The sequence below is a fragment of the Convolutriloba macropyga genome, unplaced genomic scaffold (assembly GCF_964194025.1).
Source record: "Convolutriloba macropyga unplaced genomic scaffold, txConMacr16.3 SCAFFOLD_913, whole genome shotgun sequence".
In the NCBI taxonomy this organism is placed as follows: domain Eukaryota; kingdom Metazoa; phylum Xenacoelomorpha; order Acoela; family Convolutidae; genus Convolutriloba; species Convolutriloba macropyga.
The window spans coordinates 1,280-73,368 of record NW_027450239.1 but is presented as its reverse complement, the minus strand read 5'-3'; the positions used below and the strand labels follow the sequence as shown (position 1 = coordinate 73,368).

Here is a 72,089-nt window from a genome sequence, read left to right as displayed (position 1 = left end):
AGGCACTGCGGGCTAATCTTCCTGGTTCCATTCTCTGGATGTGACCGTACCATTTTATCCGTTTGAGCATGATCATCGTGGATAGTTGGGGCATTCGCGATCTTGACATAATTTCATCGTTCGTTGCTTTCTCCAGATATGACACACGTAGAATTCTCCGAAGACAACCACAGTGGAAACTCTCAAGTTTTCTCTCCATTAATTTCGAAAGAGTCCAAGTCTCTGAGCTGTACAGCACGGCTGATAAAACGAGTGCTTTGTACAAATTGCACTTGAGGTGCACGCTGAGCTGCTTGCTCTTCCAGAGATTTTGGAAGTTAGCAAACCGTTGTCTACCTTCTGCAAGTTTGCAATTGACTTCCTGGAGGTCTCCATGCTTGAGGCTGACATATGATCCGAGATACTTGAACGCTTCTATGTTTTCAAACTCGTTTCCGATAACATCTTGTACTTTGCCGGAAAACACGCGTGTGGCAGCTGCTTTAGGTTTGCCACAGTATCTCGATTGGTGAACTTTTCGGCCATTGACTGTTTTGAACTTCCTTTCACACTTGTCACAGGTGAGGCTCGCCTCTAGTTGCTCGAACTTTGACTTGTCGACGACATTCTTTGACAAACCGGCTTTGCAGAATCTTGTTTGGTGCACTTTGCGTCCGGTAACTGTACTGAATTGCCGCTGACAGTTCTGACATCTTAAAGACTCTTGATCAGCCACCGCTGACCCACTCTCATTTTCTAGCGACTCTAAATCCGCTACTGCAGATTGTTGTTGTGAAGCTACCAACGCTGGCTTAGCCTCCGCTAAGCTTTTCAATCTGAGCTTCCGGCCATCTTGTGTTTCGAACCAGCCCGCTTTCTTTTTCGTTCCCAGCAGCACCTCCGTGCCGATGGTTAGTCGTGACTGGCTAGATGTCTCTGCCAGGAGTCCTAGTTTGCCTTTGTGTGTTCCAGTGAGTATCTCCACGTTCTGTTGGATACTAGGCACTGCAACAACATTTGGGCTGTCGCATTTTACGCCCATATTCTTTGTTTTGGCCACATTAATCTTCAGACCAGCGGCTTCCGCTAGGGCCTCGATTCGATGTAGGTTTTCTTGCACCTCACTGTCTGAGACCCCCACGAGAGCAACATCATCAGCAAAATCTAAGTCAGCCACCAATCTCCCAATGTCTAATCCTCCATGCACCGAGTTAGCTAAAATGTAGTTGATGACAAGGCCGAATAGGATTGGGGACCACACATCACCCTGCCTAACGCCTGTTCTGACATCAAATAAGCGTCCCTTCTCACCTTCGGCTTTGACTCGACATTTGAATCCATCATAGCTGTTTCTTATGATGTTTATCACTTTTTGCGGCAGACCATAGTGTTTCATTATCTGGTACATCTGCTCACGATCGACAGAATCGAATGCCGCTCGAAAGTCTATGAAACAAAAGCTAATATCCAATTGAAACGCCATTGATTTCTCTATTATTTGACGCAGGGCAAAGAGTTGATCGGCGCATCCTCTGCTTTTTCTGAAGCCGCACTGCTCTTCCCTTAAGACGCGATCCACTGAATCTTTGCATCGATTGAGAGTAACGGAAGCGAACACTTTGCCTGGTACTGACAATAGAGAGATCCCTCGGTGGTTCGAACACTCTGACCTCTTTCCTTTACTCTTGTATAATGGGACAATTTCTGCTACCTTCCAGTCATCGGGCAGAACTTCCGTCGACCAACATTTATCTATGATGTCCCAGAGCCACTCGACAATACCCTTGTGTGCTTTCAACATCTCACAGGAAATGTTATCGGGTCCACTTGCCTTGCCATTCTTCAACCTGCGGACAGCTTCAAGCACTTCTTCAAATCGAATTGGGCTCAGGTCAATCGGCAAGCTTTCAGCTGCTTCTTCGGGATCCAATCTCGTTCTGGGCGTGAAGCATGACTTTTTAGACAAAAGTTTCATAGATACTTCCGCAATGACCAGTTCGTGATCGGTAATTGTGGTTTTCCCTCTTCTGGACCTCACATTCGTCAGACACCCTCTGTATCTCACTGCAAACAGAATGTGATCCAGCATCTTTTTTCGACAACTCGGATCGGGAGGGTTGAAGGTGTACCGATGCACTTGTCGATGCTGGAACCATGTACCACCTACGAGCAATTTGTGTGAAGTGCAAAATGATAACAACTTTTCAGAGTTTTCATTTTCTTCACCCATTCCAAACGGGCCTCTGCAGCTCATGGTGTCATTCAACTGGTGTCCAGGCTCTGCATTGAGGTCACCGATGACACAAATACGCTCCCTATGTTTGAAACTGGAAACTAGGTCTGAAAGTTGACTCCAAAACAAATCCTTCTCTTGGAGACTAGCTTCATTCGTAGGTGCGTAGCAGACAACAACAGCTAGATTGGCTCTCCTCTGAGCCGCGAACTTGACGTAGCAAATACGTTCACTTAGAGCCACTTGTTCTACGATGCTGTTTATCAATGACTTCTTTACAGCAACGCCCACTCCTCCTTGTCTCGACTTTACACCAGACAACCACGAGTCAGACAGGTAGAGCTTGTGGTCTCCGAGATCAATTTCTTGCTCCTGCAATCTCGTCTCCTGCACTCCCAGAATATCCAACTTGTATCGCGCCAGATCCATTTTCAAAGCCTCTAGAGATCCGGCTTGGGTCAGTGTTCTGACGTTTAAAGTTGCAATTCTGAGTTGGTTCCTCGGGAGATTCTTAGCACCCCTTACCCGGGACTCGGGGCCATGGTTGATTGTACTCATTGCTTTGGTGTTTGAAGGCTGAGATACGACTAGTTGCGCCACAAACTAGAAGACCAGTGCCTCGTTAGCTCGACCATGTGAGCGTAGAGCCGCAGCACATGACCTACCCCCAGGGGACACCACGTGGAGGTGAGGTTGGATTTTGTCCCCCACTACTACTACTACTACTACTACTACTACTGCTACTACTACTACTACTACTACTACTACTACTACTACTACTACTACTACTACTACTACTACTACTACTACTACTACTACTACTACTACTACTACTACTACTACTACTACTACTACTACTACTACTACTACTACTACTACTACTACTACTACTACTACTACTACTACTACTACTACTACTACTACTACTACTACTACTACTACTACTACTACTACTACTACTACTACTACTACTACTACTACTACTACTACTACTACTACTACTACTACTACTACTACTACTACTACTACTACTATTACTACTACTACTACTACTACTACTACTACTACTACTACTACTACTGTTTCAACACTTTAATTCCAAATATGAAATAAAGGCACGGTTGGCAACAAATACAAACAAAACAAGAAGAGTTATTTGTTTGGTTATTCTGTGAAGTGCTGTACGACGAAAATGTTGAAGGCATTGTTTGACCCGGTTGCTGCTTTCTCCTGCAATCTGGTGAACGATACTTTGTTTCGTACACAGTCTCCTTCGATTTGACTCATCCATGTTTTCCGTTGCCCCCCAGGAGCGCGTCTAGCATGGATGTATTGATCGGGCGGGTCCCAATCGAAGGCACTGCGGGCTAATCTTCCTGGTTCCATTCTCTGGATGTGTCCGTACCATTTTATCCGTTTGAGCATGATCATCGTGGATAGTTGGGGCATTCGTGATCTTGACGTAATTTCTTCGTTCGTTGCTTTCTCCAGATATGACACACGTAGAATTCTCCGAAGACAACCACAGTGGAAACTCTCAAGTTTTCTCTCCACTAATTTCGAAAGAGTCCAAGTCTCTGAGCTGTACAGCACGGCTGATAAAAGGAGTGCTTTGTACAAATTGCACTTGAGGTGCACGCTGAGCTGCTTGCTCTTCCAGAGATTTTGGAAGTTAGCAAACCGTTGTCTACCTTCTGCAAGTTTGCAATTGACTTCCTGCAGGTCTCCATGCTTGAGGCTGACATATGATCCGAGATACTTGAACGCTTCTATGTTTTCAAACTCGTTTCCGAGAACATCTTGTACTTTGCAGGAAAACACGCGTGTGGCAACTGCTTTAGGTTTGCCACAGTATCTCGATTGGTGAACTACTACTACTACTACTACTACTACTACTACTACTACTACTACTACTACTACTACTACTACTACTACTACTACTACTACTACTACTACTACTACTACTACTACTACTACTATTACTACTACTACTACTACTACTACTACTACTACTACTACTACTACTACTACTACTACTGTTTCAACACTTTAATTCCAAATATGAAATAAAGGCACGGTTGGCAACAAATACAAACAAAACAAGAAGAGTTATTTGTTTGGTTATTCTGTGAAGTGCTGTACGACGAAATTGTTGAAGGCATTCTTTGACCCGGTTGCTGCTTTCTCCTGCAATCTGGTGAACGATACTTTGTTTCGTACACAGTCTCCTTCGATTTGACTCATCCATGTTTTCCGTTGCCCCCCAGGAGCGCGTCTAGCATGGACGTATTGATCGGGATCGGGCGGGTCCCAATCGAAGGCACTGCGGGCTAATCTTCCTGGTTCCATTCTCTGGATGTGTCCGTACCATTTTATCCGTTTGAGCATGATCATCGTGGATAGTTGGGGCATTCGTGATCTTGACATAATTTCTTCGTTCGTTGCTTTCTCCAGATATGACACACGTAGAATTCTCCGAAGACAACCACAGTGGAAACTCTCAAGATTTCTCTCCATTAATTTCGAAAGACTCCAAGTCTCTGAGCTGTACAGCACGGCTGATAAAACGAGTGCTTTGTACAAATCGCACTTGAGGTGCACGCTGAGCTGCTTGCTCTTCCAGAGATTTTGGAAGTTAGCAAACCGTTGTCTACCTTCTGCAAGTTTGCAATTGACTTCCTGCAGGTCTCCATGCTTGAGGCTGACATATGATCCGAGATACTTGAACGCTTCTATGTTTTCAAACTCGTTTCCGAGAACATCTTGTACTTTGCAGGAAAACACGCGTGTGGCAACTGCTTTCGGTTTGCCACAGTATCTCGATTGGTGAACTTTTCGGCCATTGACTGTTTTGAACTTTCTTTCACACTTGTCACAGGTAAGGCTCGCCTCTAGTTGCTCGAACTTTGACTTTTCGACGACATACTTTGACAAACCGGCTTTGCAGAATCTTGTTTGGTGCACTTTGCGTCCGGTAACTGTACTGAATTGCCGCTGACATTTCTGACATCTTAAAGACTCTTGGTCAGCCACCACTGACCGACTCTCATTTTCTAGCGACTCTGAATCTGCTACCGCAGATTGTTGTTGTGAAGCTACCAACGCTGGCTTAGCCACCGCTAAGCTTTTCAATCTTAGCTTCCGGCCATCTTGTGTTTCGAACCAGCCCGCTTTCTTTTTCGTTCCCGGCAGCACCTCCGTGCTGATGGTTAGTCGTGACTGGCTAGATGTCTCTGCCAGGAGTCCTAGTTTGCCTTTATGTGTTCCAGTGAGTATCTCCACGTTCTGTTGGATACTAGGCACTGCAACAACATTTGGGCTGTCGCATTTTACGCCCATATTCTTTGTTTTGGCCACATTAATCTTCAGACCAGCGGCTTCCGCAAGGGCCTCGATTTGATGTAGGTTTTCTTGCACCTCACTGTCTGAGACCCCCACGAGAGCAACATCATCAGCAAAATCTAAGTCAGCCACCAATCTCCCAATGTCTAATCCTCCATGCACCGAGTTAGCCAAAATGTAGTTGATGACAAGGCCGAATAGGATTGGGGACCACACATCACCCTGCCTAACGCCTGTTCTGACATCAAATAAGCGTCCTTTCTCACCTTCGGCTTTGACTCGACATTTGAATCCATCATAGCTGTTTCTTATGATGTTTATTACTTTTTGCGGAAGACCATAGTGTTTCATTATCTGGTACATCTGCTCACGATCGACAGAATCGAATGCCGCTCGAAAGTCTATGAAACAAAAGCTAATATCCAATTAAAACGCCATTGATTTCTCTATTATTTGACGCAGGGCAAAGAGTTGATCGGCGCATCCTCTGCTTTTTCTGAAGCCGCACTGCTCTTCCCTTAAGACGCGATCCACTGAATCTTTGCATCGATTGAGAATAACGGAAGCGAACACTTTGCCTGGTAATGACAATAGAGAGATCCCTCGGTGGTTCGAACACTCTGACCGCTTTCCTTTACTCTTGTATAATGGGACAATTTCTGCTACCTTCCAGTCATCGGGTAGAACTTTCGTCGACCAACACTTATCTATGATGTCCCAGAGCCACTCGACAATACCCTTGTGTGCTTTCAACATCTCACAGGAAATGTTATCGGGTCCACTTGCCTTGCCATTCTTCAACCTGCGGACAGCTTCAAGCACTTCTTCAAATCGAATTGGGCTCAGGTCAATCGACAAGCTTTCAGCTGCTTCTTCGGGATCCAATCTCGTACTGCAATTGGATGTTGAGGGATTCAGGAGTTGACTAAAATGTTCCGTCCAGCGTTCAAGTCGTTCCTCTTTCGTCCGTAAGTTGACGCCAGTGCTTGAAACTAATTTGGTCAACTGGGGACTCCAGTTTCGGCAAATCTGCTGTGATGCCCCAAAAACCTCCTTCAAGTTGCCTCTGTCCGCAAAACTCTGCACTTCTTGGCCTTTGCGTTCAAGCCATGCCCGTTTGTCTGCACGTAGAGCTTTTCTGACTTCCTTACAGCAGTTTGTGAACTCTAACAACGCCACCGCGCTGCTGTATTTCTTCAACTGTAGATCAGCTCGTTTCCGGATAAGTTCCAGAGAATCTGGAGAAATCCAAGGTTTGTTCACTCGCTTGTCCGGAAGGAGGCATTTCACTGCTGCTTGGTTCAGGGCTTTTCGAAAATTGTCCCAAGACTGCTCTGTATTCTCGAAATCGCCGCTCTTATCAAGATGTAACTTGACCTCCTGCGTGAATAAGTCACGCGTTGTTTCATCTTGCAGCTTTGCAGAACTGATTCTGGGCGTGAAACATGGCTTTTTAGACAAAAGTTTCATAGATACTTCCGCAATGACCAGTTCATGATCGGTAATTGTGGTTTTCCCTCTTCTGGTCCTCACATTCGTCAGACATCCTCTGTATCTCTCTGCAAACAGAATGTGATCCAGCATCTTTTTTCGACAACTCCGATCGGGAGGGTTGTAGGTGTACCGATGCACTTGTCGATGCTGGAACCATATACCACCTACGAGCAATTTGTGTGAAGTGCAAAATGATAACAACTTTTCCGAGTTTTCATTTTCTTCACCCATTCCAAACGGGCCTCTGCAGCTCATGGTGTCATTCAACTGGTGTCCAGGCTCTGCATTGAGGTCACCGATGACACAAATACGCTCCCTATGTTTGAAGCTGTAAACTAGGTCTGAAAGTTGACTCCAAAACAAATCCTTCTCTTGGAGACTAGCTTCATTCGTAGGTGCGTAGCAGACAACAACAGCTAGATTGGCTCTCCTCCGAGCCGCGAACTTGACGTAGCAAATACGTTCACTTAGAGCCACTTGTTCTACGATGCTGTTTATCAATGACTTCTTTACAGCAACGCCCACTCCTCCTTGTCTCGACTTTACACCAGACAACCACGAGTCAGACAGGTAGAGCTTGTGGTCTCCGAGATCAATTTCTTGCTCCTGCAATCTCGTCTCCTGCACTCCCAGAATATCCAACTTGTATTGCGCCAGATCCATTTTCAAAGCCTCTAAAGATCCGGCTTGGGTCAGTGTTCTGACGTTTAAAGTTGCAATTCTGAGTTGGTTCCTCGGGAGATTCTTAGCACCCCTTACCCGGGACTCGGGGCCATGGTTGAATGTACTCATTGCTTTGGTGTTTGAAGGCTGAGATACGACTAGTTGCGCCACAAACTAGAAGACCAGTGCCTCGTTAGCTCGACCATGTGAGCGGAGAGCCGCAGCACATGACCTACCCCCAGGGGACACTACTACTACTACTACTACTACTACTACTACTACTACTACTACTACTACTACTACTACTACTACTACTACTACTACTACTACTACTACTACTACTACTACTACTACTACTACTACTACTACTACTACTACTACTACTACTACTACTACTACTACTACTACTATTACTACTACTACTACTACTACTACTACTACCGTTTCAACACTTTAATTCCAAATATGAAATAAAGGCACGGTTGGCAACAAATACAAACAAAACAAGAAGAGTTATTTGTTTGGTTATTCTGTGAAGTGCTGTACGACGAAAATGTTGAAGGCATTGTTTGACCCGGTTGCTGCTTTCTCCTGCAATCTGGTGAACGATACTTTGTTTCGTACACAGTCTCCTTCGATTTGACTCATCCACGTTTTCCGTTGCCCCCCAGGAGCGCGTCTAGCATGGACGTATTGATCGGGCGGGTCCCAATCGAAGGCACTGCGGGCTAATCTTCCTGGTTCCATTCTCTGGATGTGTCCGTACCATTTTATCCGTTTGAGCATGATCATCGTGGATAGTTGGGGCATTCGTGATCTTGACGTAATTTCTTCGTTCGTTGCTTTCTCCAGATATGACACACGTAGAATTCTCCGAAGACAACCACAGTGGAAACTCTCAAGTTTTCTCTCCACTAATTTCGAAAGAGTCCAAGTCTCTGAGCTGTACAGCACGGCTGATAAAAGGAGTGCTTTGTACAAATTGCACTTGAGGTGCACGCTGAGCTGCTTGCTCTTCCAGAGATTTTGGAAGTTAGCAAACCGTTGTCTACCTTCTGCAAGTTTGCAATTGACTTCCTGCAGGTCTCCATGCTTGAGGCTGACATATGATCCGAGATACTTGAACGCTTCTATGTTTTCAAACTCGTTTCCGAGAACATCTTGTACTTTGCAGGAAAACACGCGTGTGGCAACTGCTTTAGGTTTGCCACAGTATCTCGATTGGTGAACTTTTCGGCCATTGACTGTTTTTAACTTTCTTTCACACTTGTCACAGGTAAGGCTCGCCTCTAGTTGCTCGAACTTTGACTTGTCGACGACATGATATTGTTAAAACAGCATCATCTTTAAGTTTTCATGTGAAATTGGTAGTGAAATAATAGGTCGTGAAATTATTCATATTGCAAATTGGCCCAAGTAATGGAAATCTGTAGCCGTCCACGCATTTTTTAAAGCTGGAGTTCCTGCTGTCCTCACCAATTATAGGTCTATTACCTCGTTATAGAAAATTTTGCTGGTAGTAGAGAATTTGATATTCAATACACTCTACCCTTTTGTTAAAAATTTTATTTCAGCGCAGCAGTCGGTTTTGTCAAAAACCACTCAACAAGTTTACAACTTATGACTTAGTTACAAGAGAATCACGACAATCTAGAACAGAAAATTCATTTTAATCAGTCTATATCGACTTCTCGAAAGCGTTTGATTCAGTCGCTCATTCGATGCTCATCGAAAGGTTAAGATCAGTTGGCGTCGGTGGCAAACTTTTCGTCTAATTTCAAATTAATTATTGAACCAAATGCTATGTGTCACTGTGAGCGCAAATTTTTCATGATATACAAATTACCTCGGGTGTCCCCTCATTTTCAATTTTGATACTCCTTTTCTAAGTGCTCTTCCATAATGATTTGCCTCTTTACAAATCTCTGCAACTTTACTCTGCAAATTTGTAAAGTAAGCAACTTTACAAATCTCTGCTTAAGTTTTAAAACGATTTCTGTCTTTTGTCTCATTAGTCGACAGAAAAAAAATTAGTATTGAATGCCAAGGAAACCAAACTGTTATCGTTTGTTATAAAAAGGACAGTAACATATTTGACTCTGCTGTACTTCGTCTGAATGGATATGATATCAGCTTTACACAAGAAGCTGTTGATTTAGTTGTCATTTAATGTAAAAAAAACCAATTTGTCAAATTAAAATTACCTCCGATATTTAAAACAAACGTTTTTGAACTTTACGTTCATCGTCAGGTTAAAACTGTTTCACAAATTGTTAAAGGATAAATTGAATGTGTATTGACATTTGTCTGAGACCACCATTAAAACAATTCTAGGAACTATTCTAAAAAATTAAATCGAAATTTTTTTTGAACGATGGTGAATAGAGTCATTGTAGTTATTATTAGTTATCATTGTAACATCAGACCTAGCGTGGTCAAAACCCATTACTAGCAATATTCATCAGCATGTTCACGTTTCATACGTCTAAAACGCCGTCTCACGTCCTCTATTCGGCATCGTTTAAAAACCTATCTTTACAAAAGATATACTTCACCGAAACTGGTTTGCGCCTCTCAAGCTTGATTTGCAAACAAAAGTAGTCTTCTCAAAATAGAAACTTTCCAGAAAATTAGTACAAAATGTATATCATCAGGTTAAGAGTACACTCGCGGATTTAAAAAGTTATCCTTGTTTCCCAATCGGGTACAACTAAAAATAATCGATTTGAGATTTGTTATTTCACAATAGATTACTAAATCAGGATTACGACAGTGAACTATCAAATCATACTGTCGAAAAAAAACCATAGATAAATTTTATGACTTAAGAGGCAATGCGCAATTTTGTTTCAGTCAAACATCAAAAAGAAACATGTGGAGAACTCCTTCTCGTGATCTTCTTCCTCTTGCCAACTGGTCAGTTAACCAGAACATCGACATTTTTGCCAAAACTGACGCTTTCATAGGAAAAGTTGAGGTCTGTGTCGTTGAGCGTTTCCAGAACGATGATGAGTTTATTTTTCGATTTTAGCTAAAATTTTTTGGTTTTTTTCTGTCCCCTACCCCTCCCCCAGTGCTTTTCACGCCCATGAAAAATTAAATAAAATCGAAAAGTAACGCAAAGTCGTAAGGTTAGCCATTTTCGGCTCAAAAACTCCCAAAAATGATTTATAAATTTCAATTAACTTTCACAGTAGCTGCAGAACTATAGATATTTGAGGGACTAATAGAGCCAGATGAGGTCGTATATTGCAATTTCATGCCTGTCGAGTTTTACCTGTTTATCCCGTTTCAAAGGATCAAAGTCATAGGAAAAGTAATAACATAGCAAAACAATGCACTAAACGTAACAGGAAGGGCTGAAATACAATCCAAAGAATTGATTTTATTAATGACTTGAGAAGGACTATTTTTCATTAACTTCGAACTAAGACATTAAACAAAGCCAATTACCCTGTTTGACGAAAACGCACAAAATTCTATGCACATTTTGAAGAGCTCTGTTTTCAGATTCATTCTTTTGGTGCTAAAAGTATCAATGAAAAGTAGAGTATCGTGTGTTAAGGCTTCGGTCAAACAAACTTAGAAGCTAAAAGGAGTTAAAAGTCGATATAAAATTGTTAAATTACACAAATGTTTTCGCCATAACTTGCTTATAAAACACTTCTTAAGTAAATGGTTACAAAAATGCATATATACAGCAACGTCTCTTGATTATCTATTTCCATTTTCGAATTCTTCAAAAATTCCTACAGGTTTCAACCCTTAAGATTGTTAAAATGTTAAAAGAACCTTAAAAGTTTTTAATACGAGTTTTCTTCTGTTTGAATAAGATTTGAATAGGAGATTTTCGTTTTGATCTTAATATAACGTTGCTCGCATGGTAAGTCGAAAATTTTAAGGCAAATTATGCATTCTGCACTTAATATTTCAGTATTAGTTCCCTACTTTTGTACTCGTCCCGAGTATTCAGTTGTGGCTGGCGTCTGCTAATTTGTACAGCTTCTATAGTCAAAAGTTTTTTGCTCTCCTGGCACTGATCAATGATCTTACAATTCAAGGCTGATAGAGCCCCACAGCAAACCACTACATTTTGTCCCACCAGTGAATCGGTTTTCTGATGCTCAGAAGTTTTCGTGGCCAGATGTCGACACGTTTGTCCGACATAGGTGGAATTGCATCCACAACAACTGAGCTCGTAGACCACTTGAGAATTCAGATAGCTATCAAAACTAGATTTCAAAACTGGTAGGCAAGTACGTAGTTCTCGCGTTGTGAATATGTTGTCAAGTTGCACGTCTTTGGCTTGCATTTTTTGTCCTCCCAGTTGTACCTTCTGGCCTCCATTTTTTTAGGCTTATTTGGGATTTTTTGTAAAGCGTCGTTGTTTATCTTGGAAGTCCAACCTTCAAGGTATTGATTTTTTAGCCAAATATTTTCATATTTTCCTTCGGAGCTCTGTCAAAGTCTTGGCATGTGCTAGTGCTTCTAAAAACGCGGTGAACAGTCACTTCTACAATATTCTTCTTAATTTGGATTGGAGCACAGCTACAGAAATTCAAGACGACTCCCGTATCGGTTGGTTTCTTGTATCGCTCATTTACATTGATGTTCATATCTAAAAAGGCTAGATTATCATTTTCGTCAGGTATTTCCATAGTGAATTCCAATTTAATATGAAGGTTGTTTACTCTTCTGTGCAGGGTTTCCGGTTCACCATTTACCGTGCAAAATATATTGTCTGAATTACTTCCGAATAAGTGTCTTTCTTTTTCCAGTTCACTATCTAATTTGTTAATCTTCTGGCAATTAGAGCAGTACCACTCTATGTCCTTCATTTTCGCGTAAAGTTGATCATCAATAATTTGGCATTTTGCATGGAACCAACTCTCACATTTCTCACACTCGACTCCTTGTCATCTATAGGTGATTTTACAGTTGCATTCATGGCAGACCTCAGGATCATTTTTAGGGATCTTATTTATCATCTCTTTCGTTGAATTACTTGTCGGTATAGAAAACACTGGGCGTAAAGGAATTCCATTCTTGTGCATTTTTACTAGTTGCTAGGCTATAAAGTCTCGCGGGTCAAGCTCCTGTTGAGCGCAATTTTTGATTGCGTTCAACAGGAGCACGACCCGCGAGACTTTATGACCTAGCAACTAGTAAAAGTGGACAAGAATTGCACAGAGTTCTTCTTCATATCAAGCAACTTGCTGTTGATGTCTTCAGAGCAATAATATTGCCTGCACTATCAATTTCTTGAAGCAATCAAGAACATGCGCCAGCTTTTTGTGATATGATTGCCTTTTCATCGCGCAAAATCCCGTGCCCTTATCAAAAGGTACAGCCACGATGTCGTCCTCTTCCAAAAAATTTTCTAACTTCACAACACATCTGTCGGCGGGTGTTTCCGTGACAATTTTAGCGTTCAATTTTGCAGAGGCTTCAATTTCACAAAGCTCCTCACCATCAGTTCCGCCTTCTCGGATCGTGCGGACCAGTATTTCTATATCTGCCAAAAAAGTGCACCTCAATGAATTTGTTGCGGTTTGGATGTTTTGGGCCGTAGAACAGAAGATCTTTCACAAAAGTTGGAAAGCTGATGTCGTCAAGTATTCTGATAGAATCACAATTTTGTTCCCTTAGAGGCCTGTCCTGATGTACAGACAGCTTTTTTAACTTAGCATCCAACCTTAGTTTATGTTCTAGTCTCATTACTAGATCTCTCCGGGTTTTAAGGCTTTTACTATATTTTTTTATACTAAAAATCGGATATTTTTCAGGATGTTTCTTGAGAACGGGGTCAGACTCAGGCCCGGAATTGATATGATATGGGCTGACATTCCTCTCTTGCCTTCGTAAGTCACTTTGTCCAATGCGTGAGAAAGAGATGATGTCGCTAATATGTGCATCTTTGCTCCAAAAACCTGTTATTCTGAGATAAAATCTTAAAGATAATCCTGCTGATAGGTAATCGTTTCTCTATCAACCTGTTTGTATAGCTTAAAAAAGTTAACAGTGGATACAAAATTGTTAAATTACTCCAACGTTTTTCGCAATAACTTGCATCGTCAGGAGTTTAAAACTTGATAATTAAATATTTACAAATATGCATATATACCGCAACGTTTCCTGATAATCTATTTACATTTTCAAATTCATTTAAATTTCCCACAGGTTTCAACCTGAAAGATTGTTAAATTGTTAAAAGAACTTTAAAAGTTTTTAATATCAGTTTTTTTCTGATTGAATAGAGTTTTGAATAGGAGATTTTTGTTTTGACACACAAAAGAACTTTGCTCGCAATGGTAATTCGAAAATATTTAGGCAAAACATGCATTCTGCTTTTCATATTTCAATACTTAACTTTTTCTGCAACTTTTAGACATGAACGTCAATGTAAATAGCTGTAATGAAATTAATTGCGAGTGCAAGAAACCAACCGACACGTGAGTTCTCCTGAATTTCCGTAGCTGTGCATCAATCCAACTTAAGAAGAAGAATAAAGAAGGCACTGTTCACCGCATTTTTAGAAGCAATAGCACATGGTGAAATTTTGACAAAGCTCTGAAAGAAAATGAAACTATTCGGCTAAAAAATCAATACCCTGAAGGTTGGACTTCCAAAATAGTTTGAAAGCTGTTTCTCCAACTTCAGCAATTCATGGACGTGATCACTCACGGTGGCCTATTTTCAAAAAAAAAGAAAAAGAAGAGGAAAAAATCCAAATTGTGAAATGATAAAACGTTTGAAGTGGTGACAGTTTTAAAAAGGAGCCGCAATAAAATAAATAATAACCTAATAGAAATAGATTTTTCTCAAAATCTGCAGACGCAAAAGTTTTTTTCCACTTGTAAGAGCCTTCAATCCAGCAGAAACCGTTGTGCGGACAATTTCCATAATACATCGCGATCACTCTTCTGTGTTTGTGGCGACAATCTTTCAGCCCATTCTGGCCAAAGAACATCATTTTTTGTTCCAATTGTTTTTTAAATTGTGTTCACTCACTCAGCTTTTTCAAGAATTTCATTCAACTTTGTGGTAGTCTTTTCTTATCTTTCTTTCGAATAGATCGTGGTAGTAAATGTTGAGGCCATAGGTTGCCGAGGAGAAAACGATGTGCAGAATAAAAGCTAATTTGCCGCACATTGAGTTTTTTTGAATAAAGTTTGAATTGGCTTGACGGGCTTTGTTAACTAAGTGGTTCGAGTTGTGTACTGGTGATATGAAACTTAAAATGATCTCTTGATGGCTGGGCCAGATAGAAGATCAAAGATCTTTTCTGTTTTGCCCCTCCCCCACCCCGGTTTAGTGGGCTTCCATCTTTTACGCCCCCAAGCAGATGTGTTATTTTTATATGGTAGCGTAAGTGTCTTCGCGATGTTTGCGATGACTCTAGTTTTTGCGATGTTAACACTCAAGTAGTTTCTAGAACATTATAATTTGAGTTTGTTTAGAATTTGTTGTAAATTTGAATGACTGCTGCTACCGAGCACTAGATTGCTACCGGCAAAAAAATACTTCTAAATATTTACGTTTCAGCTCGAAATATAGATCATCAGTAAAAAAAAATTGGCCTATTTTCAACTATCGAAGAAGAAAATTGAGTTGAATGTCAGAACCCACTGACAAATTTACAAAAGGTATTCACAATGTCAATTATTTACAGAGTGTAGTTGTTATGGGCTTTTCTATCTAAGTGGTTAAAATGGTATCCAGCTGATAAGAAACTTGAAACGATGACTCCCAGATAACAAAAGATTATAAGTCTGTCATCTTTTTCTAGTTGACCTCCTCTTCTCAATTTGATGACTTTTTGTCTTTGCAAAGTTTATATTCATGTAATTTCTAGAACAGTATATTTCAAGTTTGTTCATAGTGTGCTTTAAGTAATAATTACTGCTGCTACCTAGTACTAGATCGTCGGCATAGAAAATTAGCTCTAATTCATCACGTTTCAACTCTTAAGAGGGGTCAACAAGAAAAAGACTATGAAAAAGTGACTATTATTCTCCTTGAGCAACACCAGTTTGTCGCTTTTTTCTTACTATAGCGTTTCCTCATTATACTTGTTGCAGGTTGCTCGTAATAAGTACTGATTGCACTGTTGTTATTATAATCTCATGGAGCCCAATTTTACCAAGTTTTCATATCAACGTACTCCGACCAATAAGATAAAACGACTTTCCTTAATCAAAAAAGCATGCGCAGAACTTTCCACGCTGTTTCATTTTCATTTTGACAGCTTCGTTGAGATGGGAGGCCGCATGCATTGTCGAGAGGCAATGCCGAAAATGGTATTGGCTTGGCAGTAGTATTCTTTAATTTTCTGACCAAATTTGTAAACGATGATAAACTAATCCTGTGAACATTTTGTACAAAAAACATAGCAAATTTTTACCTCTATAAGATTTTGGTTCTGTTTTTTGACCCTTCCATCTGTATAATGGATTTATTTATGATAGCTTCCAGATATTAGGAAGTGGACTCCCAGTAAAACAGCGATTGAATAATTGAAAACAGTATAGATGTCTTGTCAATTACGAAAGAACCTTTCTTGATGCACTCGTTTGTTATGCCATCTGGTCCTCCAGCTTTACTGTTCTTCAATTTTGGAGTATTAGTTATTTCAATTACTGTAATTTGGGTGCTTAGGCGCGAAAAACACACGTAGTTGGCGGAGGATAATCATGGTTCCTCAAAACTTCGGCTCGGAAAGGTTTCTCCTCTGGGATTGTTGTTTTAGCCCTATATAGTCCTTTGAATTACATCTCCCAAACCTTAATCTTTGTCCCTCTAGAAGTCACTTGTTTTGATTTTAGGATGTCCCAGAACTATTTTTTATTAGATACTGATATTACGTTTACATAAAATTCTTGGCGGTATTGACACAATTTTCTCTCTGTTTTACAATTGTTTATCTGAAGGTTCAATTTATTTCAAAAATCGTGATCTTTCCCAGAACCTGTGTCTGTATTGAACTTTCAGTTCTCTCTGCAGCAAGCACAAGTCTTTATTTAACCATTATGGTGATTTTCTTTAGCAGAGAAATCTGCTGATACATAGATGGCCTTGGAGAAACGTAAGTACGAATTGTTGATTTCACTCGGTGTTGTAGGCTTGTGCTCTTCTCTCAACGCTTTTGACAGTTTACCGATGTCTGTTTTGCGTATCTGTATTTGTCTGCGTGCTGCTGTTTCAAGTTTGTTTTTCAAGTTAATACTGCATATCACCTGTTAGTGTGTCGTTAATAGGGTGTCCCTTATTTCAACTGGTGTGAGATGATTCAGAATTCTGCTGCTTACTGAGATTAATTGGATTACACTTAAACCATTTTGGGATTTTTTCATGCAGTGCATGTCCCAGTTATTGGGGAGCTCACGAAGAGAGTCCCCGCGAGTCGTGGTATCAAGTCTACAATTGGAATGACCTCTGACTAATACTTGTCTATTGCTTTGACAGTGCTGCATAACTTTAGTTAATCAATGATAAATAATGTCCAAATCCATTGTCAGTGCAAAAAAGGCCGCGGTAACTATGAGGTTAAGTTCTTCTAACGCTACGGTTCTGTAGTTTTCGTTCTGGAAAAAAGCTTTGCGGACCATTTTTAGGTGCTTAGTGATTGATATTGATATTCCATTTTGTGATCCTCCTAAAACGCTATGTTTTGGTGATTTATTAAAGCAGGCAGAATTCAGTAAATTCAGTGTTTTAGTAACGAATTCTTCTCTCAGAAGTATAAAATCGTGTGTTAGAGCATCATTAAAGCTTGATTGCAAAGTTCTTTTTGCTCCATCGACGTTCCAAATACATACAATTAGTAATGATGATATCATTTGAACTCTTTCCTTAACCTTTGTTTTTAATTGCCGGGTTGGATTTTGCTCATTTTATTCTTGATTTCGGCTATCAATTTCCTTCGGCTCTTTCATTCAGATGTGTAAGGCCTGGATATATGTATACAGAATTGAAACGCTCAGTTCTAAAAGAAATTTTGCGTTTTTTAAAAAACCCATTTCATTTTATCACCCTATGCATAGCAGCTTCTTACCCTCTGGTTTAAGTTTACCAAACCTTTGAAACTCGAACTTTATGGGGATATTGAACGCAGTTGCGGTTTTAGATACGAGTAATTTCCCAACAGTTTCTAAATTCGAAGGATCAAGCTGGGTACTTAGAACTATCAGCATTTGGGACAGCTTCTTCTGCTCTATCTGTTCTTTATTAACTCTTTTGACATCTCCAGCGCAATTCAGTTTCTGTGGCTCAACGTATTGGTTAAATTTCAACTGCTTAATTTCACTAATACAATTTGTTGTTTTCTGAGTTTTTTTCCTTTTCTGGTGAGTTGCTTTCGAACTCCTGCAGTTCTATCTGGTTTTGTAACTTCTGCAACTTTTTTGCAGCGCAGAAACCGCACATAAAGTCAAGTTTTCGTGTTTGAACTTTAACTTTTTGCAATTCGACTCTTATATCGATTCGTATTCCGAATGCGTTCTGACATTTCACCGTCACTTAATATCATTTGCTACGGGAATTGCAGTATTTGTAGCGCAGAGTTTGTTATCTTCAACTGTCTGGTTTCTTTTTTCGGCAGTCTTTTGCAGCATAGGTAAATAGATTAAACAAACATTTTGAGGCCAGCAATTTTAGCAATTTGGGGCATGTCAGTAGGCATGTCAGGGCAAACTAATTGCTCTAAAAGAAGTTGGTTCTGTTTTTTGACCCTTCCATTTGTGTAATGGTTGTATGAAAATTTCCAGATACTAAGCATTGAACTCTCTGTAAAACAGACATTGCAAAATTGGAAAAATATAGTTGTCAATGACGAACACAATTTTCTTGGTGCACTCTTTTGTTACGCCATCTGGTCCACCAACTTTCCAGTTCTCAAATTGTGAAATTTCTTTGATGATTTCCATTATTGTTATTTGGGTACTTAGGCTCGAATAACATTCCCAGTTAGTGAGAGAATAATCATTGTTCAAAACTCTGCTTGCAAATTTTTCTCCTCTGAGAGTGTTGTTTAAGCCCAATATAGTCTTTTGCAATACGCGTTCCGAGCTTTAATTGTAATTTGCGTTCCTCTAGATTTTAATTCTTTTGACTTTAGGAGGTCCCAGAACCATTTTTCATGAAATATTGCTATTACGATTAGATAGATTTGGCTAAATCGATAATTTTTTCTCTTTAGTTTGGACTTTTGTTGAAGGTTTTGGTTCAATTCAAAAAACGTGATTTTTCCTGGACCCTTTTTTTGTGTTCACCTTTCAGTTATTTCTGAAGCAGGTACCTCTCTTTATTTAACTATTATGAAAATTTTTTTAACAGAAAAGGCTGCTGATTCATCGATGGCTTTGGAGAAGAGTACAAATTGTTGATTTCACTTGTTGTTGTAGGTCTTCGCCGCACTTCTTTCATTGCTTTTAACAGTTTACCGATGTCTCTTTTGCGTATTCGAATTCATCTAGGTGCTGCCTATTCAAATTTGTCTATTAGGTTAACACTGCATATCACCTCTTTGTGTTTGTTCAAGAAGGTGTCTCTTATTTCAATTGGTGTGAGTTGGCTCAAAAATCTGCTGCTAACGGAGATTAAAACAAATGGATGACGGTTTTACCGGTTTGAGATTTGCAGGTTGATGAATTTTTTTGTTTATGCAATTTTTTATTTATGAATATGTCCCAGTTATGCATGAACTGAAGAAGAGAATCCCCGCGAGCCGTGGTATCAAATCTACAATTGAACACCTCTGACTACTACTTGTCTACTGCCATGGCAATGCTGCATAACTTTGGTTAGTTAATGATGAATGAAGTCCAGATCCGTTTTCGGTGTAAAACTGACTGCGGTAACTACGAGGTTAAGTTCTTCTATCGCTGCAGTTCCGTAAACATGGTTCTGTGGACAAGCTTTGCAGGCAATTTAAGGTGCTTAGTGGTTGCTATTGATATATCACTTTGTGGTTGGTTCAACCCCTATGTTTTGCTAATTTAAAAAAAACAGGTAAATTTCTGTAAATTTAGTGTTTTGGTAATCAATGTTTCCGTCAGTAGTAGAAAATTGTGTGTTAGAGTTTCATTCAAGCATGATTCCAAAGCTCTTTTTGCTTCATTTACGTTACAGATAAATATAATTATTTATGATGATCTCATTTGAACACTTTCCTTAACCTTTGTTTTGAATTGCTGGGTTAGATTTTGCCTCATTTTATTCTTATGTTCGGCTATCAATTGCCTTCGGATTTCTCTTTCAGATGTGTGAGGCTCTGATGTATGTATACAGATTTAAACGGCTCAGATTCTTTGAGAAATTTTGTGCTTTTTAATAAATCCCACTTCATTTTATCCGTATCCCACCGTATGAGTAGCTGCTGTTTACCCTCTGGTTTGAATTTACCAATCCTCTGAAAATAGGATTTTAAGGCTGGGAACCTAGAAGTTTGAAGTTTTTGGACCGCTTCTTCTGCTCTATCTGTTCTATATTAACTCTTTTCACTATTTCAAGGCAACTCAATTTTGGTGAATCAACGTATTGGTTAATATTCAACTGCTTGATTTCACTGATACCATTCATTGTTTATTGAAGTTTTTCCGTTGTTGTCGAGTTGCTTTTGCCTAAAAACCGCATGTAAAGTCAACTTCTACCGTTTAAATTTTCACTTCTTGTAAATAGACTATTTATTGGTCCATTTTTGGCATGCGTTCTGGCACTCCACCGTTAATTGATGTTCTTTGATAGGATAATTGCATAATTTATGGTGCAGAGTTTATAATTTTCAATTATTTAGTTTCCTTTTTTGGCAGTCTTTCGCATCATAAGAAAGAGAATAAACAAATAATTCGAAGCGAGTGAATTTAGCGGTTTGGGGTAAGTCAGTACAATAAGTGGACAACTGAGATTCGAGAGCCGGGATCTTGAGATTTTGAGATTTGACATCCGAGAGTTGACAGCCAAGATTCTACATCCAAATAATAAAACTGGATTAACAGATGGCTGCTGATTCATAGATGGCCTTGGAGGACTGTGAGTACGAATTGTTGAATTCACTTGGTGTTGTAGGTCATTTGTGCACTTTTTTCATTGCTTTTGACAGCTTACCGATATCTAATTTGTGTATTCTGCACATTCATCTAGTGTTTTTCCGAGCTCTTATGTTTTTCTTAAGTCTTTATCTTTGTGATTGATGGTATGTTCAGTCTTGGACGGGTTGACTTGGATATTGAATTTTTCCGGGAATTTTGTGGCAATTTGGATAGTTTTCTGTGCTTTTTCAAGACTGTCACAGATGAAATCTACATCGTCTGCATATTTTAAATGTCTGGGTACAAAGTTCACGGTCAATTTCTTGGAGAGCGTCGTCCAGATATAGGGTAAAAAGTCTGAGTGATAGCCCATCCCCTTGTGCAACCCGTGTTGGTTTTGAATGGTTCTCCTATCGTTTTATCATTTTTGCTATCCGGGTCGTTTGACTGAGTAGGCGTTCTATGATGGTGATGTTTTCTTCCTCGATAATTTTTTTCTCAGTATGTCTATCAGCTTCTTTCTGTCAACAATATTGAATGCCTTAGACATGTCTATTCCTGCACAAACCTTTTGAATTTTCTTCTTTGATGATCCTGCGAGGAGATTTTTGTGCGCTAACACAATGTCACCTGTTAATTTCCCAGTTCGATAGGCATATTGACAGGGTAGCATCGATGCTTCGATTTTCGGGTTGAATCTTTTCAGAATTATGAGTGAGATGAGAATCCGATAGGTGGATAGTAGATTCACTGGTCTGTAACTATTTGGTTTGGTTCTGTCTTTGCCTGGTTTCAGAATCGGTACCATGTAGCCGTTCGTGAACTTCTCATTTTTTTCTCTATGCATTTCGTTCAGTGTTCTTGTGACCGTTTTTGGGGCGACATTTTTCACGTCTTCTGAGGTCACTTCATCATATCCAGGTGGCTTGTTCTTTGAGATCTTTTTGACCGCTTCTCTGACCTCTGATTCATTAACCAGTTTGAAAAAGCTTGTCAGCTTCTTTGCTATCTCTTCCGCTTCCGGATCGGTGAAGTGGTTCTCGAAGTCTTTAATGATTTTACTTAAATCTATTTTCTTTTCTTTGTTCTTTTTTTCCCCTTGATGATCTTCTTTAGGGCTAAGGCTGCTTGTGCATTGTTCTTTGCTTTAGTGATTTCTCCTACTTCTGTTATCACTTCCTTTGTTGTGAGGAATGCTTTTCGTTGTTTAATGGCATTTGATATTCTTTTTCTCTGTTTTTTTCAGGCCTGCTAATTTTTCTAATTTGACTTGGCTGGTCTTTTTGATGATTTTTCTTCTTCTGGTCTTTAGTTCTATAAGCACTGGATCTTCTGTTGCTCTCTTGGTTTCCTTTGCCTTGCCTCTTTCCCAGTCTAGTTTGTTGTGCATCTTAACTGCTACAAGTCTGTGATCCGTTTCAACCTTGTTGGCTCTGTAACTCCTCGCACATATCAATGAGAATTTGCAACAGCTGGGGGTAGCAACGTGATCTATCTTGTTGTAGACAATTTTCTGATTGATTATTCCTTCCCATGTCGTAATTTCACTGGCCTTGTGCTTGAAAATGATGTTTGGGCTGATAAACTTGTGCCTGTCTAAGATTTCGCATAGCATTTGCCCGTTACCGTTCCTCATTCCTCTTGCAAAAAACCCACCTTTCCCAATCTTATACATACTAGTTTGGCATTGAAGTCGCCTAGAATTATAATGTATTTTCCTTTGTGCGGTTTTAACAGTTCAACAGTTCATCTAGTTCACGGTAGAATTTCTGTTTCTTCGGGATTTTTTGCTGTTATCCCCATTTGTGGTGCATAGCAGTTAATGAGCACCATACGGTTTTTCTTGATGTCCGTTTTGAAGATGGTCTTTCGATTCTGCTCACCAGCTCTCAAAGACCATTTCTCTCTTTTCTCAATCGTGAGTGTGCAAATCCTGACTGTGACGGTTTTCGCTTCGACTGTTTTCAGGTTGTTCTTGATTGCAAAGCCCTGTCCATGATGCTGACTGCCCCTATCGAAGAGACGGGGATATTCAAATTTTTCAATTTCCCTTTTGTCTCTCTTTGTTTCCTGAAAAGCGCAGATATCGAAGTTTTTCTCCGATAACGTTTCCAGGATATCGTCCTTTTTTGTAGTAACCCCGGACGTTCCAGGTTCGGACAACGAACAGTTGTTTAGATTTACTGGATAACCCAGGGGGCGCCCATCACAGCCTAAATCCATCTTATTCAGAAGAAGAAGAGAAAAAGATGGAATTAAGCATCAGATCACACTGACAAATTGTCCAAGTTATTTACAGATTCAGAAATAAGCATTAAATTTAATTGTTTAAGGGCTTAAGAGTTTATAGAACTTTTGTTAAGGTTTCAAGTGTAAAAAGTGACTACAATAAAGAATATGGTCTGCTGATAAAAGAGTTCTTTCCCAAAATATGCACACACATAGGTTTTCCTCCCATTGGTAACAACCTTCCATATAACAAAATTTATTGTGCAATCCATTGGCATAGAACTTGGCAATTATTCTCCTGTGTTTTGGAGGGCTGTCTTTTAATCCGTGTATATCATGAAACATCAATTTGTTTAAAAGCGTTGTGGATGAGGTGTACTTGCTTACTCCGCACCAGCTTTTCCAAAAAACGGCTTCTGGTTTCCGGTAATGTTGTTTTATTTCTATTTCGAAAAATTCATCGACTTACGACTATAAACGGTAAGTTGAGGCTGGAAAAACAATTGATTTAAAGAGTTGTTGTGCTGAGTTGAAGTTGAATTTATGCAGATTTAGTTTTTGGTTTATTGAAGTTACTGACTGATAGGCTTTGTTCATTAGATACTTTTGATGATGATGACTGGGGAATAAAGTGCTTGGAACAATTAAACCAAGATAACAGGTGTTTGTATATTCAATCTCACTTTTCGATATATAGAACTTTTCATCAAAAGCTAAACGGCCACCTCTTCTGAATTTATGCATTTTGTCTTGTTTACATTAATTTTCAAAAAATTCCTGCCACAATACCTGTTCAGATTATTCGAACTTTGTTGTAGTTGGCATTGGCTGTGGTTCCCAAGTACAAGGTTGTCATTGTAAAATATAACATCTAGACCATTGCTTTTTAATTCAAAATATAAATAAGCTATGAATAAACTAAATAAGACTGGTGACAGTTTGTGTCCTTGTGTTGCTCCTGTTTTCCGTTCAATCTCGTTGGACAAGAACTCTCCGTCGAGGATTTGCTGGAAGTTGCTTTTTAGTACTGATTGTATTGTGTGTAGCGTGTTCCCGTGGAGCCCCATTTTTATCAGTTTTTTAAGCAGCAGGTTCCTATTTACGAAATCGTAGTCAAGTTTTATCGTAACCAATGAAGCAGGCATAGTATTTGTCACTGCAGCTGATGTTATGCTTGATTGCTCCTTTCAAGTGCGAAACTGCGTCGATTGTGGACAGTTTGCGTCTGAAAACATATTAACTTGATGGTAAAATTTGATTTCGCTCGACCCATTTTCACAAACGCTGGTAAATGATACCCGTGAACAACTTGTACATGCAACATAACAGGCTAACGCCTCTGTAGGAACTTGGTTCTGTTTTGCTCCCTCTGCCTTTGTAGAGTGGTTTAATATATGAAGAAGAAGATTGAATTAAGCATCAGATCACACTGACTAATTGTCCAAATTATTTACAGATTCAGAAAATAAACATTAAATTTAATCGTTTAAAAGTTTATAGAGCTTTTGTAAAGGTGTCAAGTTTAAAAAGTGACTACAAAAAAGAATATGGTCGGTTGATAAACGAGTTTTTTCGCAAAATCTGCACAAACATAGGTTTTTCTCCCATTGGTAACAACCTTTCATACAACCAAATTATTGTGCAGTCCATTGGCATAGAAGTTGGCAATTACTCTCTTGTGTTTTGGTGGGCAGTCCTTTAATCCATGTATATCATGAAACATCAATTTGTTTAAAAGCGTTGTGGCTAAGGTGTATTTGCTTACTCCGCACCAAGTTTTCCAAAAAACGGCTTCCATTCTCCTGTAATGTTGTTTTATTTCGATTTCAAAAAAATAGATGCTTTAGATGAAGACTGGGAGATAATGTGCTTGTAAAAATAACACCTAGATAACAAAAGCTGTTAGTAAAGTCAACTTCTCTTTTCGATATATAGAATTTTTCATCGACAGCTAAACGGCCACCTCTTCTAAATTTTATGCATTTTGTCTTGTTTACATTAATTTTTCAAATAACTCCTGCTACAAAACGTGTTTAGATTATTCAAACTTTGTTGTAGTTGGCATTGGATATGGCTCCCAAGTACTAAGTCATCAGCGTAAAATAAAACATCTAGAGCCTTGCATTTCAACTCAAAATATAAGTCAGCTATGAATAAACTGAATAAAAGTGGTGATAGTTTTTCTCCTTGTGCTACTTCTGATTTCTGTTCAATCTCATTTGACAAGAATTCTCCACCAAGGATCTGCTGGAAGTTGCATCTTAGCACTGATTGTTACCATGGAGCCCCATTTTTATCAGTTTTGTAAGCATCAGGTTCCTATTTACGAAATCGAAAGCTTTCTCGTAGTCAATGAATCAGGCATAGTATTTGCCATTGCAGCTGATGTTATGTTTCATTGCTTTTTTCAAGTGCGAAACTGCGTCGATTGTGGACAGTTTGCGTCTGAAAACATATTGAATTGATGATAAAATTTGATTTCGCTCGACCCATATTCCCAAACGCTGGTAAGTGATATCCGTAAAGAACTTGTACATGCAAGATAACAGACTAATGCCTCTGTAGGAACTTGGTTCTGTTTTGCTCCCTCTGCCTTTGTAGAGTGGTTTAGTACATGATAACTTCCAAATTCGGGGTACATTATGCTCCGCAAAGCAGAGGTTAAGAATATAGAATACGTATCTCTGCGTTGACTGAAAACTTAAATTAATACTATTGTTGGTTTTTCCATCTGGTCCCGCTGCTTTACCAGCTTTTAACTTTGAATCTTCCTTGGTAACTTCTTTCAGTTCTATTGGATCATTCAAATGTCCGGTACCTTTCCAGTTTGAAAAACAATCATCGTGGTTTCCTAAGGTTTGCTCGTCTGAAGATTCATCTGATATTTCGCCCTCAGCTTTAAAAGACCTCAGAAATATGATTCCCATGTTGGAATTGTAATTCCGGATACTTTTGCGAAAACCTTCTTTGACTTCAGAATTTTCCAAAAGTCTCGCCTTTCTGATTCCGCTTTTCTGATTATGAAACTTTGGCGATCTATTTCATGCATCATTTTGTGTTTTCTGCAAAGTTTCTCAAAGGTACTTTTCTTTTTAAAATAATCAGAATCTGCTTCATGTCTCTGTCTATATTTCAACTGCTTATGCAGTAGGTACAGATCTCTTTTGAACCATTTCGGTAATTTTCTTTCAGGCCAAACGGTTGCTGATTCATGAATGGCTTTGGCAAATTCGTCATACGATGTGTCCATTGCGTTGCTATCGTGCGGATTTTGAACAATTTTAATTCGTTCGTTCAATTGTTCAACATCGAGTTTACGCATTTGCTTCTTTCTGCTTACCGCTATATCATGACTGCGTTTTAGATCAAAACAGCAAGAAACCGGCTTGTGCTTTGTTAGGAATGAATTGTTGATCTTTATCTCGTTAAAGTGATCGAAGTGTTCCGAAAAATAAACCGATAACACTTTTACCGCACTGAAATTCATATGTTAATTCTTCATTGTCGTTAACTCACAATGAAGATTCCAATTAATTACAAACTCGCAGAGAAAGTTGCCTCTTTCAGTTGAGTCGAGTCTGCAATTGAAGTCGCCGCCCAGGATAATACGTGCTCTGCCTTTACATCATTGAAATGCTTCGGTAAGTGCTTGATATATTGTCTCTATATCGTCTTCTGGTGGAAAATATGCTACAATTATAATTAGGCTGAACTGTTTGATCTGCACTGCTAATAATTCATTGTTCTGATGAAGAACATTGCATGTAATTCTTAAATGTTTACTCAGTGCAATTGCTAAGCCACTTTGCGGCCGCCCTTCTCGCTTTTTATTGCCTTTGTGCAGAAGCATGTGAAACTAGGTATTTCAACTGAATTTACACTGAATGTTTCTGTTAATAGTAAGATATCGGGATCTTTTCCGTTTGTGCCTTTAGCACCTTTCACGTTTCATAAACAAATTGTTAGTCACGATCCTCTGTTTTCATCGATTTGATTCCCTTTAATTTTGTACTTGGTGGAAGAATTCAGCAGTCTTTTCTCTTTTAATTCTGCCACCATTTTCTTTCTATTTTCTTGCTCGGTTTTTGTTAGATCGGGTTGTATAAATACGTACTTGAATCGTTTGTTTTCTTTTAAGATCTTCGCTTTCTTTAGAAGGTCCGAGACAGAAAAATTTCATTTCTTCTGTATCGCACTTTATTCGAAGCAGCTGTTTGCCTTCTGTATTTTGTTTGCCAAATCTTTGACATTCAAATTTCATGTTTACTTTCAGGGATTCTGCAATTCCGGAAACAAGACGATTGTCAGATGCTTCAGTGTTCTCGCTCTCAGGCTTTGTCCCGAGAACCAGGTTCTTTGAGCGCTTTTTCTGTTCAAACAGTTCTTGGTTTACGCCACTGAAAATTTCGGCGAAGCTCAGCTTTGATGGGACTGCATTAGATCTGGACTGGTTTGTCTCTTTCATCTTATCTAGTGACTGGGTTACTTCTAGTTTTTCCGAGGCCTTCTCGAAGCTTTCTATTTGCTTTTTCAGCTTCTTAATTTCTTTGGCTGCACAGAAACTGCAAGCGAAATCTAACAATTCCGTTTGTGCTTTCATTTCTAAAGTGTACACGCGGATATCAGTCCACATTCCGCAGTCATTTTGACATTCTACCGTTACTTGATAGCCTTTATTCGCCGGCACTTTTTTCTCTGGTTTATATGATAACTTCCAAATTCGGGGTACACTATGCTCCGCAAAGCAGAGGTTAAATAAATGGAATACGTATCTTTGCATTTGCCGAAAACCTAATTTAATACTAGTGTTGGTTATTCGATCTGGGCCCGCTGTTTTACCAGCTTTTAACTTTGAAGCTTCCCCAGTAATTTCTTCCATCTTAATCAAACTGAGTTGCAGTTTTGCATAATCTGAAAATAGATTAAACGAATAATTCGATGAGATCGAAAATAACAATTTAGAGCATGGCACTAGAAAAAGTGCGCAACCGAGATTCGAGATATTGAGATGTCGAGATTTGACCGCCGAGAGTTTTGATACCAAAAACGTCAATTCAATCTTTCTCTCTCTATCTGTAGCCGAGACTAGCAAAAAAGAGAAGAGTTAATAATTGACCAAGATCTGCCAGAAACTGACGTAATCTGCTTGTAACATGTGTAAGTACGGGCGTAATTTTTGTTTTATGAAGGCAAAAATCTGCTATATGCCTTTTTGTTGTTTTTGTTCTGAGCTTTTTGCATTCATAGCTTGTTAGCGTAAAAGTACTTTCAAAGAATAAGAAATGCGGCTGGACGAACCTAATTCATTCTAGAAATCTGCCAGCAACACTTAATACGTTCTTGCGGTCTTTCTCTTCCTCCATGCAGTCACAATTTCGCTGCTATTTTACTGTAGTTCATTATCAGGATATATTCGGCCCTCAAGAGCGCGTGCTCTTTTGCGTAGTAACATGCTATATAACAATTCTTAATTTGTAAATGGGGACACAAAATCAATAGATCCCATTATCAATAGTTTAAACTTTTGATACTGAAATTAGATCAATAATGTCAGATTTTTTTGATGTTTTGTTTTTCGGCTAAGTTTGCTCGTATTTATAATTATTGTTTTTTTCTTCCAAACATGTAAATTAATAATATAACCGAAAGGTTAAAGTGTACATGCCTTCAGAATAATCAGGAATTTAACTGTATACACTTAGTTACTCAAATTTTAGTTCAGTTTTTCTAAGGGGGTGCTTCTCTACGTTCTTTCCCCAATTACGCAAATATTCAAATCGCTGCAAAATGATCCCTCATCACAATCGGAGTCTTCCATGCATACGAACTGTCGCTTGATTGCAGCTTTTCGACGTCTGGCGCAAATCTTCCTGGGGTTATTTACTTTATCGCACTTTATGTGTGCAGCGTCCTGATATTTGTGAAAATCAAACTCAAATTTTTGAATGAATAGTTCTGACACTTCGAAATACCGCCAAATTATTTTAATAAAATCAATCTACATGGTTTCAAGAGGTTACTCTTTTTCAGATTGAGACCTTTTTAATATTTCCGACATGGAACCACAGGAAGAAACTGAGGAAATGAAAGGGCCATCAGTTGAATCAGCTGACCCAGAAGAGCGAATCATGGCTCGTCGATTGCGGATAAAGAAGCGACTAGAGCAGCAAAGGAAAGCAGCAATGGGGGAAGATTCCTTAGACTCAAAGTCTACTAAACAGGAACTTTCCAAATCTAGAAAGCAGATGAAAGATAGCAAAGACCGCGTAGAAAAGCTGAAAAAAGATGGTTCTAATTTAGTTGACAATATCAAAGTGGCTGCCGATGAACGTGAACATTTACGTCGTAAAGAGAATAACGATAATAATAGATCTCGAGCTGAACGACTAGAATCGGAAGCAAAGACAGCTTTAGAGCGTTTCGAAGAAATAACTAAACGATGGCAGGCTGCTGATATGAAAGAGATACCGCAGGTAAAACTTCATTTTTTTTCAGATTTACATCCTCAGATCCCGTTATTCATTAACTGTTTTTGATTGCTAGCTGTTAATGTTAGGCTAAAGGATAGACTGAAAAGTAGACAAGGATTACGTCTAAAATTGTCTTTTTTGTTGAATTTGTCTACAGATTCGTCTGCTTCTATAGAACAATATGTGGACAAGATTAATCATTCAAGAAACAATATTAATTAGAAATAATATTAATGATAATAGAGAATTTAGGACAGCGTCCATGAAAAATATTCATTTTCAGTTCCATTACAGTCAAATTTTAGCTTATATATGTCTCGAAATAATATGTGAATTTATTTGTTTTTATACCGTTTGACTAAATGTGCAACTGCTTGTTTATATTATACATTTAGTCAAATTAAAGCGTCTTTTCTTCTTCTTCTTCAGATATTGCACAAACAAGTTAATCTGAATGTATATATATTTCTGCGGCCGAAAACTTTCAAAGTACCTGCTGTACACTTTTGTCAGATTTTGCTTGAAGTTCTCTAGTTTAATGATTCCACATCCAAAAAATCGTCCGAAAAAGCCAGCTAGTTATATTGCTCTTAACCAAAAATTGCTTTGCTGTGGCTGTTTCACAAGTTCTCTTGTCGAAAAAAAAACATAACGTTGGCCTTTCGAGTTGTTCGATCAGTTGTGTCTTCCACCGTAACGTATTTCCCCCCAGTCTGCATTATTCTGATATTTGAGAACTTCTAAAAAATTGTAAAATATGCATTTCCTGGTACAGTGACAGAGGCAGCATATAAAATTGTTTTAGGCAGTCTTTGTAACTAAGTTATCCCGTTTGCATGATCAATGGAATTGCTTTCCTCTGAATTGCTTCTTTCGTTTTGACATTAGACTGGCTTGCTTTCTACATAACTGCTCCGTAGGAAAAGTTGTTGACAACGAAGCTGCGGTAGAAGTTTTCGCTGAGAATCCAGCGAAATGGACCAGATCCGCTTAATAAGATAGAATGATGGCAGAGCTTTTCCTCATCTTTTACCTGCGTGAGAGTATTGGATAAAACGGGGGTTACAGCCACCAGCTCGATTTGGCCCATTCTCCCTCACGAATTCGGGGAAATGGGCCAAATCGATCTGTCGACTGTAACCCTCATTTTATCCACTACTATGCTCACAATCAAAAACAAAAATTATTCAAAAATAAACCCCAACCCGCATGATTGCGCACACGCACAGTTGCGCATAGTCTCCTACTCAGAATTATGCGCAAGCATGCGGACATGCGCTTATCTCCTAATTTTTTCAAAAATTTTATTATGATTATATTTCTGGCTTTTTTATGATTATATAATTTTACTAATGATAAGGCTTATAATATTATTAATGATATGGCCTATAATATTACTAATGATATGGCTAATCTGGGAAACTACTTCACAGATGAATTTAACAATCTATTCTTCTAATAATTTATCTATATCTATACCTTTGGCTTTTAATTTGGAAACTATAATATAATATTTATAATACTCTGGCTCTTCTTTTATTTCTTTATTAATGCCCCCGACCAGATCTATATCCTTATGAGAGTTTTTTATATGACTCCTTAATCTACTGAAGCTAAAAATTGAAGAACAATATTCGCAATTAACCTTTCTTGAATTGCATTCTTTACACTGATTTCTTTTTATCAAAAGATGTTATTTGTTTCATAACCTTATATTAATTACAAACTTTATTTGTTATATCAAATTTGATATCGGTATCATTAAAACTTTATGTGGGGCTAGGCTTAGGGCTAGAGCTAGGGATAGAACTAGAACTAGAATTAGAATTTGAGCTAGAATTAGAATTAGAGCTAGAACTAGAATTAGAATTGGAAATAGAACTAGACTTAAAGCCAGAACTAGAACAATTTGTTTTAATTTCAATTAAAAATCTAGTATTATCTCTTAACCAGATAAACTTATTTAAATTTTCCTTACCCAACGTATTAAGAGTAATATATTTATATCTTTTATCTATAATCTGATAAATACTCAATCCGGCTTTATCCCCAAAGAAATTTATAATTTTATCTCTAAATTTTTGATTAGTTTCATATAGATTATTTAAATCTTCTCTACCCTTTTTGTTTAAAGTACCAGTCTTTTTTTCCTATATTCATGGTGAAACACGGACGAAGTCCCATCTGTGAAGCAGCTACGCTGATCTACTTCGTAGCTGGTTTCCCGTCCTGATAAGCAACCTTCTACGTCCTCATCACCATGGTGTAACATCTGCGAAGCAGTTTCACTGATGGACGGAGTCCTTTCACCATAACCATAATTGAATAAAGTATTTGTTCTATTAAATATATTACTTGTACCCGCTGCTACAAGTGCAGCAGCTTTTGCTGTTGTATCAGGAGATATATATTTATATATCATAAAGCACGTACCTATAATTCCACAAATGACTGATACTGTCTTTAAACCATCAGCTTTAACCATTTGTTTTGTTAAAACATCATTCTATATTTTAATACCTTTTGATGTAAGGAGTTTATTGAAGTAGGACTGATAATTATCTGTACTAATAGTATTTCTATCTGTGGCATTAATCATAATTGGTTTCATATAATCTATTAGTTTATTTATCTCATCACTTTCTAAGTTATCTTTTAAACTATGAGCTTTTAAGTCTAGGAAACCAACTCTCGAGTCATATATCAGAGTTCTATTTCTATCAATATTAATAAAAATGTTCTCTTTTTATTATATTTAATCATACCATAACGAAGTTCATCAGACATTCCATCCGTACAATTATAGTAGTTACTATTTAAGTCATTAATTATTTCATAGAACTTATGTTCACATTTATATATTTCATTAAAATTTTAATTAGATATGCCCCATTGTAAGTTGTTTAATAAATAGTATCACAACTCATTCTTGCTGTATTAATTATCTGGGCTGGTTTATGACACATTACAATCACTTGAATTTTATGATGTCTTCCTTCTGTAAAATAATAAGCCATATCCCCATTTAACTTATTACCCATATCATCAAGAACAATTACACTGTTTTTGAAGTTAGGCATATGTTTTGATGTGATCATATTTATATCACACATAATAAATTCGTTATAGGGCTTGCCAGTTTCTGGATTGATCCAATCTCTTTCATCTTTACATACTATGATTATATTTTTGTTATCTGCGAAGCAGGTTCCCTGATCTTGATCTAAGTATATCTTCAAGTATTGCCTAACAAAATAAGTCATTCTTGTACCATTACCACCATAAACAATAGTATGTAATGGTGACTTTTCATATTCAAATCTCATCCGACTTCTATTTATAAACCCGCCAAAGTTTTCTTCTAGTTTTGTATATTTACTCGGTATTGAATGATATACTATATAACAAAACATAATTATGAAAATATATATTATAACTGCACAACCCGTCTCCATTTTTTATCATATAAAAATGCTTATTCTATCATTTGAGGAATTCAATAATAAATTTGGTATTGATAATAAAGCTATGAGTAATATCAGAATAGAAGATATAGGTAAAGATATAAGTCTAACTCCAACTGAGATAGTAATGAGATGTCAGAAACCAGATAGCATCCGTGAAACGGCTTCGCCGATCAAGAACTCAACTTCAACATTATTGTAAATCTACATCCAATTGATGGTACTCATTGGGTTTTAGTTATAAGAAAAGAAGGTGGTTCTGTGTATTACTTTGATAGTTTTGGTGTTGAAACCCCACCATTATTCCTAGAAGAATATTTTAATCTAGGCTCTAATGAGAGAATGCATGAATATGATGAATCTTATTGTGGGGCTTATTGTTTATAAATGATCTATCTTATTGATAAAGGATTTAGAATAAAGGGTGCTCTTTATAATCTAATTAATCAAGTTAAATGCCCTGGGATGTATGATGAGTGTTTGTGTTTGGGTTGTAAAGTTAAAGATGATGCGAATCAGGGAACGGACGGAGCCCGTGGTATGCCTACCTGCTTGGAGGACAAAGGGCAAAACCTTTTCGTAGATGCCAATAATATTTATGAGATAATGAGTCTATCATAGAGGTAGTTATACTAATGGTGAAACATGGGTAAAGCCCAATCCGCCAAGTGGCTTCACCAACAATATATCTATTGGTGAAACCATTTCGCGGATCAGTGAAACTGCTTCGCAGATGGCAGGGCTAGACCAAAGCTCTATCGGTGAACCTCGCTTGCAGATTAATGTTAATGATAGTTTTCAATCATGGCTAGATGATGATAATATAATTGTCAATGCCTCGTTCCCAGAAAGCTTCAGATGTGTAATATCTGGTCCTAGTGAATGTGAAAAATTATTCTTTTTAAAGAATCTATTCATCACTAAAATACACTTTGATTGGCTATAAATCATTGGTCCCGCTGGTAATCAATGTGATAATTTAAAGTATGAAGACGTCGTGTTTTTTAAAGAAATAAAAGAACTACCCGCACCTGATAAACTACCTGCAAACTTACAGAAACTCATGATATTTGATGATGTTGAACATAAAGAACCAATTATTAAAGAATACTTTTGTAGAGGTAGACATAATAATTGTAATTTGATATATCTGAATCAAAATCTATTCTCTTTGGATAGACGTGGTGGTAGAAAGAATTGTAATCTATTTATTCTATTTGAACAAAGAGGTAATGTACTTCATCCATTGTATAAAGACTTCTTTAATGAAGTTGAATTTGATTCTAAAAGATTTTACTATAGTAACTACTAAGGTATGGAAAGAGCGTTATAACTATCTTGTTTTTGATGTATCCAAAAATAGAATTATTAATGCTAAACTAAGAATAAATTGGGATAGGAAAGTTTTTTAGTTTAATTATATATGATTAAGTCTATATCTAAGTCTTAGTATAAGTATAAGTATAAGTATAAGTCTATGAGTAAGTATAAGTCTAAGTATAAGTCTGTGATTATGACTAAGTCTAAGTCTATAAGTAAGAATAAGTATAAGTCTAAGTCTATGTTAATGACTATGACTAAATCTATGTCAAATGTAAAGTAAAACTCAACATATCACCATTGAAATCAATTGGTCTTCCATGCTCATCTTTAATATGAAATTCAATATATTCTATTCTATCCTTTGTTACATTTTGATATAAGATATTAGTTCGTATAATATTTATCAAGTAACCTGGTGGATATGTTAGGGTAAAAGTATATGGTATGTGTGTGTTATTACCATTATCTTTAACACCAGATATGACATAACAGTGGATGTTAATGGTACTAAAACCCATAATATGAATAATCTTTTGAAATGTATTTTTCCCTTGTTTATAAACTATTTTTCTAAATCCTAGTAATGGGGCTATTGAGTTTTCTATATCAAAGTTAAGTGAACCCTGTTTTGTTTCCATTATATATTTCAATGTAATCTTATCAGGTTCTATTATAACATTGCCATTAGTTTCTTCTTTTTATTAATTCTGCTATTTCGATTAATTCATATGCATCTGGTATAACAGCTAAATTATTTTCTACTTATAAAATTTAATTAAGCCTTCTATTCACATTAAACACTGAGTTATAAACCGAAAATCGAATTAAACCCAACTTTGTTGTATTAAGTATAGGTTCACTAAAGTTAAACTTTCTGTTGGCTGTATCATTCTAAAGTTAAGTGTGTGTTCTTCTTTAGTTATAGTTAGAGCTTCATGTATCTCTTTTAGTTCCCATAAGACTAAGTTCTCGGAAAAGCGCTGCGTGGATCTGTCATTTTTTAACTCATAAAAATTTACTTCAATTTGGATGCAACTTATATAATAAGTTATAATAATGATATACGGAAAAGTAAGATTATAAAATATAAACCAAATAATCTAGCAACAATGAATTCGGTTAATACTAATATTAATATTATTCTCAATAGAGAAGAGAATCATTTAAATATACACGATTCATATCTAGAGATAGAGTTTGTTGTACCAGATAATGCTGGTGGTGTTTTTGCTAATAATGCTAATATCAGATTAGTTAATTATGGTATGATGGCATTATTTAGTTCAGTTAAGCTTGAAACTAGTTGTGGTAGGACTATTGAATATATAGATCCTTGTCATCCTAATCTATTAATGTATAAATTATTAAGTAGTACTGATGATGAATATGAGAGTGGTTTTATTAGAAATCAGGGTAATAGTGATAGTCATCTCAAAGGTGGTCATATTGCTGCAGAATGAGGTCATATGCATATGATGGTTAAGATGACTGATCTATTTGGGTTTGTGAATGATTTAAAAAAGATTATATATGGGTTTGGATTTAAACTAATTTAAAAAAGAAATAATAATGATGGAGCTCTATTTAGAGGTAATGCGGCTGCTTGTGCAGTAGCTAATGATGGTAATATAGAAATTAGAGAGATATTGTGGTGTGTACGTAGTATTGATCCTAGTAATGATAATAGAATTTTCGTTCCGAAAGGATTAAATGAATAGAATAATATTGATTTTAATTATTATGAAAGAAAGACATTTTATAAGAATGTGCCCAATGCTACTAACTTCTTATTTGATCTAGGTATGGAAAGTGGTATGGAAAGACCACAATATATAATAATTGGTTTTGAAAATAATAATGTTAATGAACAAACTCATGATGCAAGTATATTTGATATAATGAATGTTGCTGAATGATATTGTAAGATTGGCAGTGAATTTTATCCTGAGTATAGAATGAATATTAATTATGGTACTAATAATTATCATGAGGCTTGTAAAGAGGTTGTTAATTTTAATAAAGATTAGAATGGATTACCTCATATTATTAAACCATATATAAATCATAGAACATTCAAAAGTAGTTATAGAATATATGTATTTGATACTAGATATCAAAATGATCATATAGGCTCACAACCAATATAACTTAATTTTAAATTTAGTGTTGCAGTTGCAGATGTTATATGTCATCCATTAGTATTAAGAAGAAACGTTATTAGTGTGAATAGTGATGGTAATAAGATGGTTGATGTAATCTCGTAGAGATTAATCAGTGAAACTGCTTCGCAGATGGCCAAAGGCCTATTATATCATAGTTTTAGTTAATGTTATAGTCATTGATATAGTTCTAGCTCTTGTCAATGTTATAGACATTGTTATAATCTTAGTTATAGTCATAGCTCTAAACTATTTCCTACTAGTCTTAACAAAACATTTAGCATAAATAATATCTAATTTCTTTTTACTCTAGAGATAGGACTCCGTCCATCCATCGCTATGCCATAGACCTTCTGCTTCAAGCTTAGTCTTGAGTTTGGATTTAGGCTTAGGTAGTGGTTGGAGAACCAAGGGCGAAGCTCCATTGGCTTTAGGCTTAACAACAAAGGGATTATACTTTTTAACTTCCATTATTTTTTATATACAGCAGAAATAAGTCAATGGCTGTCAGTGATGCAACAATAGAAGCTGAGGGATTGAAGGATGTCTTTAAAAGTGTTCGTAAAGCTATTGTTAACTTTGGAAAGAAAATTGCTAATAATCCAGTTAGAGCATTAGAAATAGCAAGTAAAATAGGAAGTGCAGCTGCAAGTAGAAACCCAAGAGCTGCTTTATCAGCCACACCTGATTTAATTAAATTTGCAACTACTAGTGAAGGTATAAAAGTAGTATAGAAAGGTAGGGGTTTATATTTAGGTACAAAGAAAAGATATTTTAATATATTAGAGTTTAAATATTAGAGTTTAAATATAACTATATTATAGTTTAAATATAACTATAATTATGATTATTGCTAAGGGTATAACTCTGACTAGATATATCTAATTGTAAATATTAATTCTAATATTATTATCACTAAACATACTATTATAACTAAACATTACTAACTTTAGTTTAAAAAAAAACTCAATTGAGTTTTCTTATCCCTCTTATATTCTCCTTATACCTTAACTAATTCATTATACTCATGAACAAACTCATGATGCAAGTATATTTGATATAATGAATGTTGCTGAATGATATTGTAAGATTGGCAGTGAATTTTATCCTGAAGATAGAATGAGTATTAATTATGGTACTAATAATTATAATGAGGCTTGTAAAGAGGTTGTTAATCCTAATAAAGATTAGAATGGATTACCTCATATTATTAAACCATATATAAATCATAGAACATTCAAAAGTAGTTATAGAATATATGTATTTGATACTAGATATCAAAATGATCATATAGGCTCACAACCAATATAACTTAATTTTAAATTTAGTGTTGCAGTTGCAGATGTTATATGTCATCCATTAGTATTAAGAAGAAACGTTATTAGTGTGAATAGTGATGGTAATAAGATGGTTGATGTAATCTCGTAGAGATTAATCAGTGAAACTGCTTCGCAGATGGCCAAAGGCCTATTATATCATAGTTTTAGTTAATGTTATAGTCATTGATATAGTTCTAGCTCTTGTCAATGTTATAGACATTGTTATAATCTTAGTTATAGTCATAGCTCTAAACTATTTCCTACTAGTCTTAACAAAACATTTAGCATAAATAATATCTAATTTCTTTTTACTCTAGAGATAGGACTCCGTCCATCCATCGCTATGCCATAGACCTTCTGCTTCAAGCTTAGTCTTGAGTTTGGATTTAGGCTTAGGTAGTGGTTGGGGAACCAAGGGCGAAGCTCGATTGGCTTTAGGCTTAACAACAAAAGGATTATACTTTTTAACTTCCATTATTTTTTATATACAGCAGAAATAAGTCAATGACTGTCAGTGATGCAACAATAGAAGCTGAGGGATTGAAGGATGTCTTTAAAAGTGTTCGTAAAGCTATTGTTAACTTTGGAAAGAAAGTTGCTAATAATCCAGTTAGAGCATTAGAAATAGCAAGTAAAATTGGAAGTGCAGCTGCAAGTAGAAACCCAAGAGCTGCTTTATCAGCCACACCTGATTTAATTAAATTTGCAACTACTAGTGAAGGTATAAAAGTAGTATAGAAAGGTAGGGGTTTATATTTAGGTACAAAGAAAAGATATTTTAATATATTAGAGTTTAAATATTAGAGTTTAAATATAACTATATTATAGTTTAAATATAACTATAAATATGATTATTGCTAAGGGTATAACTCTGACTAGATATAGCTAATTGTAAATATTAATTCTAATATTATTATTACTAAACATACTATTATAACTAAACATTATTAACTTTAGTTTTAAAAAAACACAATTTATTTTTCTTATCCCTCTTATACTCTTCATATACCTTAACTAATTCATTATACTCATCATTATCTATTTTATTATCATTCATTGATTTAGTCTATAGTTTATTAAACTTGTCACTAAACTGTTTACTTAAAATATACATCTGTGAATTTTTTATAGTTTTATTTCTTTTTTTAGTATTAATTGTTTTTTTTAATGAACCACAAACAGCTGCTGTAGCAAAAGCTGTAGGTATAGAATAAGGCAAGCCTATATCCGTTATTGCAAGTGATGTTGATGTTGCAGTTGTTGCTATTGATGATAATAGTATTTCTGTTATCTCAGCTACGTTAATATAATTTTTATATCTACTTAACTTCTTGTTATAGTTATTAGTTTCAATTTCATAATAATTTCTAATATCTTTTATTATGGTACTATTATTATTATAAAATTTATTATTAGCCAGGATTTTATTATTGATGTATTGTTTTGAGAAGGAGTTGATCCGCGAAGCGGCTTCGCTGATATTGGGATAAAGTAAGAGTGCACTGGGTTTAGTTTCTTCCATTTTAATTAACTAAAATAACTCTCAATCTCTTTCATTATATCTTCATGATTAAAATCGTAATGCATCTCTAATCTTGCTTGATCTTTACTGTCCACTAGCTTACTTTATAATAATATAGCTATTATATATTGTACTATTGTCTTTTTATTCTTTATAAGGGCTTCATCAACAGCAGAATTAGTCTTTTTGTTAACTTCTCTAAATTCTTTTAGACCAGTAGTGAACATATCATCTAGAAGAATGTTAGTAATATTCTGATTAAACTTATTATTATCAATCTCTAGTTTTAATTGATTATACTTAGAGATGGTATCACTAGCAACTTTATTACAAAAGTTAAAAGTATTTGTAATTTCATTTGCCGATTTAATAAACTCATTAATTAGTTCTTCATTAACTTGTATTTTGTTTAGTTGTGAGGTTTTATTTGTAACTTTATCAGAGTCACCCTTTCTTAGTTCAGTTATATTTTTACCTAAAATGTCTATTTTATTAGAAGAGGATAATAAGTTATTGTCACAATACTCTTTATTAACATCATCTTTTTTTTCAATGGTTGGGTCTACATTTGTAATTTTATAGGTGTCTTTCATGTCAAATTATCGTTATCTTCTAAGAATAATTGACGGGCCTTATTTGTAGTTAGATTATTGGTTATTGCTGATCCGAGAAGCGGGTTCCCCGATTATTTTTTAGCCTGATTGAATCTTTTTCTTGTCATCTTTGTATTTGTTTACAGAAAGATTTATCTAAATTTTAGCTGACCGGAGGTCTATTGGGGAACCCGCAACTATGTTGATATTTAATGATTCCAAAACCTTATTATTAGATTCAAAATCAAACTCGGATTTTAATAGTTCCTTTTCAAAGTATTTACCTCCTATTATCTCTCCATTCATATCTTCTATCTTATATGTTGGCGGTTGGGTTTTTAAAACTTTATTATCTTTAAGTAATTCTCTACTCCAGTTAGAACTATATCCTTTAGAGAAAATGTTGCGTTTGTCAGCATTGCTGACATAATCGCCGACTTTCAGTTTTGGTTTAATCTTAGAAGAAGTAGATATAATATATCTAATTTCATCTCGATTAATAGAAGCATCAACAGGTGTCATACTAATTGTTGAATGAACGTTATTATTATATGTTACAACAGCATCATTTAATATATTTACCCAATAAACATCACCATTAATGAACATTGGTTTGATGATTATGTGTAATAATGTTCTATTAGATCTCTCAATGACTACGGCCTTTAAATCACTATAAGTAGAATATCATTCGGGTGCATTTTGTTTAAGTAAAGATTTAAATGTTTTATTGTAAAACTCGCTACCTCTATCTACCCATAACTTTTCTGGTTTTCGTCCTTCTGATAGGATTGATATAAAAGCATTAGTTATAGATAAACCGGATTTTTTCTTCAATGGAATAGCCCATGCTCGTTTTGTGAATATATCTGTAACTGTTAATATAAACTTATAATTAATATCGTATTTACTTAGAGATGACTTATCAATTAAATCGGCTGACCATGCTTCATCTTTATATAATGGTATTTTTCTTTCTCTTCTAAACTTTATTATTTGAGGACTTAATACTTCTTTAGGTAGTATTCGTTGTTTTTTCACCATTATTTATTTACCATAATTCAAAACAAAATTGTCTAGTTGTTCTTGATAAATAATATTCATAGATAATAGTTTTTTAGATATATTTAACATTTCATCATATAATCCATCATGCCCTGCTTTTGTGTCTAGTATAAGTAGTTCTAATCTTTTTATTAAGTTGTTGGGGTCGGCTTTGCTAAGACCACTAGCTTCTATTTGTTTATCCGTCTTGTAATCAGTTTTTTCCTCTTCTTCTTCTACCACCTATTGTTCATAATCACTTGTATCACGTCGATATTTTTCATCTTCACTGGAGGTTGGTCTTGATATAACCTGAGAACTGGGTTCACCGATACTAGCCAACATTCTTACTATAAGTTTTGATCTATTACTTTTAGTATCTCCTCTTTTTTTAACCAATATCCTTTAGAAAATTTTTATTTTGTTTTCATCACCTTTTATGTCTCTTTCGGTTACATCTGCATTAGTAATAAACATAAGGAAGCCCTAAGAAAAATCATAGATTTCACCTTTCATTTTTATACCATCACGTACTGGAGATGCATCTATACTATTTATTTTAAATTTGTTCGAATTTGGATCTACTGATATTAATTCAAATTGTTTATTTGTTTGTTTACCCATTAGTAGCAAAATATCAATCATATCTTTGTCTACAGAAAATGTTTTGCCTTTATCATCTTTTAATGTTACAGCTCGATCATCAAGAAAGCTGCTTTGTTGTTGGTAGTCTAAGGCTTTTAAAACATTAGTGTTATCCTCGAGTGCTACTAACGTTTTGTTTTGAAGACCTTGCATTGCTTCATTTTTGGCAAGTAATGCTTCACCATTAGTATTTAAAGTTTTAGTTAAAGGATCAAATAACTCTTTTATGTCACCATAAAATTCTTGTTGTCTTAATTTATCTTCTACTCTATTTCTTCTGTTTTGTTTTCCTAAACTGTTTAATTCTATAAGTTTATCTAGCTTAATCATTTTTTTGTAGTTCATTATATAGTTTAATTGCAGCCTTAATTAACTCTCTATTATCATTAATGGTTAGTTCTAGAATATTATTTGTTAGTTGGTCTTTGTCTAAATCTAACGTTGCAACCTTAATTTTTTTTACTAGATCTCTGTTGAATAGATATAGATTCTCATCATGAGGATAGCTTTTAATATTATTTACATAAAATCTTTTATCATCAAATGTGTTTAGACTAATCCTACTTGTTTTTGTTGTTGTCATGTTATCACCAACTTTCTGTATTCTACATTCATCTACAGTTCTCTGCGTGTTATACATTAATGCATTATAATACGCTTCTTGTTTAGCATTGTTGCAATTCTTTATTCCTTTCTCTTTAGTTTTATTTGGGTAATCTTTAAAGCTGTATGTCTTTGGTGACAGGGCTATAAACTCTTCTATCATTCTACTTCCCAATTCTTGTTTGAATTTGCCGGGGACTTTATTATTAGTTTTGTTTCATGCGTCTAGATTGGAAAGAGCCATGTGTTCATTAGGGACCTTACCCCCACTAAAGCTTAATACGAAACTCAGTATCCATATAATGGAGCTGTAAATGTTTGAGAGATTTGTGAAGAATATTATAGAATACACCATACATGTGTAATTTACTTAATTCTAATATAGTAACACCTACATATACTGGAGAATCATATTCTATTTTTTTCTCTATATATTCAATTTGGCTATAATCCTTGTATCTAGTTATATTCTTAAATGTTGGTATACTTATAACTTTCATTATCTTTTCTTCATCGTGTAAGAACTTACTTTGAAGGAAGTGTAGAGGATTCATGCACATTCTTCCATATAGTCAGTTGTTCATTAATTTCCTTACATCCTTTTCCGCTACAGTTTTAGTTGTTGCTCTTTTATTAGTATTGTTTTGAATATAGTCTCTACATATGTAATCTTGTTTAAATTTAATTACTCTTTGAATTTTAGTTACTTTTACACCCAGCTTAACCTAAAACTTTAACATCCTATAATGAACCATATATTCTGTTTTGTTGTTTTGATCTAAGATTAATTTCTCTGTTCTCGCCCTACCTGTCTCTCTTTCTCTGTAGCCTAATTCATTATCATTTATCTTTCTTTTATTAGGCATTAATGCTAGTTGCTCTGTTCTATCTTTACAACTATTAGTATAATTAATATCACAAACTATATAGTAACCATGACCATCTGGAGTGTTTACTATAGTATCGAGGAACCCGCTTCGCGGATGTAGAGATGTGTCAGAGTACTCAAAGCCCTTATAAGGTAGCTTTTGCATCATTGCATAGCTGTATAGGTTATTTGCATCTATATACCAGATGGACCTTCGGTCATGCTTCGCCATCTGCGAGGCAGGTTCCCTGATTGACCTATTACTATGAATAATATATCCATCACCCATTACGCCACATATACCACCTCTCTTTGCTTCAACGAAATGGTCTAGCATTTGTTTATCTTGTAATGTATATAATGTAACACCACTTGACATTAACTAACAATCAAAACTATAACCTGGGAGACTTACATAGTGTAGAGGGTTGAGACTGAATTTTTTCATATTTAATTTAACATATTCATTCAGGCATTGTTCTAACATTTCCACATCATTCTGTAAATACTCTATAGTTTTATGACTGTACGAGTTTTATGACTGTTGTCTCTATTAAAGATATTGACTTCTCCTTGTGTTGGTAATTTGTTAGATAGTGAGGATTTGAAGTCTTTTATATTTAGATTACCTATAACTCCTTGGTAAGACTCTAAACCAAAGTGTTCATATGGATATAATGTTTTAGTTTTACAATGATATATCTTTGCCATTTGATCTAGAGGCATAGCTAAGAAATTATAACTATCTAAGAATTTAAGAACCAGTGCTAAACATCTTAGACTTAACGGCAGCTTGTGGTATGTTATCTACTTTTCTTTTATCATTTTTCTGCTTAAAGAGATCACTATATAGTATATTGAAATCATAACCACTACCATTATGGAATATTATAGGAATGATGTTTTGTTGTTTGTATCTTAGATTACACTTTTTACATACTGGTCATCTATATTTACCAGTATCATGACAGTGATCTCTTACTTTATTATTACATGTTTTGCCGCATATATTACAGGTGTTATTGGCTTCATGATATAGTTTATCTTCTTTATTAAATACTATCTTTTCATTACGATTGAAATTATTCCTTTTTTCTATTTCTAATAGATCACTAGCAAATCTTTTGATACAGTCCAAACCAAAGTATTATTTGAAATTACCTGGCCAGACGTAACCCACACTTATTGGTATGTGTTCAGCTATTACATATTTACAATTGTTAGTTGTGACATCAATATTCTATATCGGCGTTTATAATATTTTTTATATTCTGACGTTTATGTTCATTTATAAAAGTAAAATGTTTTTTCTAAGGACAAACAATCTCTGGTTTGAAAGAGTGGCTACATTCGTGTTTGTAATATTTAATTTGAGAATTAAAACAATATGTACATCTATCACAGTAATGGAATTTGTGTTGACTCTTATTCGGTCTTCCTATCAAGTTTTCTGTTTTTAATTAGAGCGCAGTTGTTCCCCGAAACTATTATTCTTAGAGTTTTTCTATCTTTATCAAAATCATCCACTGGTTTAAACAATTCTACTTTGCCCTCACCACGAGGTGTGTATACCCAAATATTAATATTGTACAATTTCTGTATTCTTATTATATAAGCAAAATCATCTTCATGTTGTTGTCTTGTTTCAATTAGATTATTTACATATTTACTTTTAGTGTTGCATGGTCCATAGCGGGATGTAGCCAAGCAGTAATAGTTAGTTGTAAGCAGTTGTTTTTGGAATTGCGTATATTTAATATTGATTTAGAGTTTTTGAGATCGGGGTGTAAATCTATATAACTACCAATAGATGCTTTAGTTGGTTCAATATTTATCTGAATACTTTTTAACCCAAGAAACTCAAATTCATAGCTATAACACTCGCATATTTCCCTCTCAAAGTTTAGCCATTGTGTGAAGTCTCCATTTTCATATATTGCGTTTTTAATAATATAGGCAGTGTTGAAAAATATTTTAGTAGTTTTAACTTTTTCTTTGGTTCTTTTCTTGTACTCACACTCAGCTGTTATCTTATATTTAAAACTCTTAACTTAACGAAACTGGTAACAATTTCTAATTTCTTCTAAAGAGTTAATAATGGCTTCATCTATATCTTCAATGTAATTTCCGGCTTTATCAGTAATATAAAATTCTTTCATGTTCTGGCTAGAGTTTATATCAAAGTGTTCTGTGTTTTCTAGATACTTACGATTATGACTATACGAGTGAGTAGTTAGGGCTGTTTTATTTCTAAAATCTGCATGACATTCATACTTAATTCCAGAGTAGATACTATCTTAAGTTTTAGTTTTAGGTTTAAAGATGGGTTTAGTTTTAATAATATCTTTAGTGTTATCTTTAGTATTAGGTCTCAGGAAGTAATATTCTGCTTCTGAGTCATACACCCTCTCCATAGTTTCATCTTCCATTTCCTTTCTCGCACTGTTTGGTTGTTCATCACTTAAATTGTGTTTGATAAATTGTTTCCTTGTTTCCAGGGGCAAATCACAAATAGAACAAACGTTTACGCTTTCTACTTTAGACATTATTTATTTTTTAAGGACAAAAATTCATTTTTGAAATTATACGAATTAAAAATGTCTAAATCAGTAAAATGTGTTAGTTGTAAAGATGAATCTTGGATCAGGTGTTGTGATAAATGTTTAGATAGTTTATTTGAGTGTTATATCTGTAAAGGTTACTTTAAGAATAGACATTATATTAATCATATGAATATACATTATGATGATCCTAATCTATATAAACTTGTTTTATGTGTAATGTAAATCAACATATCAGCGGATTTAGATTTTAAAACTTTCAAGTGTAGATTATGTATTTATCTGGATAGATATAGATATAAACATGCCAGAGATAGATTCAGGCAATATGTTTAAGAATTTAACATAGAAGTTTAGAGTTAAGCTGTTCTTTTTGTTCAAGTCATCCACAAAGTAGCTTCATCAACAACGAAGCTTCACCAAAAAGTTGGTTTTACGTGCTTTTTACACTGAAAAAAAACACTAATCACTGTGTTTCCACCGATCTCAGTGTTTTGACTGTATACCCATCACAGTGTGTCCCATATACAGTTTCACAGCAGGGGTCACCCTTTTTAAGAACTGTAAATTTGTTTTTTTTTTATCTCACTTAGTTTTATAGTAATTCATCATATCCGGGGACGTTCACTGGAGTCAGTGAGGAAGGAACCCCAAACCTTCCGTTTGCTAAAGCAACCTAACTAGACTCGGTGATTTAACCACTACGCCAAGTGAGACAGAAAGTTTTAGTTTTAGATTGATTAAATATTGATTAGAGAACATATAAAATTTTTTATTATTTAATATTTTTTTCAATTTTTTCGTTCAAGTTTTTTCGCAAGTTGGTTTACGTGCTTTTTACACGGTCTCTCTAGTTACACTAGTATCTGGGATACGTCCACCGGAGTCGGTGGGGATAGAACCCAAACTATCCGTCTGATAATGGATAATTACCAGCTTAACTCTGTACTAGTGGATTGCACTAAGTGAGACAGGAAATGATAGATTTTGAGGGAATATAGAGTAGTGGATAAAACGGTGGTTACAGTTACCAGTACAATTTGGACAACTTGAGTACAACCATACTTGAGTACAACCATCTCTTTTCAATAATGAGACATACTTGTTGCATATCAACAACGCATTTTGTCCCAGTTCTTTGAATCCATCGAGTAATGCACTGCTTAACTCTGTGCTCTTTTTCAGGAATGTGAATTTGGGTTTCACTGGTAAAGCAGTGGAGATCTAGGTTTTTGAAGCACTGGAGGTCTAGCCGCGGAGGTCTATTTTTTGAATCATATGTGAACGTGAATCTAATGCCATGCAATCGGTGCTATAGATATACATTCTGAAACAGGGTTACAGAGGAAGATCCCCCCATAGACAGACACACCACCCCCCTCACACAGACCCCCCCCCCACCACACACACACACATACATCACACACACACACACACATACACCCACACACACGCACACACACACAAACACATGATTCTACCCTAAATTATCTGCTCACGTTTTCAAGACGCCTTTTCTTTTGGCTCAGTCGTCTTCTTTTTTTGAAAGGCTTTTGTGTTGTTGCTTCTGAATCATTTCTTGACTTCCCTATTTTTGAGGATTATAAAGTTTTCGCTTCTAGAAAGGTTTTCTGATGCTGATTTAAGTATGCGTTCCTTTTTGTGGAGTTTCTGTCGTTGCGACGAGACATAATGTCGCATGTAATATCGACAGCAGTGAACTCTTTTATTCAGGCTTACCTGAAACAGAATCTACAAAAAGACAACTTTAAAGAAAACTGAAAGAGAGCACCAAAGAGAGACTGCAAAAGCGCGATAACTTACAGAAAAGGATTGCTGTAGCGACTGGGGCTGCACAAAAGAGTTACTCTCAGTGACTTACAAAGCTGTCGGTCGGAGCTTCGTGAACTACGGTGCTCCCGTTTGGGCTTCCACAATCAGCAATACAAACTGTATCCACCTGCAAGCACAAAACGTTGCTCTTCGCAAACTTACTGGCTGTGTAAAAATGTCTGGCATCAATGATTTACTCAATGACGGTGGAATGCTGCCTGTTAAAGCTCAGACAGAACCGTTAGCGCAGCAATTAATTGCCTGCATTTACCGCAGCCACCGTGCCGATCACAAAAGAGCACCTGAAATCTGTTTTTGTCCCATCAGACCGACATTATATGATACTTGTAGGGACTTCGTGAAACAACACATCAAAAATAAAGAGCAAATAAATCGCTAAGAAGACAAAAATGCGCTCAAAAGCATTCACCGACACATGGTCTATTCTCAGCAGAGCAAAGACGTCAAGCAACTCACTAAATCTCCGCAAAAGATAGCTGTAAAAGAAGAATAAAGGCTGCCACGATTTCCACGTATCCGATTGGCACAACTGGGAACTGGATACTGCCCCTTCTGAACACTTACTTTAGTAGGATTTGTGACAATGTTGTTAAGTGCTGTCCAAAATGTGAATTAGCACTGCTTGACGAAAATCACACTTTCAACTGCAGTAAGATTACCACGGACCTAAAAAGTCCAGTAGAGTTAGCTAGCTGGCTGGACTTAATACCATCACTCCAACACGACCACACTGCACAGAAAAATCCACCTTCTTTGCCTCTTTCCCCGATGTTGACGATGCCCCTCCTGGTCCCCTAACCCGGGGGCCGCATTTCATCCACAATGGTGTAGTTGCAAAAAGCTCGCCGCACCACAAGCAAGTTGTCGACAGGCAGTCACACTAGTTATTATATCTATTTTTATTATTATACAAATGCAATTAAGGAACCAGTGAAAAATGACAATAATCGACAATATCCCTCCTGAGTTTCCCGCGAATTGCAGTTCTGTGCGACAGCTAGAGCAACAACAACAGTGAACTTTGCGTTTATAAGGTCACTTTAAAAGTTGGAAAGGCTTTCTTTTTGAGAGTAAATTTATTTTTATCCGGCTTTTAAAGGGTTTCAAAGCTCTTACTCCTTGCCTGCCGTTTTTGTTAGGCTGATGATAGTTGTTCCTTTGCGCTGAGAGAGAGAGAGAGAGATAGAGAGTTGTTTAGGGCGTTGTGCCAAATAGCGAACTTCTCTTTGCTGTACTTCTTTCTGTTGAAGTACAAAAAGCCGATTTCCTGTGGTTGTGTTCCTTTTCGTGCAGACCTATTCTATATATTATTGCAGTTATGTCCATCGATAACCTTGCTTGCTGCTTTCAATTAAGGGTTCGCAGCGATCAAGAGAGAGGACTGGCTCCACTAATGATTATTGGTAAAGGGTTGCAACGGCTGCCCTCATTTCCTAACTAAAGAAACAGTATTTAATAGTCAAGTTTACCTTTATTATTTCATTTTTGAAACGAATATCAATAGTTGACTTATGTTTCAGTCATTTAATTTTTGCTTTAGGATCTACACGACCTTCTAATGCAACAGAAGTCGGCATGCGACGCAATGATAGAAGAGAAAAATAAATTGATCAAAGAGTTTCAAGAGGAGCTTAAAACGAAAGACGATCAGTACGTGAAAGACCTGAAAAAGCAGGCTGAGGATATCGACTTAATGGTTGAGAGAATGGAAGATCAAATCAAGAATCTTACCAAAACTCACCGCGAAGAATTGATGCAGGTCGAGAAGGCATTTGTCTCAGAACGAAAAGAACTTCTGCAGAACAGCAACAACAAGTTTGACAGTTTGATGAAAAACAAACAAGACAAAGAGGAGAATTATTTGGAGAACAGACAGGCTAAAATGGAAGACAACGAGAGAGTTTTGCAGGAACTTCGTGTCAAAGACGCCGAGGATTATAATTCGGTGAAAATCAAAATGGAAACTGACGTTCAAATTTTGGAACAGCAGGTCCAGCAGATGAAGGCTACCTACCAGCTGAACCAAGAAAAACTGGAGTACAATTTCCAGGTTCTGAAAAAGCGTGATGACGAAAACACCATCACCAAAAATCAACAGAAGAGGAAAATAACAAAGCTTCAGGATGTCCTCAATAATCTCAAATCAAAACTGAACGACCAGGAAAAAGATACCAAAAAAGGAAATGTTTCTCTAATGGAGGAATACAAGAAAATTTGTGAACAATTCAAAGACTTGCAGAAGAAGGTGAAGATTTTCCAAGAGGCTGATTTCAAAAAATTTCGGGACTTGTGGCTTATGAAAGAAGAAATGTGCCATTCTAAAGCATTTAAACTACTAAGCGCCGACCAACTTATTGCCGAACAGCATTTAGGTCAAGAGTATCTTCAACCGAACACTTCAGCTCTGCAGAACCGAGGTCCAATTATGAAAGTCGAGAAACTTAAAACAGAGAAAACAGCGGTCGAGTTTGCACGTGAAATTCTTGGCGCCCATTCGGCTATGGGAGCCAGTGCAACTGACGTCACGGGCGAACAGCAAGACTCGTCAGTTTTGCCGCCGTCGGGACCCGAAGCTGAAGGTCTCTCGGACGAACTTGCGATTCCTAACGACCCTGCAACTGGCGAGATACCAGACGTGGATCCAGTTATAATCCAAAGGATCCTGACATTGTTAACTGACGAATCCGGGTTCCTAATGGAATCAAAATTGAAGCAATTGTTGAAGCCATTAGATGACGATGACCAAAGTCTGATGCGACTGGATGCAATTTTCCAGGCTTTAGGCGTCGATACAGAATCTGACATAAACAAGCTTGCATCATACTTTATCAAATACAACGTGACGCCTAGATCAGAGTCTAATCAAGACCCCGACGAAGAAGTGGCTCGAATCATTGAAGGACAAAATTCAGCAAACCAGCGTTTTGATGAAATTCTGATTAAGCAAAACGACGTTGTCAAGGCTCTGCGAAAATTCATTCAAGAAAACCGAAAACTTCAGGTCAACCAGCAGCAAAGCATTTTTAAATCACTGCAGACTTTAGAAGAAAGAGACGATTCAAAAGACAGTGACTATTGGCGACAATTGGCTGATATAGTTTCAGTGGAGCGTGAAAAACTGCTGACGTCACTGGTAACGGCTGAAGAGAAATACTGCTCAATTCTGAAAGAGAGAAGCAAGCTGATCAGTGACACTGACAGTCTGAGACAACAGAATGCAGAACTGAGACTGCTGTTGAACCAGTATATAAACTCCAAAGTGAACCAGGAATTAGAAGTACCCCCCACACGTGTCCTTCAGTTAGACATTCTGTCAAAGTAGACTCATCAACTCTCATATTCTTTCGAAAATCTATCATTAAACCATTCTTCGGGTCTGTTTCCTTTAGCCCCCCCCCCTCTCCTCAATTGTTTTCTGTTTACTTATTTGAGTTTAGCAAACCACTGACGGCTATTGTCTCAATAATGGTTTTATACCCAAAATTGGGTAATACTGTTCCTTCGTCTTAATACACAATCTAGTCATCAGTAAATTTTATTGATCACAAGTTAGCTCATTTTTTTCTGCCACAAAAAGGAAACAATCTCCACATAAGCTTAGAAATAGCGCGTGCATTTGAATTCTATCAGATTTTAATTAGTTCACCCCTAATTAATTAAAGTCATCTGTATTCAGCGGCTCAAATGATTTGAATTAATCGCAAAATTTGAAAAGCTATTGATTGGGAGTGCAAAATTGACGGGTTTTTAAATAGTCAAATTCACATCTTACAATTTCAATCAACTTTTGCTGCAAAAGTTCAACCGATGTTCTCAACAGCTGAAGTTTGTAATTTGACTATGAGTGTCAAGAAAGTTATAATGTTTTCAAAAAAAAAAGATTAAATTGTGATATTTTCCGCAAACCAATTAATGCAAACCAATTAATGGTGCCCTCTGTGACCCATGATTGTGGTAGGTTGTGCCGTGAAATAAAGGAAAAAACAGAGAAAAATATCTTCAAAATATTATATTCTGGATAATATTCTCGTAATATTCTGGATAAAACAGAAAAACTGGAGGGGTTAAATTTCGAGCAAAAGTGGGAAGAACTGTGTTCAAAACTAAGAATTTTTATACATTTTTAGAAATTACACATTTAAAAACGCTGAAATAATAAAACAAAACAGAACGAAATACAGATCAAACTATCTTTTTGAAAAAAAAGGTATTGTCGAAGTCAGCAAAACGACTAGTTTCTTGCAGCCACCTTCAAACAAGGGAAACAATTGCATGTTCGCGTAACAAAACCAAATTTGAAGAGTAGCGTTAGTTGACAGACAAATTAGAAAAGACGGATTGCAAGAGAAACTCATTATTTTTTTTCGAAAAGGTAAGTAAGGCAAAGACGTCGCGCGCTATTATAAGACATTTATTGTCCGTTATATTATCAGTAAGTAGACAAAATAGGAAAATGCAGGAAAAAAGCGAAAATGATCGATGAAAAATTTCTGAAGAAAACTGTATGAGTTTAGCGAAAAACTACTATCTAACCATGAAGCCACGATTGAATTGTTGAAATCTAAATTTTTCACCTGAATAATATTAAAAATTTATTTTGAATTCGAATGAGTTTTCCCTGGATACTGAGGGAAAACGTAGTTTTTCTAATCGTCACATCATCCCAGGAAATTGAACGCGTCTATAAATTGTCTCTGTAAACACTCTGCACTTGCTTTTAATTGTTCCCACCCCACTTGTGGGGGGGAGGAACTATATACTCAAATGGTTTTTTTTTGTTCAGTAAATTTTGGCCGATCGATATATTCATCGCAGAGAAATGTGAGTGGTATCATTAAGAAGCTGGTCCAGTGTAGAATTCAAAATTAAAAAGATTTTTTTGATTTTCGGTTTTTTTCGAGGAGTTATCGAGGATTGAAGTTTTATGTGAACACGGGTTATTTGTTCACAATTAGTGTGATTTTTCTTCATATTAAGATATTATCTATAAAAATAGTATTTGAAACTTAAAATTCTTGCCAAAAAGTGAACCAATTTCGTGTTCCTAAAAGACTAAAGGCAATAAAAAAAGACTAGTTCTGGTCTCATAGGGAGCTTCAATAATAAAAAAAAAGTTCGAAATCTATTTGAGAGCTCTTTTTTATAAAATTTTCTACTTTTTTTGCTTTTTAAAGTCATCTAGAGACAAATCTCATTTCATATTGAGTTTCCGTTAATGACAAACCTTCTTTACAGTTAAATGAAGACCAATGAACAAAATAAATTGTTTTCAAGGAATTGCTCATGATTTTTTTAAAATCGACACTGAGTTTTCGTAATTTTAAGTGAAATTTTGAATTTTTTTTGGGGTTTTACTAATATTTTGGAGTCCTATGGCATGGACTCATTGACTAACAGTTCAATATGTTCCGCAATGAGTTTTAACTGAGCATATTTAGTGCTTCGAGTGGGTAACAGCTAATGGATGTTAAGATTTTAAAAATAATTTTTCGAAAATTTTTTCGAACATTAACCAATCATAAACTTATTATCGTGAACTTTATGTCAGTCTCTGTGATGACAGCACCGTCTTTTGTCCGTCCTACTGTAATCAAATATGATCTAGCTGGTGGTTTTATCTTCTAACTTTTAGTAATATGACATCAATGACACAACATTTCAAAAACTTTTCAAATTTTTTTTTGGATAGTTCCGTATTATTGGTTACTTTTGGAATCTTATCACATTATACGAAAATTGACAGCTCCTGTTGTCTTCAAAAAGACGTTCAATGGTTCACAGATAAATTTTTCAGAGAAAAGCTTATGGTTTCAAATGTCTTCGACCTTTTCTTCTTGCACTTCTCTATTGAATTTTAGGTTTTTGCGTGATTTTGTTGTTGTTTTCATAGTCATAAGACTTGTTGTGATGTCTTATTGATCACCTATGAAAGACAAACATCCCCATACTCCTATTGAAGCATATTTGAGCGTATTTATTAACTTCCGTTGAAATTTAATGAATTTAGTGGCTATTAAGTATTTAAAATTAATTTTTCGAAAATTAACATTAACCAATCTTAAAATTTTCTTGAACTGTTAGTCAGTCTCAGTATTGACAGAACCCACTTGCTTTCTACTGAAACGAAAAAAAATTTCGTTGGCGGTTTTATCTTCTGACTATTGATTATAAGACTTTAATAACACAAGAATTCAAAATTTAAAAAAAATGGAAATTTTCGTATTATTGGTTACCTTTGAACTCTTATCACATTATCCAAATGTTATACCTATTATCCAAATATTATTCTAATCCCATTGGCTTGGAAAAGACATTCAGTGGATCACAGATAAAGTTTCCAGAGAAAAAGTAAAGGCTCTACTGATTTTTTGGTTTTTGCCTGATTTTGTTGTTGTTTTCATAGTCATATGAAATGTTGTGATCTCTTTTTGATTATCTATGCAAGACAAACATTTTTTTCTGCCATCTTGTTATTTTTGAGCGTAGCTTTTGACCTCCGTTAAAAGCTTTTGAGTTTAATGGCTGTTAAGCCTTAAAAAAAAGTTTTTCGTAAATTTTTTGAACATTAACCGACCCTAAACTTTTTCTCGTGGACTGTTAGTCAGCCTTAGTACCTTAAAGATATTTTTTTACTTCTAATGCAGCCAAAAATAATCTTGTTAGCGGTTTTATCTTCTACCCATTAGTTCTTCAATGCCCCTAGTTTTCTTGTTTTTTTTTTTGAAAAATTTCGGGTACTTTTTCTTATTTTGGGATCCTTTGAAATCTTATCACATTGTCCTAATACTAATAATTCCCATTAGTATAGGCAAGAGTTTCAACGGATCATATAAACTTTTCAGAGATGAACTTATGATTTAAGTTCATCTCAACAACCTGTTGTTTTCATCTTCAACAACCTGTTGTAAGGTCTTATTGACCAAATATGAATGGCCAACAAACTTTTTGTCTCATGCAGGTGTAATTTAGCGTATTTATTGCATTCTGTTGAAAAATAATGAAATGAAATTAATGGCGTTGATACGAGTTTTCTGAAAAATTTCGTGGTTCTAATATAATTATTCACAATTGACTTTTTGAAAATATATTGATAAAAAAGAAGAATCCTTTTGCTGTTAAAAAATAATTGAAAATAGAAAAGTTTTTAGTGAAAAGTTCATTTTTTAATGCTTTCGACACTTTTCTCGCTCAATTTTTTTCCTGATATTGCTGTTTTTGCCTGTTTTTGTTATTTAGGTAGCCCTAAATAGCTGACAAGTCACTTAATCTTGTAATTGAGGATTGAATTAATGATGTTCATCGAATCAGTTAGTCAGTTTATAGCCTTTAGTATTAAAATGTATGATATACATTTACAAAAAATTTTCAAACTTTTCAGTTTTTGTTGTTCTTTTCGTCAAATTCGTCAACTTATTTTCATCAATGAGAGGTCACATCCAATTTCTTGTATTCCACAAAATTAACATATCTACTGATTTTTTGTCACCGATGCTCGGTTTGTTGGACAATATGCGTTTTTATAAACGTTTTTTGAGTGGTCAATTTTGCTCTTCTTTTTCTCTTCTTTCAGCACAATCGCGTAATAACAGATCCAATGGTTTTCAAATGTGGCCCAAAAAAACTTATATAATTCCTCAGTATATTTCCTGCTGCAGCTGAATTAGTAGAAATAAGAATTGAAATAAAAAGACATAACATTCAGATAATAGCTAATGATTTTATTGGTAGCAATAGTTTGTGTTTTCGCAAATCGTTTCTAATTTTTTAGTTTTTTCTTTAGTTCGTTTCTAAGGGAAAAACTATCCAAAAACAAGGCCTGTTGGTTTTGTAGTATTTTTTTAGTAATTTATCGAGGATTATCTAGTTAAAGGCTAATGATTTTTAAGACTTGTAATTTCTTGGTTTAAAAAAATTTGATTTTTTGAATTTCGCCTCATTGAGCGTTCTCTTTGTTGACTTGTAACATAGTCTTATTAGGAAAACTTTCCGTCCGCTGTGTAGTTAGGAGAAATTAAATTTGAGTAGTTGAGGTTTTATTTGACTTTATTTTGATGTTTTTATTATGTGCTTTTAAATTTTGATATTCAGTTTTTGCCGTGATGTTTTTGTTTTTGCTAATTTTTTGGTGTTTTTTGTCTCGTAGTCTACTAAGGTCAGATCTCATTGGCGCTGTAATAAGGCATGGCATTATGTAATTCAATTAGTAGATACGTTGTGTAACGATTGTTTTAATCTCAAACATCTATTTTTGTTATTTCTTCATTTGGTTGACAATTAAGTCAAAAAAGTAGATGAGCTTGGTCGGAACATCATGTGCGAACGCACATTAAAGAGCCGCCTCGTTGATACTATAAAATGAATCGTCTTGGAATAATTTTAATGTGTTGAAATGAGCAAAAGAGAAAGCCAGTCTAGGGTTCCTTTCCGCATTACTTGAGGTCAGAACAAAAGTTAATTTTGAATGAAACAAGCCAATGATTTTGAGTCGAACCATTGCCAAGTTTAATCGAAGTTTATTGACACGACTAGGCAGAATATCAGGACATACTTGACGGAAAATCAAAACAACAGTTTTTCTCTGAGTTTCAAAATGAACAAAAGCCAATTTTAATGAACTCAAGACTAATTTAAGTGAGGATTTGTTTTGAAAAATTGAAATGTTATTGATCTGTCTTAATGTAATGATTTTCTTCAAAACAGCTATTTATTGTGAAAAATAGCAGAAAAGGTGTTCATTTTATGAAATCTGTACAAAACAACGTCAGCAAAATTTGTGTTAGCATTGTAAGACCATTTAATTTGTCTCCAGAATCAAAAATTACTCCATGAAATCTCAAAATATCAAGATCAATGGATGGAGTATTAGAGAATTCCTATGAGCCAGTTAAAGCGAACTTAGAAAACGTAGCTAATTTTTTTTCTTAATAATTACCTATATCGAAGAGGAATTTTCTTTAAATTAGATTTTAAACCAAGAGTTATCAGACATCTCCATATAGAGTTACTGGGTAACGTTTAATCTAACAAAGATAGCGGGGATCTCAAAATTGCAAAATTATACTTTCACAAATTTGTCAGGTGGAAAGACGCCTCCAATTGAGCCCAATTCCTACCATAGAGCCAAATCCATTGGAGCCCTCTGTAATACAGTAGCCCTGTAATTTTTATTTAATCTTTATTACTGTCATTTTTGAGACCTCAAATGTAAATAATTTTAGACAAGTGACCGTTATTATTTGATAGCGCTTGCACCGTAACATTTTCTGCAAAAGGATTTTTGAATTCTCATTTTGCTGAGAAAATTTGATATTTTTGGAAAAAAGCCTTAAAGCCGAATAGTTTCGCTCCGTCCGTAGAATATACAACAGATACAGAATTGATTTTAAAAAGTTGCCACTGCATTGAGAAAAACCTACCCCGGTGCAATCGATGAAACAAAAATTTTAAGAAATTTGAATGGAAAAGCGTATACAGCGAAATATTTTTAGTAGTACTTGCATTATAAAAAAGTGCTCAATTGACCTCTGCGGATTTAGACCTCTCAAAAAATCTTAATATTGTGCTCAATGTTACTTAGAGTGAGAGAAAGAGAGTTAACTCATTCTTCAGTAGCAACTTGATTCTATGACAGTCTGCATCTGATATCAAATGTTGCACTCATTAGCAGTGAGTATATAGCTCATTTTTTGTCAATATTTTTGTTATGTTAATTGTGGACTTTTTGAATATAGACTTTTTGAAGTAATGTTAGTTAGAGAGTTAATTAGATTAGTGATAAAAATTTTTCAACCAATTGAGTTATAAGTTCACTGCTAATGAGTGCAACAAATTACGTCGCCCTATTGTAATCAGTTGAGGAATGTCGTGAAAAGATGAAAAAATTTTCTAGTTTGGAATAAGATATGTAAGTCATAAATGAGCCTCATAACACAAAGCAAAAATGAACAAGATAATGACCTAAGCTCAGACTTGCAACTTCGCAGCTATTAAACAGTAAAGTTTTAGCTTTAAGGACCAATTCTTGACGCCTCACGATATTGAAGCAATTTTTTATTTTTGAAATTCTACATTTAAACTAAAGTTGGGGCAGTCCTTGTCGAATATTTTTGTTCGTTTAGAAAAGCAATGAATTTTGGTTTTCTAAAAAATTGATCGTTTTTATTGTCATATCATATTAAGATTAATGAGTTTTTGCTGTCTAAAAGTGAGTAGCCAAATTTGCTCGAAATTATCAATGAGCAACTTTATTTTTGTTGAACTTTGACTGTCCTTTTTTGAATTGTTTGTTGCGTTTTGATGGGAATTTCTCATAAATGATCCATGTATGCTATTATTGCTTGTTTTATCTTGCTCGCTTTTGATAATTGATTTTCATTTTATTGACACGGCAAAAAAACAGTTTCGTTTGCGAGTTATTTTAAATTTTCGGCTATCTTTTTTTAAATTAGTTGTGCAAAATCAATTACTTAAAAATGACTAGAATATTTTTCTGGACCTCTGATGATATAAACTCGAACCACTCTTTTTTCGTTTCATTTGAGCGGATTTTTTACCAGACATATTTTGTTCTTTCGCCTTTTCTTCTCTCAAACTCTTTTCTATCCTTAATTTGTGATAAGATTTTTTGCAGTTTCTTCTCGTTTTTAGCAATGAACTTCGATTACTTAAGATTATTCCAAGAACTAATTGACGGTCTACTTGAGACGACTAAGAAATACTAGAGCCATAAATGTGGAAGTACTTTCTTTGCTGAAGTATTACTACTGCCAAATATATGAACATCTCTTTATTGTAAAACGAATGATCTGAGTAAGGTAAACATGTGTTCCTTTGCGATAGCCGAGAGGTACGGTGTGTGATTCACACGCCAATGATTGAGAGTTCAATCCCCTACCTCCGCGAAGCCGTCTGTGTGAGGATGAGCTCTTACTTAACCATAGCTTCAGGTTGACCATAGCCTGACCAATGTTGGCTGCAATGATGGTGCCACGTGAAAGTTTCAGACACAAAAAAAGAGGCCATAGTCACCAAAAAAAGAGCATTCATGCTCACCAAATGAACAACCTGAGATGTGGGGAACAATTGAAAAAGGACAGCTGAGAACAGGCTACTGTTAATACACTGCAGACTGAAAGCCTAATGCTGCTCCGCTGCGATTACGCAGAAACGCATTTTATTTTAATCACATCAGGTCCCACGATATATCGAACGCTCGGCATACCGCTCTCTGCTTGTCTGCTTGAACCTAATCAATTTGATGTGAAGTTCTCAAATAATTCATTTCGTGATTATCAGTTATTATTTATGGGTTAACATTTCTCCACAGTTGTTTAAATGAAGTTGTAATTTTCTTATTTGAAATGTCGGCTCCGGTTCACGATAGCGCCAAATGGAACCCGAAAGCAAAAAACAAATCAAACTGTTACCCATAAAAGTAAGCAACAAGGAGGCTCGGTAATATGCGTTCGCACATAAAGTTCCGACCCCGCTCATCCGCATTTTTGGCATAAATGTCTACCAAATGAGGAACAGAAAGAAAACCACCAAAAATTCATTTTTTTAATAATTGGGGCATCAACAAAGATATCGCCTCCAACGCAAATACTTCAGAGGAGTCAAAAACTCCTCATTAGATTGATAAGATCTGCCGTTATTAAGAAAGCGATACAATAAGGACAACAAAATCAAACAACAGCCACAAACATTAATTACGTCCAAAAGTTTGTCCATTTTTTTTAAAAAAACACTTAATAACAAAGTCAAGATAGCGTCAGATAAAACTGAAGCTAAAAAATAACTTGTACTTTACTAGAAAAAATATGAGACCAATACATAATAAGGCTCGGATATCTAATGGTTTTTATTATTTTGAAATTAGTTGTTTTTAAAAATGTTAGAGAAGTTATGTTCGCTTATATTTTTAAAAACAATCAACTTCAAACCAGTGAAAACCAATAGATATCAGTTGAAAACATTCAAATGTTTTATTATTTTATTATTATTGATTCGTATGCATAAGGGCAGTAAGAGCTGTTTTTATTAAATTTTTTTTGCGGCTACAAAAAGAAAAACAAAGAGAGACAACAAACGAAAACTCATTTGAAACTTGCGAGAAAACGCTGTCAAAGCCGTAAAGCCATATTTTTTCCCGCAAAACATGTTCGGTTGCGCCTTCAGTGAATGACATTCATGTGTTTTGTGACCTCTAATTAACGATAGAAGGTAAAAAGTATGACAAAAATTTTAAAAAAGCTGAAAAATTAAGAAATAAATACTTTTTTCGAGCACAATTTTTTTCAAAGTCATGAGAGCCTTTAGCTAGCAAAAGAAAAAAAAATGTTCTTTTATTCTTCCAAAAGATTGAGACTTGTTATTATTAAAAACATGTGTTACGTTATTTATTGACGTTTCGGCGTCAATAAATTTACTGTTTTCTGTTTTCTGAAATTAATTTACAGTTTTCTGCGAAAAACCGGTGTCGAAGCCAATAAAGTGGAAACAAATTCTTTAGTATCTTTGGATTTTGCAAGTCCGCGCCTGCTTTTGAGGGCAATAATGTCATATGTGAACTGTAATTAACGAGACTAGTTAACAAGTACACACACAAAAAAACCAAACTGCGAAGCTAAAAAGGGTAATTTTAAGTAACTGTTTTCAAGCTCAAGAAAACCATCAGCTTTCGGCTCAAATCGGAATATAGGCTATTTTAATATTTCATAAAAAGTCCTGTCTTACTGCACAAAAAAATCATACGACTAAGAGACAAAGTGAAAACTAAAGTTGAAGACAAAATTAAAAAAAACTCAATTTCATTCTTCAAGAAAGTGTTGTCGAAGCCGATAAAACCATAATCTGTACCTTTAAAAAATTTGATTGGTTCCATTGTGTCTTTTTCAAACGCCAGTTTTGTGTTTTGAGAACTTTCAGTTAGTTAATAATTAATTAAATGAAGAAACGAGTAAAGTTCGTGAATATGGACAAATGCTAAAAATACAAAAAAAAATCTGGTAGTATCAGAGCCAGGAAACCATAACTGAACGAGTAAAACCAAAGTAAAGATCAAATTTGAATTCAGTTGAAAAAAGAACCATTTTTTTGCTGACACAGGCTACAAGTTGACCAAACTCAGAGAAAAAAATGGCAAAGTTCAAAAAGCCACTTTGTATTTAAAAATCAAATAGTTTTAAAATTTAAAACGACCAAAAAACTAGATGCATTAATTTGGAACTGCTTAAGAAGCCAATTGTACCTGTCGCCAGTGAGCTTGATTTGAATTGTTTTGTTCTTTAATTAAAATAAAAAACATAGCTTTTTAAAAAAGACCGGCTGATTACAATCGAATTTGTTTTTGGACTCTAAGAGTCCAAGATTGGACCAAAACTAACCTCGCTATTGCTGTCGGTCTATCAATAACACTTAATCGTTTCGAATATTATAGACAAATAATTTGCTAGTTAAAAAAATAAAACAATAAATTCTGCGTTTTTGGTAATCATCGAGAAAAGTTAGCAAAAAAACGACAAATCTTTAACTCCAGAGCACTCTCAAAGGGAGTGGGAGTAAATCTAGCGCGTCTTAAGTGTACAAATACTGTGTTAGTGGTTTTTGGTGTGTACTTCCGGCAAACTCAAGCAGAGCGTAGTAAAGAAGCTTATTTCGTGCATATTTGGATGAAAATCGCCGAATTTTCAAATATTTAGCCGAACTTTTAGAAAAAAAATTAAATCAAATACTCAACAATACTTTTTTATTTTGTAAGATCAAATAAACAACACTATTGTTAACAATCTTTACATATTTTAGCAAAATGACTAAATTTTATGTCAAAAGGTCCGGAAAATATGAATATTAATAATGCAAATCCGTCTCAATATTCACAAAAAGTTGTACCTTCATAAATCGCTCTAGAAAACGAAATTCCAAAAAAACTTTTTAATTCCATATTATACGCTGGATGCACTGTTTAATTATATCACTTGAAACTCTCTACGATGAATATATCAATCGGTCAAGGTTGACTGAACTAAAAAAACCATTTGAGTATATAGTTGCTCCCCCCTCAAGAAGGGTCGGAACAATAAATGCCATCTTAAATTAGCTGTCATAGACGTATTCTATTTTTATCATGAATTAGGTTCGATTTAAAATCAACTATCTTGAAATGCATAATCGATAAATGACTACGCTCTAATTTTCTAAATTGGGCAGTTGATTGAAAATCTATCGCTGTTAAGTTGACTAAAAGGTTTCAAATTTCTACTCCGATCACTTTGATAATTGTTTAAGCATCCTGCTAATAGAGAAATTGACTAGAAATCAAATAGGCTTTCTAATCATGAAAAAATACATTACGAAATTATTTTTCCACTTAGATAGAATCATTCCCCTTTTTGCGCTAATTTAAGTTATCTCAGCTAATTGCAGCACCGTAATTGACAATAAAAACGTTTGCACTTTTGAAAAGATCTTTGGGTAACTTGGACTCTATTTTTGAAGCTTTGTTAGGACCGAAAACACTCCAACTATTTGCTGCAAAAGGTGAGTCGCAAACAGTTTTCACAACAAACAATTTTCGCGGAGTTGAAATTAAAAATTAAAAGGTTCAAAAGTTGATATCACAGTTATAGGATAATTTTTCACTCACTCTAATACATAAATACATTGGATCAACTGGATCGTGATTTCATATTTCGTTCAAACACATATGAGCATCTTTCATAATATTAGATGATGTTTGTAAATTAGAGAAATGAGGGGGGGGGGGATTCTATTAAACAAGTAGTCGCAGTAATGCTTCTTATGGCACTGGAGCTTTTTGTCCATTAGTCCATCTTGGAAACTTTTATTTGCTTCAAGGATAATTCAATTGCTTGTTATGAAGTGAAAATTTTGACAAACTTGATAAAATGTCAATCAGAGAGAGCATGCATGATTATTTGCTAGTTGCGTACAAACTCTGACATCGAGCCATTTGGTAAAAATTCTCGTTTTTTGAAATAATCGTTTAGAAATAATAACAAGAAGAAATTCGTGTTTCTTAAAAATAATTTTGGAAGTGAGATGAACTATGAAAAAAATTATTTGCAAATATTTTCTAACGGCGTGATCATGTGAAAATTTCTGTATATTTATTAAAAAGGATAAAGAGTTGCTCCAAAATTTCGTAAAATTAATTTGAAAAAACCACTGCCTTAGAGTGCAAAACTAGTAAAATAGAAAAACTAGATAAGTTATTTAAACTAGAAAAAGAAGAGGAACTAGCGGAGATCTAGTCTAGTTTCACAATTTATAAAATGAAGTCAATAATAAAAACTCAATTTGTGGCTACAAGACAAAAACAAACAATGATGGCTTACTCTTTCAGGCATTATTGTTCTGAGCCCCACTTTAGTGCGGAGGGAGGAACTATATACTCAAATGGGTTTTTTTGTTCAGACAATTTCGGCCGATCGATATAATCATTGTAGAAAGTTTCGAGTGGTATCATTAGAAAACCAGTCCAACGTAAAATATTGAATTAAAAAGATTTTTGTCAATTTTCGTTTTTTATAGGGAGTTATCGAGGATTAAAGTTTTGTGAATAAAAGCCGTTTTATTTTTGACCGTTCGTTTTTTCGTCAATTTTGCTTTAAAAAATGTTGAAATTGTTAACTGTAATGTTTTTGATTTTATCTCTAAAGCTAAAGGAGGGTTGATGAGTTTTTTGATCCAAGTTTTTTGGCTAAAATTTAATCTAAACTTTTTTCGAGAAGTTTAGATCACTTGCTTTTTTGATTTGCTTTTTTTGATTTGCTTTTTTAGCTCACTTGCTTTAAATTTGCTGGAAGTAGACACCTTAAAACTGCGGTCGAATTCTTCATCAGCTCAGAAAGGAGCTAGTTGTAATCCCGCTGGCTTTATGGGTCTTCTGGATCAGTTTTTTTTTTAATTTTTTTGCAAACTCGATAATTACAAAAAAAAGCATTATTCATTTTTGACAAAATGAAAAATTTTGTTTAAAAACTGATCTACTTAACAATCAATTGACCAATTAACTGTTTTGTTAGACGCGCAGCAATATCCTGGATGATCTTGATCTCAATGTGGATCCTTACGATAAAAAATTTTTTAGATTTAAATTGGGCGCGTCTTTTTTTTTAAAACATTTCCGCTATGTAAAGGATTATTATGTAAATTACTGACAAGAATCTGAAATCAGGGCTCAATTAACGACGCATAATTCTCATAAAAAAAGATTTCCAATGAAATTATAACTGGGCTTCAGAGTTAAGCTCATGGTTTCAATTTCTCTGACCAGTTGTCTTCCGAAAATTTTCACAGATTTCATGAGTTTTGCTCTAATTTGTTATACTTCTTGTAGCCCAACGGCTTAGTGTCCCCAATCAAAGAAGCAGTTATTTTTTTAAGAGATATAGATGAACCCAGGCAATTCTCTCAGTTGCGGTTGTTATCTAATGTCTGTTATGACTTTGAATATATTTGTTTTAAGAAAATATCTGTGAATTTTTGAACTTTGCCACTATTTCATCTTATTTCTCTCAACTTCAGGCGCAGCCTCAGTACAAACAGGCAGAAAACATTTTTTGTGAGTAATAAATTTGTGTTGGAAACGGTTTTTATTTTCAACTAATGTTTTCCTTGTTTTTTTTTGCAACGCGTTTCAAAATTTTTTTCATTTTCATTTTTTGAGCATAATTATTTTTTATGAGCCGGTTTTGTTTCCTTCTCGAATAATCATATTGTTGACAAATTTAATTGAATTAAAACATAGTAGGCAAAATGTTCAGCTTTGTGAAAATGCGTATCTCTATATGTTAATTGTTTTCGTTGATTAGTTTATGCTTCTTGGGCTGAGACCAATTTGTTTCGCAAAATTTTGAGGATTTTTTGTTGATTTTTCTATGTTTGTCTTTCCTTTTGTTGTACACCATATACCTGATAACGATATGTCCTAATTGGTTCCCCAGGACGTATAGCTCCACCTAGATAAAGATTTCAGTTTATAGCAGTTTGTTTTAACGACTTTCAAATTAATATTTTTAAAAAAGTTTTTTTCATCGTTCTCTCTTTTCTTTCAATGTGGTCACCATGTAACTCTATCTCAATCTAATTAGAAATCTCAATTTTTTTTGATGAACAAACCACTTTTATCGCGCTTTGTTATACGTTGTAACTTATTGCGTCGACCTTTTTTCACAAAATTTTTCGAGATTTCAACACTGTTCAATTTTTGGGTTTTTAATATTGTCGTGTCTACGTTCTCCTCCTATAGCAAAGACTCGTTGATGTTAGTATGAGGAGAAAGAGATAACTTACATTTCTTGCAGGTAACATCTGATAAATTTTGTGCCTTGAATAGTGTGATGTCGTAAAATTGTATGAAGTTTGGGCTTCCATGTGTGTTTGTTATATATTTGTTATTTTGTGGTTTCGTGACGCGGTCTCATTATTAACAGGCCCAATTGCCTTCCTGAGGTGTTGCAGCTTAATTCAACGCTTTTTATTGAAATCTTAAATCTGTTATGACTTTTGGAAATGTTTAAATTTCAAAACATATTGGGGTTTTGAGCTTCGTCATTTTTTAAAATAGCTTTTCAGTCAAATTGTAGCTCAGTCTCTCTAAACACAGGTCACCGCCCGTTTGCGGTGAGCTATAAATTAACCTTTATAACGGTTTTAGCTTCAAACTTTTGTTTCTCGGCTTTGTTACTTCTTTTACTACGAGATGTTACGAAACGCTTGAGATTTTTATATATTTGTACATTTTAGAGGATATTTGTTCTCTATTTGGTTTATAACAATAATCGTGAGTCCCATTGGTTTTAAAATTTTGCGCAATTGAGGATTGGATTATGGAATGTCTCAATTTTTTCCTATAGAGATTTAAATCAAAATTTCAGTGATATGAGTTGATATCTAATGACATTAATAACTGTGAAGTTAATTGTTCTCAAAAATAGAAACGTATATTTTAACTTTGCAAATCTTTGCTATTTTTTCTCTTTCTTCCCTTTTTTGTCGACCTCTTAACCAGTCGCAGTTAGAACTGGTCCCATATCGTTTCTAATGAAGTATAGGTTAAACTATTGTGTTTAGATTTTATCTGATGCGAGTTTGATTTTGTTATGTTTTTTATTGCAGACATCAAATTGTGTTCGTAAATAATGTTTGTTTTTATGATTTTTTATGGTCTCTTTTAGTAGTTATACTATCAAAAACTTTCATGGGCCCTATAGCGTGGCATTATTGTATTCCATTGGTTGTTTATTGAACGATATGTATGTTTTTGATCTCTTCATCATTTGATAGCCAATTAAGTCAAGAAAGTGGATGAGCGGGATCGGAACATTTTGTGCGTACTCACCATACCGAGCCTCTTGTAATATGAACAATTGAGCGACAAAATGTGTAAAAAAGTATTGCAACCAATTGTATCCGCAGAAAGGATAACAAAATTTGATCAGCTCCCTCTTTTCGGGCATACGAGGGACAACTTTGCAATAAAAATTTCCGTAACGACTCAAAGTGTCGAAAAACTGCTTTAATTTTTTGCTGATCATATTTATAGAAAATCCTAACTAAGTTTTGTCTGATTAAAGAATAATATATTTAAAACAACAGAATCAAATAAGTTGAATAAAATCTTATTGTGCAATGAGAAAAATCTTAAACATAATTCACTCCTTTGCGTGTATTTGAAAACTTTTTAAAATTATTTCGTGTGGAATTTGATGCTGGGAATTATTTCTGAATTGTCGTGTTTAAAAATTGATCTCAGAAAGAAATAAGAAATTGTAATAAATAGCTTATGATCAATTTTTTCTATTTTCCACGCATGTAATATTTTGAGCATTGAAGAATTATGTTATCAAAAAAACTTACCAATATGGTCAAAACTTCTACCCTGATGCTAATAGGCAACATTAAAACAAAGAAAAAAATAACAATGACAGAAAAATATTGAAATTTTTAAAAAAATTTTGCGGTTGCTGTATAAATTTCAAAATAATAAGCAGTAACAAAACCGTGGTGTTTTTGTTTTTTGTTTTTGCTTGACAATCATAATTTATTGCACCAAATGGTTTCCTTTTGACAAAAAACCGCCAGAAAGTAATTGTTTGCTAAGTGACATTCAACAAACAATAAATCAAACAATAAACAATCAAGACGTCTTTCATCATGCAAAATAGGTGAGAAACAGTTGACCAATATTGCATAATTTTAAAGAATGGATGATGTTTGTTATCTTTTTTTGTTATCAGACCAAGATCATATTTAGATTAAGCAATACCATCAATTAGTCAAATAAAAATTAGATGAAGTTCTCATGCCAGGTGAAGTTGCACAACATCTCGATTGAAGATCAGTTGCAATTCAAAGAGAAAAAAGAACTTCAATTTTCATGTCGATGATGTTGAACTATTCGGTAAAACGGCAAAAAAAACAAAGGGCCGTCTGCTTTTCAATGAGTCCACTTAACTCGTTTTTAGGGTTGTTAAGTTTCGCAACGCTACATGTCGCTTTTGTGCCGGTAAAATTGAAATGGGAGCGAAAGAAGTATTACGTTCTGACTGAGCTCTCTTGAAATTTCTTAGTTTTCCATTCGTTCGAGCAGCAGTTCATTTTGTTTTTACTATTAAAAAGAAGTTTTTCGCTAAAAGGGTATTTTGTTGTCAGTCCATTTAAATCAAACTAAAATTTAAAACTAGACCAGTCCATAATAATAGCCAAAAGGATAGTCCTGTCAATTCTAAAAATGTGTAGTATTTCAAATTTTCAGTGCCCGATTAACTCTATTGCCAACCTGGGCAAGGGGTTTAATGAAGAAAACCTGAAACTTTGAATTCTTTATAAGAAAAATTCACAAAAGATGTTAATATTTGGAAGCAAAAACACATTTGAGAAAATCTAGGACCATTCTCAAGCGGACAATGAAATGAAATCATAGTTGTGCAAAAATTTACGCAATGTGAAAGATTTCAGCTAAAATTTTGATAGCATCATCAAGATATAGAATAGCAGTTAGAGATGATGCCATTTTCTCCAATCATTTTTAATAATGACGTTTATTTTTTTAGCATGCATCAATCACCTTGCTAAATATGATCAATTAAAGTATACATCGAGGGAATTAGTGCTTTGTAAGTGACGGGCATCTTTCAATCTTCATAAAATCAGCTCGCAGGAACTTAGGCACTAGTGTTCAATGAATAAAAATGTCCCCTTAATGTTTACCTTTCGTTTCGACATGGCTACGCTGATTTGAAAATTCGCTTATCAGAAAGTCTCTCTGAAGATCCTAAACATCAGAAAGATGTCTTTTACTGATAACTTGAGAAAAAGATTAATATTTTATTTGAAAATCGAAACACTTCTAGAGCTATAAGCAGACTTAGCTAAGTAAGACCTCAACTACTATATTGAAGGTGAGTTAAAAGAAGGAGGCTCGGTAATGTGCGTTGCACATAAGGTTCCCACCCCGCTCATCCACGCTTTGATTTAATTGTCTACCAAATGAGGAAGAGACAAGAAACTATCCGAAAGTTTTTATATCGCTTATCAAACAATTAATCGAAAAATTATTCTGAAATAGAAGGCCGTTGAGAATGGCAATTTATAATATATGTGAGTACTGGACAAGACAAAAATATAAATCAAATAATAGCACACACTCAAAACGATCAAAACTCCATTTCTATATTTAAAAAACACTTACAAACAAAAAAATGGAATCAGATAAAACCTGAACTAAAGTTAACCTGTATTTCATTAGGTAGAATATGAGACGGGTCAATAATGAGACTCTGTAACAAGACGACAAAGAAGAGCAAAAAGGTCAAAATTCAATAAATAAGTTTCTAATTTTAAAAACAAACAAATTCAAATTTTTTAAAAGCAATACGTTTCCACTCGGTTCATTAACAAGGTGATTTATACCTGATAGGAAGCAACTGAGACCTGTCAGTATCCATAATATGTCAGACGACAACAGACAGAACGGCAAAAACAAAAAAATTCAAAATAAATTTAACAGGAAAACGGTGTCGAAGCCGTTAAAAACATAACCTATTTATGATTTAATGCCAAGTGTTCAACCCCATTAGTGCCATATCGTAGCCGGAAGTAAAAAAAACGGTCACAAATGGGCGAAAATCCAAAACTTACAATTTTTATTTTTAAAATGCGTTGTACCAAAGCCAAGAAAGCACTATTTGCAAATAAAAACATTTTAAGTATTTAAAAGACATTGGATATTGGTGCATTACAAAGTGAATGCTGCCTGCCGTTACAAAGACCAAGCTACAAAATTGACAGAAATAGGATAAATATGAAAAAGCGCAAAAATCCATTGCATTTTAAAAAAAATTTTCATATATTCAAACAAACGTATGCTTTCAGCTTAAAAAAACAGATGAAATTGCAACTGCACAAAAAACTAGTTAGGTTTATTATTATTGGGACCAAACCATAAGAGGACAAAAAATCAAATAGGGAATACGGGTAGAACTAAAAATTTCACATACAAATTGTCGAAGACACAGTGTTGAATCATTAAAACTATAAGACTTTGAAAAACATTATAAACTTCAATTTGAACAATTCGAATTTTTACTAGCGTCTCATTTCTTGTTAAATGTCTTCCATGAAAAAAGTTTTATGAAAAAGACGAGAAACAGGACCACAAAAGTCGACCAGCATCGAAATCTCTAACAGGAAATAAAATCTTATGAAAATACCTTTCTAAGCGCTAGAGATGTCAGTCAAGACAAAGCCAGCAGTGCAATTTTTACTTGAAGCGGCAGAAAATGGATGTGCTTGGTCAAAAATTTGACTAAGGTAGTTGTGTAGGACCATTAGAAATATATATATATATATATATATATATATATATAAAGATAAATATATATATATATATATATATATATATATATATATATATAAATATATATAAATAGAAGTGGTTCCTTTAAAAAAGGAATTCGTTGAAAGTCCCAAAAACCTGCTGTAAACTGTAATCAAAAAACATGTTCATTTGAACATCAATAGAAGGAGTTAAAATTTCAAGATTTCACCGTACGACCACAAAAAGCAACAATTGGAGGCAAAAATAAAGAAATTCTAATATTTTTTGCGAGAGAATGGTTTTGCTGCTATAAAACTGTAAGCCGTTCACTAGAACCATTAGAAATATTCTTTTACATTTGTTTTCAATGCCAATGTGAAATATTTTTTCTCTTTTGAGACTAAGCTACCATTCACAGATATACGATAAAAAAACGGTAAACTCCACAACTTCATGATTTTTCTTGAAACAAAAAAATAAAGACAAAAATATAAATCAAATAACAGCACACACTCAAAACGATCAAAACTCGATTTCTAAATTTAAAAAACACTTACAAACTAAAAAATGGAATCAGATAAAACCTGAACTAAAGTTAACCTGTATTTCATTAGGTAGAATATGAGACGGGTCAATAATGAGACTCTGTAACAAGACGACAAAGAAGAGCAAAAAGGTCAAAATTCAATAAATAAGTTTCTAATTTTAAAAACAAACAAATTCAAATTTTTTAAAAGCAATACGTTTCCACTCGGTTCATTAACAAGGTGATTTATACCTGATAGGAAGCAACTGAGACCTGTCAGTATCCATAATATGTCAGACGACAACAGACAGAACGGCAAAAACAAAAAAATTCAAAATAAATTTAACAGGAAAAACGGTGTCGAAGCCGTTAAAAACATAACCTATTTATGATTTAATGCCAAGTGTTCAACCCCATTAGTGCCATATCGTAGCCGGAAGTAAAAAAAACGGTCACAAATGGGCGAAAATCCAAAACTTACAATTTTTATTTTTAAAATGCGTTGTACCAAAGCCAAGAAAGCACTATTTGCAAATAAAAACATTTTAAGTATTTAAAAGACATTGGATATTGGTGCATTACAAAGTGAATGCTGCCTGCCGTTACAAACACCAAGCTACAAAATTGACAGAAATAGGATAAATATGAAAAAGCGCAAAAATCCATTGCATTTTAAAAAAAAAATTTCATATATTGAAACAAACGTATGCTTTCAGCTTAAAAAAACAGATGAAATTGCAACTGCACAAAAAACTAGTTAGTTTTATTATTATTGGGACCAAACCATAAGAGGACCAAGAATCAAATACGGAATACGGGTAGAACTCAAAATTTCAAGTACAAATTGTCGAAGACACAGTGTTGAATCATTAAAACTATAAGACTTTGAAAAACATTATAAACTTTAATTTGAACAATTTGAATTTTTTGCTTGCGTCTCGTTTCTTGTTAAATGTCTTCCATGAAAATATTTTTGTGAAAAAGAGGAGAAACAGGACCACAAAAGTCGACCAGCATCGAAATCTCTACCAGGAAATAAAATCTTATGAAAATACCTTTCTAAGCGCTAGAGATGTCAGTCAAGACAAAGCCAGCAGTGCAATTTTTACTTGAACCGGCAGAAAGTGGATGTGCATGGTCAAAAATTTGACTAAGGTAGTTGTGTAGGACCATTAGAAATATATATATATATATATATATATAATATATATATATATATATGTATATATATATATATATATATATATATATATATATATATATATATAAATTTAGAAGTGGTTCCTTTAAAAAAGGAATTCGTTGAAAGTCCCAAAAACCTGCTGTAAACTGAAATCAAAAAACTTGTTCATTTGAACATCAATAGAAGGGGTTAAAGTTTCAAGATTTCACCGTACGACCACAAAAAGCGATCATTAGAGGCAAAAACAAAGAAATTCTAATATTTTTTGCGAGAGAATGGTTTTGCTGTTATAAAACTGTAAGCTGTTCACTAGAACCATTGAAAATTTTTTTTTACATTTGTTTTCAATGCCAATGTGAATTATTTTTTCTTTGTATATATTGAGACTAAGCTACCATTCGCAGATATACGATAAAAATTCGGTAAACTCCACAACTTCATGATTTTTCTTGAAACAAAAAAATAAAGACAAATATAAATCAAATAACAGCACACACTCAAAACGATCAAAACTTGATTTCTAAATTTAAAAAACACTTACAAACTAAAAAATGGAATCAGATAAAACCTGAACTAAAGTTAACCTGTATTTCATTAGGTAGAATATGAGACGGGTCAATAATGAGACTCTGTAACAAGAGGACAAAGAAGAGCAAAAAGGTCAAAATTCAATAAATAAGTTTCTAATTTTAAAAACAAACAAATTCAAATTTTTTAAAAGCAATACGTTTCCACTTGGTGCCATATCGTAGCCGGAAGTAAAAAAAACGGGCACAAATGGGCAATTATCCAAAACTCACAATTTTTTTTAAATGCGTTCTACCAAAGCCAAGAAAGCACTATTTGCAATTAAAAACATTTTAAGTATTTAAAAGACATTGGATATTGGTGCATTATAAAGTGAATGCTGCCTGCCGTTACAAAGACCAAGCTACAAAATTGACAGAAATAGGATAAATATGAAAAAGCGCAAAAATCCATTGCATTTTAAAAAAAAATTCATATATTCAAACAAACTTATGCTTTCAGCTTAAAAAAACAGATGAAATTGCAACTGCACAAAAAGCAAGTTAGGTTTATTATTAATGGGACCAAACTATAAGAGGACAAAGAATCAAATACGGAATACGGGTAGAACTCAAA

At 34.9% G+C, this 72,089-nt stretch overlaps 1 protein-coding gene across 1 annotated transcript; it reads left to right on the top strand.

The window, feature by feature from the left end:
* Nucleotides 1–27,986: 27,986 nt before the first annotated feature.
* On the top strand, nucleotides 27,987–50,843 carry LOC142355730 (dynein regulatory complex protein 1-like). Its single transcript, XM_075407807.1, has 3 exons — nucleotides 27,987–28,125; nucleotides 28,999–29,441; nucleotides 48,934–50,843. The coding sequence occupies exons 2-3, from the start codon at nucleotides 29,025–29,027 to the stop codon at nucleotides 50,713–50,715; spliced, it is 2,199 nt and encodes a 732-aa protein (XP_075263922.1). The 5' UTR covers nucleotides 27,987–28,125; nucleotides 28,999–29,024; the 3' UTR covers nucleotides 50,716–50,843.
* Nucleotides 50,844–72,089: the final 21,246 nt, after the last annotated feature.

Bases quoted from the DNA above. Each gene is read 5' to 3' on its own strand.
- LOC142355730 (XM_075407807.1), top strand. From the start codon at position 29,025: ATGGAACCACAGGAAGAAACTGAGGAAATGAAAGGGCCATCAGTTGAA. The intron at 29,442-48,933 runs GTAAAACTTCAT...TTTTTGCTTTAG, and splicing joins ATATGAAAGAGATACCGCAG to GATCTACACGACCTTCTAAT.